The following is a 63902-nucleotide window of genomic DNA, read 5'->3' on the forward strand; positions in this document are numbered from 1 at the left end:
AAAAAAGAAAACAACGAGAGAGCTCATTAAGTAGGTACAAACCTACAGTGACGAGTATTCTCATTCACACAGACAAGAACATACTGGAATAAAAATCTTCCCGGTGTACAAGAATTTGTACCTCAGGTGCATTCATTGTCATTGAAAGAGGAATTTCAGTAACAAGTTGTAAAGTTATCTAAAAGGATGAAAAACATGTCACCAATGTCAAATGTCTTCAGCTCAATTAGACTCTTTTGGACCGCCAGAGCTGTCAGCCAATTTTGCAAGTAGACCTTTAGACAAAAAAAAAAAATAATCCTCAACCCGCCAATTATCCTTCTGTAAATTTAACACGAGACATCTGACATCCTAACAGTCACAGCACACGAGCAAAGACTTACACAACCTGCTTGTAAAATCAATAACTTGGGACTTCAAAAATAAAAACCACAGCACAAAAGATCATTAAATAACGCTCTATTTATTTAGTTTTTAAAATAGTTTCTTTTTGTTCTACAGACATAATTTCAAGGAAGTCAGGGACTTGCAGAAGCAACAAAATAAACACATTTTTTTTGTTGTTAATTTAAAATACTGACAATAAAATAGAATAAAAATAAGATAAGAGCAAGGCTGAATTACTGGTAATGAGGATAATATCTGACTTGAGGTTAAAAAGATGCCACCAAACATGCTATGTGCAACCATAGTCGAGCATCGCTGCCCTGTTTTCTACCACACCTCTATCACTAAAGACATGAGCAATGTCTTACTAACGTTTCATAATAATCCCACGGAACAATAGCAAAACTGGATTTTGCAAGCAGAAGTGATCTGGTAAAGAATTCTTACAGTGGTAGCTGCAAATATTGGAAAGAACTGGCCAAAGGAAAACAGAAAATATAATGGAACAATATCTTGAATTTTGAAACAAAATTCATGTTGCTTTTTTTTCCCCACAACAAATGCGCTGACTTCCAAATTAAAAGTTTAGACTTACAGAGCAAATTTTTTTTAAGAATAAACATCAGGGAAATGAAACAAACCGAGAACATAAATTCCATTTAGACTTTGGTTTAGTTGTTTATATTTAGGATTTTCCCTTTCTGTGACCAGCAGAAGTTAAATAACATTTCTTGAATTCTCAAAGCATCACTTAGGAAAGTTATTCAATAGAACAAAATGAAATGTTAAAATAGTGTGTAAAGTTGTTGATAAAAATTCACCAGCATGGCTGCAGTACTGCATGACAACAAAATAAGACTGCAGGGAAGGCGCGCGAGCAGCCCTGAGGATCAGGGTGAAAACGGTTCATACAGTAAATGTCTTATCTAGAAACGCCCCACATGTGGGCACAAACTCAACACCACTTTTACTCTTTTTATACGTGTGCTAAATTCACATCTATTAATAAAATATTTATTGTTGAGATAGCAAAATCCGCTGCTTTGTAAGGTAAAAGAATAAGCTTTATACCATTCTGAAAGAAAATAGTGCACAATTCAAGGCATTCAGGCCATCTTGCTTTGCACGATTCAATGGAAGATACATTTCCTCGGTTATTATAAAGGGGTCCCCAGAGTTTTAAAGGAGTCTGCATTTATTTAGGATAAGCATGCAAACAAGAAGTCCACCCAGTCAGCACTGCAAGCTCATACATTCATCGATATCGACTGTACGTCACCTGGGACACTCGCACTCACAAATGTGGCTTCCTACCCATCTCAGCAAAAGAAATATTTTCTATTGCCAAAACACCACCAGCACCATCTGCAGTCGTGCTGTGGTGGAAATGAGCCACGTCTCGTAGTGGGTTTGTGACACGTGTTTTCATCAGAGTCAGACTTTAAACAGTGGTTTTTTTTATTCATTTAAAAAAAAAAAAAGGGAGAACATTTTGTTATCTAATAGTAACAAAACCTGTGAATTTAAATCAAAGAGACATTTTGGGAAACGCGTTCATTTGCATTCTGGTGAAGAGTTAATAACAGATGGAAAGGTTGACGCCATCTTTCATGTCTTCTATGTTGAACATTTAGTTACAGCCGCTTAGCTTAGCTTAGCACCAAGACATGGAGGCGAGGTGGGGGGACAGTGAACCTGTCTCTGTCCAACTGTTTGACCAGGGACTGACTTTACCTGGTCAAGAAACAGACCAGCTGACAACCCCTCCTCCCCCCCAAAAAAATAAATATGAATGTTGTTCTAATTAGGGAGCTAGTAGATGGATTTTGTTACCTTAGCTCTTTCTGTTTCTTGTCTTAAACTAAGCTAACCAGCAATATTCTTAACAGACAGATTATATCAATCTTCTCATTTAACTCTCCGTAAAATGTGACTCAATTTCCCAAAATATCTAATGATTGCTTAAAGATAAACCAAACCCCTTCCTGACAGTAACAGAGCCGAGGCTGTGCCCGTGCTGGACACGGTAGAGCAAAGCAAACTATAAATGCAGACGGATCTAACTGTGAATCCAGTGGTGAGACCTTTGAAAAAACTAAATCCCAAAGTAAACTTTGCCATCGAACTATGGTCAACTGTACAGTGGAAAGTGTACCAGCTGCCGTTTTGTCTTGACCGCAGGTGACTGCAGATAAAAATGCCAAATCCTGACTGAAAATATCCCATTCAAAGTCTGTAGTGAAGCAGGTCAACAGCCATGTCGTGATACTGTCCCGCTCTGAAGCAGCAACTCGGACGTTTTCACTATACAGCTTGCAAGCACACAACACAAAACGTCTACCTACATCCGTTATTGAGGGGTAACTGAGGTATTAAATGAAGGGGGAGAGGATATTGCTATCATTAACAGTTAAATCACTCTTGTACATCTCCACCTGCACTTGAAGTGCTGTGCCATTTTATTACAACTAAACGATCGGGGGAATCACGTTGGTAGAATGGCTTTGATATATGATTGTTCAACAGTGAGTCAAAAACAAAGAGTGCTCGGGAACAGGAAGAGTCCACGAGCGATTACAGGCGAGGCCGCAACTCTAGAGAGGATTTCAGCCTTTAAACATGGAGCCGAGGCAAGGTGGACGAGCAGGGGTGAGGGGGAGAAAACAAAGGAGTCTTCAGTGTACAAGTTGTTTAAAGAAGGTATTTGTGTCCGGCGTCCTCGTCCAGCGTGAGATCCACCACTTCAGGAGGGGACACCCAGTTGGGCTGAGGGGAAACAGTAGTCCAGAGCTGGGATTGATTTGTGCTGTTTAACTGCTCCACTGAGTTTTCCTTCCAGGAGGACAAACTCTTTATCACCCCTCCACATGGATGGGAGCATCTGGATTTGAAAAGGGGAAAACATTAAAAAGTTGAATTCCGGCAGGGAGAGAGGAGCAGGAAAAGTAGAAATGTTTACATCTTTCCCCCACTGAAAGTCTTTACCGTGCTTTTTCTTGCACTCCGACTATTTCCACCTCGCTGTCGGAGGAAGCGATGTTAATCTGGCCCTTGTGCTGAGAACCCTCCTTGTGCGACAGCTCTGCCTCCACGTGGCCTGAAACAAACGAGAGGAACACAGTCACACATTGTGAGGAGGACGGGAGCAGTCGAGAGCTTCAGGCCTCGCCGACACATGAAGACTGCAGCTGCTTTGACACAGACAGAAACAAAACAATGATGAATCTGACACTCGTGTTTGAAAAGCTTGTCTGGACAGCATGGAGTGACACGTTAGATGGTGGACTTTATATTTTGACAATGTCGGCTAGTTAGTCATCAAAGGTCAATTCTTTTGTCTCGATGCAAAGCAGCGAGACTCTTTGTAGCGAGCCGGCGGCGTGTGGAATGAAGAGTACTTCAAGGGTGTCTTGCCGAGATAAATAAGAGCGTTTCCCCGCATAGCACCTTCTTATTGGTGTGACCCATGCCTTTTAAATGTCCTGCCGTCACTGAGAGGAGTGGAAAGTAGCAGTTTGGATATACCGGGTTTGTAACTGACCTGCGATAGAGCTCAGAGCTCTTATACACCCAGAGTGAGATGCCATATCCTGGCCTCTGTGTGTTTTTAGCTCATGCTTTATCACCGTGGGCCGGACTGTCTCCACACTCATACTCTCCTGGTAAGAATCAGTGTCTGAAATATCATAGTGACCCACTACTGGAGGCCCGTCTGCAGAAAACAAAGAAAACACTTCATTATTCAAATCATGGCTGGTAATAGTGGGACTGGACGCTGCATCCGAAGTCCTGCCAGTTGCAGCATTTACAACATACACAAGGAAACACACCCCATTTTCCCAGATGGAAAGGTTTATATTGATTGTAAAGTCAATTATTTGGTGTAATAAGTTTAGTAACATGAACTGTGGAAGTGGTTATCATCAGTTTTTTAAAGCTACACTGATGAGGCTTTTACATTAGACGTGTGGTTGTGTTTGCAGTTTATTAATGAACCTTTTGCAGCAGCAGATTTTATTTTTCTTTCCATTTATTGCTTTTAAAATAACAGCCATTCACATAAAAACTACACTAAAATACAGTCATTACAAAACACTTCAAAATAATGTTACTCAGTGAATGAAATGTAGTGGGATAATAAAAAGCCAAACGACAGAGGAGTAAACGGTGGAAGAGCGGGAACACGTATCTTTGTTCTACCCTGTAAAAGGAGTCCCTGGGAGTGAGAGAGACACACACACACACACACACACACACACACACACACACACACACACACACACACACACACACACACACACACACACACACACAGCTATCCAGACATATGTGTGGGTGTGTGAGGGGGTTCGTCTGGACTGCATGTACTAGGAGAGAACACTGCCTATCAATAGCTGATTGGGCTGTAATAGGCACGTACCAGGGTTACCAGGGAAACCCAGCACTCGCCAATGTAAAGGCCATAGAAAGAGGACTCGTGTAAACCAGGATAGTCTCTTTGGTAAACATTGGACTGTCCTTAGTGTTGTTGTTTTTTAATGCACAGTTTTGATTGTATGCAACAGGCTCTCTTTACTGATGATTTAAAGGTAAATTTTCAGTCTGAACAAATGCTGATGTTGGATCCATTTAAATCCAAATGGCAAAAATGAATTATGCACCGTGAAACAAAAACAACAATATTCACACAATTTGAAAGTAAAACCCATTAGGCCAGAAGAAAACAACTAAATAGATCAAACGTCCTGCTGTCATTCACCGTTTATCAGCATAAGCAAAGCTATACCTTGCACACATGCTGCTGATGAAAACTAATTTGGCCTTGCACATTCTATATACTAATATAATCACATGCAAACAGGTGGGGAGACAATGCATTCAGCTTTAGGTTCTCTAAAACTGACAGTCGTAGGGCTACACATACACATACGGAAAACACTTTAACATCCTAACTATAAATATGATTGGGCCAAAGACTCCTTCATCAATGTCTGCGATGTTTCATAGTGTTAAGAACTGTGACACTAATGCTCATCTTGAATCAGTGAAAGTAGTTTGAGGAGATGGTTGAGGAGGAGTGATTCGCTCCCCTCAAAGACCACAGGATCTGAACCAGAGAAAGGCCACTTGATCAACCAGATCAGTCCGTTTTTTTTGTTTGTTAAGAAAAATCAGTAAACATTGCCATGCACCAAACTGCAGCTGTGTCACTGCTGTGTATTTTGTTAGTTTGATGCCTGGGTTTTCAGTTTAAAGTCAAGCTGCGATCACGCAGTGCCTCGTGAGGCACAGGCCAAGCTGGCAGACCAGTGCAAATAAAATAGAAATCAAAATCAAAATCAACTAGACTAATATGCGAGTGAAGATTTGAGGCTCGTCATTGCAGCTAACAGCCACAACAAAGAAACCGATGCCTTATCCATGTCTATAATCTATACATAGGCTACTAAAATTAAACACGGGGAGTTATTTTATTCCCCCCCTCACTAGTTTCTTGTTACTGCACAAAGGCAGCTATAGCAGCAAATGTAACAGAAAGGCCAATATTAAAAAATGTAAACACATCTAATCTAAATATGATGTTAAAAAGCAAGAAATCCTGTGGGTTAGTATATTGCGTTTATATCTATAGGCAAATCTATGTTTAAATGTTCTGCTGTTCGTAAAGCTATGCCACCAAAATAAAGGTTGTCACAAGATTTTCCTGAACCATTTCCATGCAGAGTGCAAACAGTTCAGGAGAAAGAGGGCTAATGTAGAGTGTTCAACCTGATTCCAATAGAAATAGCACTAAAATGCTTCATCCGTCATTTCCCAGCATGAGTTCAAGAATGACAAGGCACATGCTATTATGCAGCAGCACCCCACCTAGCACTGTGATGATGGCTGCTCCGGTGCGGTAATGCACGCTCTGTTTGAATGTAATGGTCAGCTACTTTGTGTGAGTGTGTACAGCTGGTAAACAAAAACAAACAAGCCATACAGTAAGAGATACAATAAGAGCCCTGACTCAACAGTCTATTGAGACGTGTCCTGTGTCCGTGTCACAGACGCTGCAGAAATCAAACAGGTGAGTTGAAGTACTCTGAATGTTAAATCTCACAGTGATTCAGTGCGAGCAGACGCATGGAGCCTCAGGTCTGCACGGAGTCGAGTTCAAATGAGCAGCTCAGGCCCGGCTGCTGTTGTTGGTGTATCTGTTTGGGGACCTCACATCATTTACCTATTAATACCCACTGCCATGCTTTCGGCATCAACTAGTACTACACTTGGTGAGATCAAGGTATGTAACTGCGAAGAAGTGAAATCTAAACATTCAAGAGACCAGGGTCTGGAACGCCTAGATTTCCATTCTGAGTGACAGCTTCGGGGAGGATGTTGTTGTTGTTGTTGTTTATAGGGGTGGGGGTGAGACTGTTGTTCTCCCGTGCCAACATGTAGTTGGCCATGGTCTCTGCAGACTCTGACGATGGCAAAAAAGAACTGGGAGGGGAAGGCCGCGCCCCCTGGGAGGGATGCTGCTGCCCCTCTAGGGCGTCACTTGAGCGTTTGGACGAATCGTTGTCCGAGTCGAGGTGGGCAAGCTTTTCCATCCAGACGCGGAAGCGCTCCTCAGTCTGGCGCTGCATCACAGCAAAGCGCGTCATGGCCTCCTCCAGAACACTGCCGATGCCGTTCCTGTCCCACGAACCGCTGTCCAGCAGCCCATGAATCTGGGCTCCCACTCTGGATCTCTCCGATGCACGTCTGAAGCCAGCTTTAAAGACATTGAGGCCAAGCCATAAGAAAATACAGTAGCACGTTCATGCTTCGGAGGTGGACTTTTGTATTAAAGAGAAAATGACAGTTTTGTTTTTGGTTACGTGCAGATCGACTCTTTCATGCTGATGGACTACATCATGCAGTTGTAGCACTCAAATCTGTGTGTGGGATGTAAAAATGGTTGAAAACACTTCATGTACTACAGATCCCTAAAGGAGGAAAACTGGATGTCTGGGGTGACTGATTCAGTTTGAAGAAATGTGTGAGACTTTGAGGTAAACACACCTATCTGAGGCAAATTAGATCCAAATCTACGGCACAAGAGCAACAAATATGTTAAACTATGTTTGCTACGAGGGGAAAATATGAGGTACAGTTAACAGCAGCCAGAATACTGCTATAACGTAGTTAAAGAAAAAACATTGGTAAACATACCAAGAGACCTCCACAATAATTTAACAAACAAAAGCATTAAATGGAAAAGAAAAGCTGCCGACCAGGAACGACCCAACTGGTTATATTCTTTAAAAAAAAAAACAACAACAACAAAAACACAATCACAATGAAAAGCTTAGCCTAAAATAAACAAAGTGACTTCCAGCAGCAGCGGCAGACACGTAAATACAAACCTGCTACCTCAACTCACCCAAGAGATTTCTACAACGACTTAAGAGAACACACACAGAATTTATTCCTATTCGACACATCTGTGCCCCAGTTAAGTTCACAGCATAGAGCCATCCTCAGTCAAAGGTGTGCACAGTATGCATTAACCTTTTCCAGTGGATGACACAAGAGCTACCGGACTCTTCAAAGGTGCTACAGAATCCATTAGAGAAGAGAACCTCCTGATTGCAATTCCATAAAGATTCACTGCCTCCCGTGTGGGCAGAGTGAAGTGCATGATGGATCAGGACCTAAAGAATATTCAAAAGCTTGTAGGCACATTTGGTAAGGACAAAAAAACCCCGCAGGATATACTAAATGCCTAGCAGGACAACTTGAGGACAGATCTAGACATTCAGTAACCCCCCCCCCCCCTAAAGAGAAAAGATTGTAATAAATATTAGCATTTTTAAGTAGTCTAATAAAATGGCACATTTAATATGATTTGAAGTCTTAACTCATGTAATATTTCTACTCCACGCCAACCCTGAACGGGAGCTGCAGAGTGTTTGCAGCTCCGACTAACAGTGAGGTCTATTTACAGCAAAGGCTGAGGATACAAATAGCTTACTTGTTAAATAGCAGAATCACACTATAGGTTAGATTACCACAACTGTTTTATCACTCCATGAGTTGAAGAATGTCAACAGCACTTCAGGAGCATGCGAACGATGAGACAAACTTATAACAAAACTTAATACTGTATTACAACAAGTGACCGGGCATAGGCCCTCTACACATACAGTCGATATATCTGAACAGACAAGGTGAATGAATATAGATGATGAATGAGAAAAGAACTAAAAACAACAGAAAATGATCGATAAAACAAACATAAACAAAGCAGTTTTGTATTGATTTGATATCACAGAGTCTTTGTACAGCTCCATTAAATGTTCTTATATCAAGTTAACAATTTGGTTTGGGTTGCCTGAAAATTTTAAGTCATGCCGGCAGCCTCTTATTGTTTAAGTGTGCATCCAATGATTGCGGTATATTATAGGCCTGTATTTATTCTATTACAATGTGATACAGTGTTTTATGTGGCATATCTAAGTGGCTGCTCCTGTTACCGTGGACAGTGGAGGTAGAAGTGCTGTGCTTTAAGAATGTGTTGTGAACACTGGATGTTACCTGGAATATCTGTCTTGATTGTCTTGCTACCTCCTGATGTGTCGTCGTCCTCGTCGTCAGAGGAGCTGGTGCTGGAGTCGCATGTGAGCTCGCTGTCACTCGTACTGCTGTCCTGCAGCAGGTTGTACTTCTTCCGTGCTGCTGCCTCTCGTTTTTGCCTCAGCAGACGCATACGCTCCTTGTGCTTCTGGCTCCTGTGACCTTTCACTTTTGCCAGCTTGCCATTGGTTTGTTTTTCCTGCCCCCCTGCTGCGACCATGGTGGGCTGGCAGCGGTTCTTCTTTGCAGCCATTGCGTTGGGAGGCATCTCACTCTCCGAGCGTGACCGCCGAGACTTCCTCCCGCCCGAAGCCGTGGCAGATGTTTGCTTTCCTGCTGCTTGCCCAGGATCATTTGCAGCCTCCATGCCGCCCTCTTCCTCGTCTCCTACGGGAGGAGCGGCACGTTCTTCCCCTGAGGAGAGTGTGTCTGAGTCAGCTAGGTGGCCGCTGGATGAAGGGGAGAGCATGCAGGGGTTTGAGGAGTCACTCTCATAGATATGATGAGATGCAGGCTTGTCACTCCCTGTAGAGGCATTCTGGGACTCTGGGGAGTCTCTGCGGAGCTCCTTCATCAGGCAGGGCATGGAGAGGAGACTCTGCTCACCCTCTGTCTGCAAGGGGCTGTCTAGCTCCTTTTCCCTCGTGGGTGAGCTGGTACTGGTGGTGGTGGTGGTCTCCGTTTTCAGATGCTCATCCTGATCTCCTTGGACAGAAGCCGTGGCTGATTGTGTTTCATCAAGGCACTCTGGGGGGCACTCAGCATCCACAAATTCCTCTGCCTTCTCTGAATCAGCCATCTTCATGCTAGTTGAGCCCAGAGCCCAAAGGTCCAACAAACATGGACCGATGTGCCTGGACAGGAACACACCTGCTGGAGGAAATACATCAGGAAAAGAATTACATCACTAACTCCAATCAACAGTTTAAAATTGTGCAATTTGTACACGTGTCCTCTGGATGTCGGTAAACAGGGGAATAGGATCTAAATGTTCACGATGGGAAGAATTATTCCTAAACCGTGCTGGCAACGTGGTTTTACCGCAACTGAGAGGTTCATATTAAAAAGATGAACACAAATTTTGAGCACTAAATTGTTTAGAATCAAACATAAGCTCTTTACCATTAGTTTTCATTTGGATATGTTTAAGACAGCTGTCAAATGCAGTGCTCATTCAGAGTTTCACTAAACCTGTTTCAGAGGTGGGAGGATTAATCGGTTCTCGGTAAAACTGGCAATACCACTATGAAAAAAAAAAAAAAAAAAAATCCAATTACAAATAAAAACCCTACATTGAAAATCCTACTCGAGTTTTACGCCACGAAATTACACAATTTAGAGCGTTGTACTCGTTACACGTGAATTATTTGGGATATCGACATGCACATGACGGGAGTATTTAAACGAGAGCTCATTTCAAACTCATGATACTATCTGATATCATTTATTTTTTTTAATGTATAACAATATTGATCTGAGAAGTAATTCGCTGGGAAATGAATGCCATGGAGTCAAAGCCCACGATTCCCCTTCAAGATGTAGTGGAATTAGAGTATAAAGTAGAAGAATTTAAAGTCCAAAATTGCCCTATAAATTATCATTAAAGTAAAAGCACTTAATTACATCCCACCACTGGCCTGTTTGCTTTTACACACGCAGACCTCCGGTTCAACTAGATGTGTTAACACTGATGACTTTACACACATATAAACACTCATTTTCAGTTTTTTTATTGTTGTTGTTTTTGTTTAGTTTGTTCTGGGTTATTTCACGATAACTTAATTGGTCCCACACTAGAAAGAATATATAATCGTATTAATAAATCACCAGAATTTCCTTTACACGGTAAATGAACGAGATTAATCTATTTTTTAAAATTATTATTTTTTTTAAAAACACATCTCACACACACAGATTATAAAAAAAACAAAACATGAAGTTCAACCAGATTAAAAAAATAAAAATAAAAAGGTGCTTCGCCTGAGACAAGACTTTAGCTGAGGCTAACACCTCTTTTAGCTGCGTAGCGAGGCTCAACCTCGGTCACAAACCTCAAACGCTCTTCAACACAAGTCAGGGGGGGCAAATATGCAGCTTGCGGGACGGCTGCCTTCGTAATAGTCTATAAATGGACGCGGTATCTATCCGGGCAAGAGTCGGAGCAGGCAGGATAATGTCGGCGGCTAACGGCAAAAAAAAAAAAAAAACTTAGCATCTAAAAATCGGCTCCGCTCGTTTCAACTCACCGCAGCGTTTAGTTATATTCTTCTTTTCCCAGCGTCAGACTTTTCGACATCTTCGGTAATTTGTCGCCTCTCTTTTACTTCTTTTTACAACTTGATAAGAATTTGAACGTGTTTTTTTGTTGTTGTTGTTGGGTTTTTTTTTTGGCGCAGTCCGCTCGCACCTTTTGCGAGATGCGTTAGCCGTTAGCATTTAGCTGGTGTGTTTATTTTAAAATGTCTCCAATCGAGCTGTCGTTTCACAAAAGCTGCGTGCGACACTTCCGGTTGGTTCATTGCAGTCGAGCGCCCTCCCTGGGTCGGTTGCCGGTACTGCAGGTGGAGAAATAAGTACACAGCGGTTCAAGGCTTGTTTTCCATCCAGTTTGGTGTCAAATGAAACAGGCGTTATTATGAAAGACTGAAAGACTATTTTGGTCCCTTAGTTTCTTTTTCAAAAAACGAGATGAGTGTCCACTTTTAATTTCTAAACATCAAAAACACCGACAGGCTGCTGTATATACTGTGCATTTTATATTTTATATTTTTTACTGCTATTTTATTGCTTTTCTATTGTTCTATTATTATCTTATTGCTCCTGTATGCTGCTGTAGCGAAAAAAATGTCCCCTCGGGGATTAATAAAGTAACTACCTAACCTTAAGAGCTGCACTGTTCCTAATATTTTGTCCAACCAAATTTATTTAAATGGGACGGGGAGAGGGGGGAGGGGGAAATAACCTTAGGAACAGCTCTTAAATGACACAATCAATTTTTATAAAATATAATTATTAATTTGTTGAATATTTAGCTGAAACAACTACAGAACAAAAATGGAAATACGTTTTCAAAATAAGTATACAATTATATATTTCAAGTTAAATGAATTATTTTACTTACCGTAGTGAGCCATTAACCATAGATATATTGTTTTAATGTAACGTAATAAAAAAAATAAAAAAAAATAAAAGTTGTTGATTTTGAAGTACTTCCGGTCCGCGGTGACCTTTCTACAATCCGCCGCCGTGTCCGCCATCCTTCTGTCTCTCTCGGCTCCGGGAGGAGGACAAGACGACCGCACAACACCAACATGATGTCGGTTCGCGTCGCAGCGGCTCTCGCCCGCAGCCTCCCTCGACGGGCCGGACTCGTAAGCAACTTCATTGCGTTGCTCATTTGTGTTGTGACGTTAAGGTTGAAAATGACTGGAAGTGCAAAAATACTGCCAAATGTATATTTTTTTTTGGGGTACTGAAGGTCGTGGTTTGATCTCTCTGCGTGCCAGCTTCTGGATTTACACAGTTGAAGGGAAATAAAACGGGATTATCACACTGTTCTGGTTTTATATTTTACTCGTGACTTGTGTCTTTTGTTATTGAGGGCTTGTGCCTCTGTTACTCTGCAGACTGCATGAACAGGGGACCTTTTAAATAAAACATTTTTTGGTGGGGTAAAGTAATTTTTTTTTTATAGCAATATAGGCCTTGTCTTAAAATATAAATAGACACACCAAAATTAGCACACTTAGTTTGTTATCTCCAGGTCTCCTTTAGATTGTAATCATAGAGCTCAGCAAATAAACATGTCAATGTTTGACGAACCCAGAAAGTCATTTAACTACATCTACAGCTGTTCTGGAGGTGTTTTCTTTAAATTAACATCCCCCCAGATTTATTTTTTTTATTCACTATTTCTCATGTTGTTAAAGGTATCCAAGAATGTTGCTGCAGCATGTGTAGGAGCCAATAACCTGCACACCAGCCGTCCATGGCTGCAGAAAACAGGTGAGGAAACTTGAGGGGAGGGGGGAAAAAAAAACAACAATAACATTTGGGAACATCTCCAAAAGTGGTCCTTTGCTCATTAACCACTTCTCTCACATGAAGGCACAGCCGAGGTGTCGTCCATTCTGGAGGAGAAGATCTTGGGAGCCGATACCGGCGCCAGCTTGGAGGAGACCGGTCGCGTGCTGTCCATCGGCGACGGTATCGCCAGAGTTTACGGCCTGAGGAACGTGCAGGCTGAGGAGATGGTGGAGTTCTCCTCCGGTCTGAAGGTGATGACGTGAACCGGAGACGCTGACCTTTTGCTGAATACACTACGGGGGTGTTTGAGAAGATGGACTTTTCTTGTTTTCTTGTCCGAATCGTGAAGTAGAAGGTTTATGACGATGGTCTCCACATGGTCAGAAACTGTCGCGCCTCAGTAACACACTCAAGACACGAATACAAGTGACGGATTGTAATGTGAAGTGGCCCAGAAATAGTCATTTCTCAAATTATTATTAACTTGACTAAGTTTTGTTTGTACTTTCTGAAAGTGTTTTTTTTATTTTTTTAAATAGATTGATTTTGTGGTATTTTAATTTAAAGCGACAGTAAAGATACAAACAGGAAATGCATGTGATGTGGGTCTTAACCAGTCGGCTGATTATCACTCTGTAAACTAGAGGAAGCAGCAGTAAGCAGTGATGGTTTGTTTGTTCTCTTATCCAGGGTATGTCTCTGAACTTGGAGCCCGACAACGTTGGTGTTGTGGTGTTTGGTAACGACAAGCTGATCAAAGAGGGCGACATCGTCAAGAGGACGGGCGCTATCGTGGACGTGCCCGTCGGTGAGGAGCTGCTGGGCCGTGTTGTCGACGCTCTGGGAAACGCCATCGATGGAAAGGTACCGTTCTTCTTTCGGTGTTCCTCGTGTTCAGGGGTATTTTATTATCGTCATGCTGTTATTTTTCTTGATAAGACAGCGGGGCTATGCCACGTTCTATCGTTCATTTTTAATATGGATATAACATTCATGTCGTGATAGACTTGTTGACATAATGACATAACTTTGGTGTGTAACTTTATGCACGGTCAATAACGAACATGGCTGAAAGTGGAGCCGCTTCAGTCGTGTGGAAGTGGTTTAGTTACAAAAGATCAGACGTACAACGAACCACATTCATGTTTTAATTTTTACTGAATGTTTGAAGTCAGGTTTATTGCATGCTAATTGATTTTTTTTTGATGCAATTATATGTTCTTGAAAATCACAATAAAATATTTTTTGGGTATTTTGTCATATTGTTATTCCAACTATCTCCAAACATTTTCTGATTATGATGCCATGACAAAGAAAAGCAGCAAGTGTTCACAACCGAGATGCTTAAATTCAGAGGAAGTTCGATTTGATTGAGAAATTAGTTGGTGATTAATTTTCTGTTGAACTGATTAGTTAACTAATCATTACAGTTTTAGTGAACAGAGAATTCTGCCTCCCAGCGTGGTCTCCTGTTGTTGTCTCACATCCATCTTAGATTAAATTCATTAGCTGATGGCTCTCCTGATCTTTCTTTATTCTCTATTTTTCTTCGCAGGGCCCGCTTGGCTCCAGCATCCGCAGGCGTGTGGGTCTGAAAGCCCCCGGGATCATACCCCGCATCTCTGTGAGGGAGCCCATGCAGACTGGCATCAAAGCCGTGGACAGTTTGGTGCCCATCGGTCGTGGCCAGCGTGAGCTCATCATCGGAGACCGGCAGACTGGGTGAGGGGATTCATCTCAAAGGGAATAGTTTCGCACACGGCAGCATTTGATGTTATTTCCAGTTCCTTTGAAACTCTGTCGCTGCGGTGGATGTGATGACGCTGAAGACAGGTGGGACAAAGGATTTATGTCATGATGAAAGCTGCTGTGAAAAGGTATAACTTTCGATCGTTCTGAATTCTGGTAGTTCGTTGGTTCGTGGCTGTTTACAATGCTGACGCACGACGACGCACTGCTGCATATTAGGTACAAATATTCACTTTGTGTGGTTCAGTACAGATGTCCCATTGAGTCTCTAAAAGTAATGTTTCCTTCTGTAGTTGTAATTAATTTTCTTAACGGCTTTTAAATGCATTAAGTTGCTTTTTATGTTGGTGTTGGTGATGTTGGGAAATTTGAAAAGTGCAGAGAAAAGATTGACAGAACAAATCCATGGAAGAATATATCATGCAGTCTGTCCCAATAACGAGGCTTCTGGTTATCCCGATCTTCGAGCCTGTATGCCATATATCTGCACGAGCTACATCTGTATGTAAACGTTGTATTTATGGAGCTGACTCCAGGGAAAGGCAGAATTTCGGGGTATTATTTATAGAAAAGAATGAATTCATACAGATTTAATTTGGGACAAACACGGAGACAAAAGATCTGAAGAAAATGAGGGAATAAACCTTTTACTTTAAAGGTTTTTCAAAGTCATATTAATGCTTGAAACTTGCAGAACATTGGGACTCCAAGGCACCAGAATGAAACCTGTTTGTCAGCGTCTCCATGGTACTAAAGGCTTTAAATTTGTGTTGCAGCAAAACCGCCATCGCCATCGACACGATCATCAACCAGAAGCGGTTCAACGAGGGAAAGGACGAGAAGAAGAAGCTGTACTGCATCTATGTCGCCATCGGCCAGAAGAGGTCCACCGTGGCTCAGCTGGTGAAGAGGCTGACCGACACCGATGCCATGAAGTACACCATCGTGGTGTCCGCTACGGCTTCCGATGCTGCTCCGCTGCAGTACCTGGCTCCCTACTCCGGCTGCTCCATGGGAGAGTACTTCAGAGACAACGGCAAGCACGCCCTGATCATCTACGACGATCTCTCCAAGCAGGTGAGGCTGATTCAACGCTGGAGGGTGTTTTAACACGAGGAAACCGAGCAGCTGGAAGCGGCTTTAAGAAAGAGAACTCCAACCTTTACTCGCGTGTTTCCTCCAGGCTGTCGCCTACCGTCAGATGTCCCTGCTTCTCCGTCGCCCCCCCGGCCGTGAGGCTTACCCAGGAGACGTCTTCTACTTGCATTCCCGTCTGCTGGAGAGAGCTGCTAAGATGAACGACAACTTCGGCGGCGGCTCCCTCACAGCTCTTCCCGTTATCGAGACCCAGGCTGGTGACGTGTCGGCCTACATTCCAACCAACGTCATCTCCATCACGGACGGACAGGTGAGCACGTGACTGGTCGTCTCGGCTCATCCTAATTAAAAGTCTAGAACCAGTTAACAAACGACGCGTTCCCACACAGATCTTCTTGGAGACTGAGCTGTTCTACAAAGGGATTCGTCCAGCCATCAACGTCGGTCTGTCCGTGTCACGTGTCGGATCTGCTGCCCAGACCAAGGCCATGAAGCAGGTCGGTCCTCCTCGTGATCTCCCAGCTGTTATCACGCTGCAAGTCTTCCTTTATAACCCACCGTTTCCCCTCCATCCTCAGGTGGCTGGTACCATGAAGCTGGAGCTGGCCCAGTACCGCGAGGTGGCTGCCTTCGCTCAGTTCGGTTCCGACCTGGATGCTGCCACTCAGCAGCTGCTGAACCGCGGTGTTCGTCTGACTGAGCTCCTCAAACAGGGACAGTACTGTGAGTGTTTACCATTTATTTCTGCATCTCTTTCATATCATGTTGTCTGTTCTTGTCTCACCAACTGAGCCTGCGTTCTTTGATCTTCCAGGCCCAATGGCTATTGAAGAGCAGGTAACAGTCATTTACGCCGGTGTGAGGGGATACTTGGACAAAATGGAGCCGAGCAAGATCACCAAGTTCGAGAAGGCGTTCCTGCAGCACATCCTGAGCCAGCACCAAGACCTGCTGACAGCGATTAGGTAAGTCAGAAATCTTCGAGGCCACGGCATGTGATTCTTTACGTTGTTTTTTTCTTATGTATGGAGATGTATCGTAACCAAACTCTTTTCCATTGCAGGTCTGATGGCCAAATCTCTGAACCATCCGATGCTAAACTCAAGCAGATTGTGTTGTCGTTCCTCTCCAGCTTTGAGTAAAGTGATGCATTCTGGTCCGGTTCTTTTCATGTTCCTATGGTGCAGCATCAGTTTCACTTTCTATGAACTGAAAAAAATTCAAGTGGCACTTGATCGTTGATGTACAGATATCTCTGCACAGAGAATAAAATATTCAGACTAATTGACTTCATTGCCTCTTTTTGTATTTGCACTAGTTTTAGTTCTTAGTCATTTACATGCAAACATTGAGCTGATCCCAATTTTTTTAACTGAACAATTTCAGATGGACTGCTGCTGTTAAATTCAGTCTTTCCTTAAAATCATTCAAGTTTCATGGAGATTGAATTAGCATTCATATTTGTATGAATATTGACTGACACTTAATTTTGATGTTGAAAGTGCATAATTGAGCTATTTATTCTAACTCTTGAGTTCCTCAAATCTCTCACAACTTGTCAAAAAAGAAAAAGATCCCCACAGAACACTTGTATTAAAAAAAACCCACACACATACTGTAAATTCAGAGAAATTAAAATCCACCAATTTAGAATATAGTGAAAAATGCCTGTCTTGTAAATGTTCCAAATTATCAGCCAATTGCAGCCTGATGCTTTGAGGTTGGAGTTAAAAATTGACGTAGTGGCTCACCGATAAGTTTCACTTACACTGTTGTGATGGTCTACAAATTAAAGAAACTTTTTGTGTTAAAACAAATATATGACGGAGAAATATGAAATATGAGCTGTTAAGCTTAAAGCCCAAGCACTGGCTGGCTGTCTGTTATTATTTCCATCCAGTTAAAACCACACCTACCACACTACAGTGCCCTCTGCTGGTCAGAAGTAGCAAATGACATGACATGCCCAAATCTGAAAAGTCCTAATACCTTTAAATCAAGTTATTTTGTTTATACATCTAAACCAAACAAAAGTTGAACAAAGTGTTACGCGACATTAAACAATTAAAACAAAACAAACTTTGACGGCTGGCTTTAAAGCATCTCCGACGGTCCATAACAGAACCAACAGGTCGTTTTTAAAAGGGATTTTTTTTTCTTCTTTATGCCTAAACCCTGAATCCTTCTACAAGTCCTCAAGGCTCTCTACTGACACACCGTTTTTTTTTTTATTTAATTGATTGAAGTTGAAAGATTAGCAATCAGTTTAATTAATGGGCATTTTATTTAATATACATTGCCTTTATTGGTCAGAATGAAAATATTTTAAACAAACAGTGACAGTGATTTGACTGTTGGTGAAACTCAAACCCAGCAAATATCCCTGTAGTCATGAAATAGTGACGACAACTAACGTATACATGAGTGAAAGATGCTCAATAAACATTTAACAATAACTGAAGTCATGGTGCAGAGTAAATATTAAATCATTTGAACAAATTCAGTGGCAGCGTGCAGTCACCGACATAAAATAAATGATGTCAAAAGTGTGAATCAAAAGCGAGACAAATAAAATAAAAGCTCTAAGACTAAAATGTATATACGATATTTAAATTAAAATAAATAAGTAATAAGAATAAACACACATTTAAAAACAGTCTTCACACCCAGTATTGTTTTGTGTGCACTGCAGATCTGTGATGTTTGTGTTTGTGTTTGTGTACGTTGTTCTGTTTGATGTAGCAGGGGTCGTAATAATCCCACTCCGGAGGTGTAGCCAGCACGCCGTTGGACAGGCCGTCACTGTCTGCGGACAGAATCTGCAGGGAGACGCCTGAAAGGAAACGAGTTCGCATTCATTCTCAACCTCACCGACAAATCCACGGTCTATTAGTATGTAAATATATTTCATTTCCAATGTGAAAATATTAGATGCGAGATGCACATGAAAGTCTGTTGAATGTTTGTGCAGTGAAGAATTCACATCACACTACATTTTAAATTCAATCAAAAAGTCAGATCAAGTTTAACGCAGAGAAACTTGAAAAGTGAAGTAACAGTAAGCAAAACACATTTGTAAGTAACTAAATGCATAAGCTAAGTTTATTTAGTACACAGCAGCACCTTTCACTGGGAAAATGTCACAAAGTGCTTCTCCAGACTAAAACTAGTGTGTTGAGGGGGAGTTTAAATGAAGCAGTACAAAGACTTGCTTCTTGCTTCCAGGGATTTGTTTTTCAAGGTTTTGCAGCTACAGTTGTTATGTAAAACAACACCTGGTAGTTCAGACTATACTGGAGGGACCGTAGCATGCAGAAGAGATTTCTTTATATTTTTAGATGACATAACATTTTGACTATCTGAATAACTACCTCTAACTTTTGGATCGGTTTTCTTGATTATTTCTGGACTACAATAGCAAAGGTGATTGTTCAGCATGCAAACGTTTCCATCTTCATAAAGAATCAGTTGAAAATGATTTACAGTGATGAGACAAATTCTCAACTTTTTATATTGATTTATTTTTCATTAAACCACCAAGACTTCATTCTAAAGCTGTAACTATTATCAGCTAATCTGCTCATCAATTTTTCAAATTATTATTTAAAAAAAATTGTAAAAGATGTCATTAATATGTCAATAACTTCTCAGACAACAAAGATTACTTCTTCAAATGACTTGTTGTGTGTTATTAACGGTCCAAAACCACAATATTCAGTGTAAATTGGCAACAAATCATCACATTTTAGAGGCTTAAACAGCCAATCAAGCGATCAACTGATTAATCCACTGCTTGTTTCAGCCCTCATTAAAAAACAGGATCATCGATCCTCAGTGGTGAGACTCTGAAAGATCAATCGATGTTTGACTCAAAGTTAAAACATTTGTCCCAACAAGACAACAAAAACTGTGGTGAATAAGTTGACAAACTTTTGTTTTTGATTATAATCTACCCTTTTGTTTTGTATGATGAATGGAGTCTTATTAATGGATGTTGTATTGATTACAGGACAGCTGAAGCAGACTGAAGTACCTGCACTCGCTCCGAAGTCGCCGTCAAGTCCAGAACAGACAGCAGACGTGTTCAGGCAGGACGTCTCTGAAGGCGGGTTGATGTACTCCATGTCTACTGCAACATCTGGGCACACATCTGTCAGCATCTGGTAAGCACTGCTCCGATGAATGTGACCCAACTCCTGTTGTGAACAAAGAAACGAATGCAGGCGTCACACTTTGGACTTGATGCTTGGAGATTAGATGCATGATAACTTTACTCCACGATATGCAGTGACAGACACGGAAAGATGAGAGGAACACGGAAAGATGAGAGGAACACGGAAAGATGAGAGGAACACGGAAAGATGAGAGGAACACGGAAAGATGAGAGGAACACAGCTGATGTTTGGGACTTGTAGAAGTAAAACTAAATGTGAATGATTTAAATCAGCAGTCAGCCAACTAACTAATCCAAAGTATTATCAAAACTGTAAAACGTCAAGTCAGAAGGAAAAGACAAGAGATAAATAAACTTTTTAGATTTTCTGTTTTTCACAGCAGCAAGCTGGTGTAACATTTATATTTTGTGCGGACAATGAAATATGTACATATTCAAGTCACATAGTGTCAAAATGTGTACAATATCTAAAATACAAAAGGAAACTGAAACACGCAACATCAAGCACACTGCAGGAAAACCACCTGGGCAACGCAGGCAACTGGCCCCGGGCCCCAGTCCTGCCGAGGCCCTCATAAATCCCATATTTAATGTGTGCCAATTTATGGTATTTTCATTATCTTTGTTTGGTAATATGGAAATAATATGTTCAAGGCCCTGCATCAAAATCCAGTTTAAGACCATTACCAATAGCAAATTAGTGTTTTACTTGAATGTGCATGAATAAATAACAGTATTTAATTAGACGATCACAGAAAACCTGAGTTGGCCTCAACTGAAAAGAATAAAAGAAGACTAACAGCAGGTGAATCTGGCCATGCTGCAGGCTCAGTGCAGTGGATTTGACCCTGTGTGTATTGGCACCACTTGCCCCATTGTTAGAATTATAATATCAGCATAACACAGTACTGCATGTGGCCTATCTCCACCAATTAGCCAATGTTCATTACCAAGAAAACAAAAACAGCTACCCTCTACTCACTGGCCCTGTGCCCGGTAACCTTGATCACTCACCATCGGAGAGTTTGGTGGAACAAGGTTCAGTCTGGCTTCAGCCTCTGAATCACTGGATTGTGGTAAAACTGGTGCACTTTTACACCAGCCCGCCCTACTGACGCTGTAGGTCCGTGAGCCGGAGAGCAGGTCCAGTCTCGGGATGAAACCTGCAGCAGGTGAAGTGGCCCGGATGGTGCTCGGCGCCTTCAGGGTCCCCGAGCCGGTGGCCCCATCAGGCCTCAGGAGTCGGATCCTGTGATCCCCCCCGGCCCTCTCCCGGGACGAAGCCCTGGAAGAAGTGACCGGATGGTGCAGCACGGGCTCGGACAGAGGTACGTAGGCTCTCCTCCGGTCCTCCAGCGGGTGGAAGGCCGCGTCGGACACTCTGCAGGCTCTCTGCAGGGTGGACCGCAAAATAATCTCCTCCGTGTTCTCGCGCTTCTTTCTGTTGTTCTTCTTGGAGAGGATCAATAAATTGTAGCTCAGGAAGAGGCAGTTGAGCAGAAGCAGGATGATCACACAGGGAATGAGCAGGAGGACGACCACGGTCAAGTTTGTCACAGGGTAACTTTCGCTCAGATGTGATACTGTGGTCTGACTTGACTGCGACATTTCATCTCTGAGCACATGCAGGGCGACTTTTACAGAACTGCTGCTCTCACGTGAGACTTCACGTCGTGTCTCTGTGCACAGGTTGATGTCTCAATCAGTGTGGATCACTTTAAGTTTTTTTTTGTTTTTGTCCTATCTTTTCTCGTCCTGCTTCTCAAACGTGTCTGCAGATGTGCACGTTGTGTCCATCCCTGTAGACCAACACTGTCCGCGTTATCAAAGCAAAGGCTCGATATGAGACAGTCTGCAGCCACATAAATCACACCAACAGGTGTGTCGTATTGATCCGCGTTGTAATAGCAAGCACTGGCCGTTAGATGGCAGCAGGTAGCCCCTGTTCTCTCGCCGTGCTGTATTGAGGACTTTGCTTGTCCACTTATTTGCGAAATACTTTTTAATTGCAAAGAACAGCAGAAAACAGAATTCAAAATCTTGTTGTTTTTTTTTCTTTATTTTTCATGCTTTCAAATATGTCTCAGGTAATAATAATAATAATAATAATAATAATACATCAGCAGCTCATTGCAGAATAAATACAAACATTTCAAATAATTCAATAGAACATTTGACGGATGAATCTCTCTTAGAGACAATGTTTTCGCATTTTGCACACAAAGTAGATCTTTGTACGCAAGTACATTTTGCTATTGTAAGAAATCAATGCAAAAGATCAGTCATATGAACACCATATAACTATAATAGTAATAATAATATTAATAGTAATAATTGTAATAAAGTTGTTTTTCTATTCTTCATACATTTCTACCATTCAGCTTTAAGGAAGTCTATACAGACTTGAATAGCACACTGATATCCTGCTAAAATCTTTGCAAGGATACCAATACAAATAACCTTCTCGTTCAGGAGAAAGGTTATCCAGAGTCAATGGATGCCCTCAGATACCAAAGACCCCATTCATCGGTTCTGACCTCTTGTGGCATCATAGTTGTTGTGCTTCATACCGAACACCTGCACAAAGTCACCTCCACATCTGTCTGAACCGCAACTCACTCTCAGCTCTGCTTGCCATTTCCAAACACAATGAGAGGTTGTGATTGGTTGTGATATTAGCACCTTGGGCAAGGCTGTGTTTGTGAATTGATAACAACATATACACACGGTGATGCTGTGTCAACTACAATTAAAGGAGCAGGCTAGCACTGGGCCAGGCTGTGTTTGATGATCTCCCGGGACTGAGGTGGGATCCTGTCGGGGAAGAGCACCTGGAACTCCACCACCAGGTCGCCTCGCTTCGACGGGCTCTTGGGCAGCGGCAGGCCTTCGCCCCTCAGCCGCCGCACAGCACCGGGTTTGATAACGTCGCTGCAGGGCAGAGGCATCATCCGGTTGTCGAGTGTTGGGACGTTGACGGTGCAGCCGCAGAGAGCCTGGAGACAGAAGGAGGAAGAAAAAGTTAGTTCTGCAGAACTGTTATATTTGGAGCAGGTTTCATAATGCTTCCTGAGTGGCCTCATTATGACTGGAATGAAGTTAACGTGGGAAAAAAAAATCTATTCAATTTGGTGTCAAGTTACATAAGAGATAAATATGGGGTGTCTGTCTCTTTGAAAGATGAATGATTTTCTGTGTTATGCAACAAACCGGTGTCAGAGATTTTATAATCGCTGCTCTATTTGCTGTCTGTGTGTGGGTGTTAAGAGTTTTAGTGACTGAAGGGAGCCATAGGAAGATGGAGGAGCTCTTTGAAATGTCAGTCTCTGTGACTGCTACCCTGCTAATCTGTGTGTGGGTTGGTGAAACTCAGAGCCAGAGACAGAGCGGGGCCAAAAAAAGCGCATTGTGGAGGCAGAGGAGTCTGCAGCAAGCATAGTAGCTGAGAGTGAAGTGAAGTGTTAGTCATGGGGGCAGTCAGAGCTGAGGCTAAATTTAGCTGCTGCTTTCTCTCTCTCTGCAGGGGCTGATGAGGTAACTGAGGCGTTGGCAGGCTGCTGCTCTGTATGTGGGAGTCTGTCGGCTCATTGTAAGCAGCGGGCTCAGATGCACATATCAGAACACCGTGTTCTGCTGCAATCAAAGATGTTGCCCTTAATGCTCTTGGCAGAGATTGCACCTTCTAAGTGTAATTGATGGTTTTCAGTCCTTGATTTTCTTTGGTATTAAGAAAAAAAACCTTAGCAACACTTATATAAAGGATGAGATGTGGTCCTGATGTCTCTGAGTGGGTGTAAGTGCTTGTGTCTGCTTATAGACCAATCATATGTTTCATAATATAGGCCTCTCATTCGTGTGGAGGGTAAAGCCTGACAGAAGGGCACCAAACTCACCTCTTTAAGGGTGATCTTGGCCGTGAAGACGAGGTGGGAGCCGTCTCTCTTGTACTGCGGGTGCTCCTTATCCCTGAGAATGAAGGTGATGTCTGCAGGGGTGTTGTTGGGCGTCTCGTCTCCTTCCCTGGGGAAGGTGATCTTGGTCCCTGCTTTCCAGCCCTTCTTCACCACCACGTTCAGCACCTTGTCCTCCGTTCGTAGGCTGCGGCCGTCGGGGTTGAGGCGGCTGCGGGTGATCTTGACGTGCTTCGTGCAGCCTTGCATCACCTCGTCCAGGGTCAGCAGCAGTTCGTGCACCACTGCGTCGCCCTGTAGCCGCCGCTGGCCTCTTCGCAGACCGCCGTCGCTGCCGGCGAAGCCGCCCACGTGGCTGAAGGGGAACCGTCTGAAGGGGTTGAAGAGATCGTCTTCACTGTCATTGTCGTTGCTGAAGAAGATGTCAAAGTGGTCGGAGCCGTGGAAGAAGGAGGAGAAGGTGCCGTGGGGGTCGCTGGGGAAGTTGCTGCGGAAAATGTTGCTTTGGCCCGCCAGTGACATGCCATTTTTAAGGCCTAAAAAAATAGAAGGAAAACAGACAGAGTGAAGTTAAACAGCTGCTTGATGTCCTCCTCATGCACTCTCTGCCTCTCCTTCTTAAGGATTTACTGAACTTAATCATCTCAGAGTTTTCAGGAAATTGCTCTCATTTCTCCCTGAATAATTTATCAGCCTCACAGCTGTCATGCTGCACAGCTGGTTTAATAGGGGTGGGAGAGTTTCAGTCGTGATCCTCCCACTGCACAACATTATTCAGCCTTTAATGCCCACATAAATAGTCAATGTTCCCGCCTCCACTAATTTGTCAGATGGCAGATACTATTTAATCTATTTAAATCACATAAACAGTTTCAGTACTTCCTCACTCTCACCTTCTTCTCCAAACTGGTCGTATATGCTTTTCTTCTTGGGGTCAGTCAGGATCTCGTAGGCCTCTGCGATCTCTTTGAACTTGTCCTCTGCGTCAGCGTCACTGTTCTTGTCTGGGTGGAACTTGAGAGCCATCTTCCTGTAGGCCTTCTTGATCTCGTCTTCATTGGATTCAGACGCGACACCCAGGACTTTGTAGAAATCCTTGCCTGGGGGTTTGATGGACAGGCACGGCGTGTCTTGCTCAGACTTGGTGCTTTCCTGTAGAGACACAAACCAGTCATTTAGATCATTTTCTTCATCCATAAAACGTGATATGAGAATTTTGCTTTTCCATATTGTTTTATAAGTGTTTTATACTGTAAAAAGGCTGGTGATGAATAAGTATTTAAATTAAATTATTCACCCCCCAGAGTACAAAGCACAATTGCTGAAACACTGTATATCTTCCACACCAACTTCTGCACAGTATCTATTAACATGCAGAAAATCAGATCAGCCCCCAGCAAAGACTCTCTCTGGGAAAACACCCTTATCTCTGCTGCTATGGAACTGCATATCCATGAATTTTATAGGCGGATGCACATCTCAGCGAGAGAAAGGGGGGGGAAAGTCGTGAGGGGCAAAAGACTTTCCCCCAACGACTGAGATCCTGTGCAGCGATTGGCTGAGCGCGAATCACATTTCTTGCATGTGAATGAATCCAGGTCAGCCACACCGAAGATGCCGGTACATCAAAGGCTTTTGTTTTACAGAGAATTTAATTCTATAAAATTGATATGACATTTAATTATTCTAACAATCTTTTCATCGGATCGCTAGAATTGACAAATAGGTGAAAAAAAAAAAAAACTTTATAAAAAATGTACTTACCGCTGATGATGATGATCCTGAGCTGTCACCTCTGTGCATGACTCGCACTTTGCACTTAACATTGACATTTTTGTGCTTCACTCCGAACTGGGTCCAGATGAGAACCATGATTGTAAAGTTTGAGGTGGTGCTACGTGTCGCTGTCCGGCGGCGCTGGTGCTGAAATCGCTTCGCTTTGTCGGCTCTTAAGGCTCCGGTGCTTGTCTGCTCTCTCCTCGGCTCTGTGATAAATACCGCCGCGGCAGCTCCTTTTACTATCCACTCACCCGCCCACGCAGCGTGACAGAGCTTTCCCCGGATCCGCCCATTTCCTCACGCGCGGCACGGGATGCCGGTGTCCTCAGATTGGTTGGTGAGAAACCATTTGTGCTCCGGTGATGATCACACGGATGTTGCATCCCCCCTCTCCATCTCGAGGCTTGTTTCCGGAGTTCTTGAAGGCAGATCGGAGCAGACAGTCACGACTCAGCACATAGAGTCCTGTTTTCACAGACAGACAGAACAAGCACTTAAAAAAACAACAACCCTGCTGTCTGGACAGTCCAGACAGCCTCCTGCTCAGTGATGGAGCCCCTGTCCTCAACTGACTTTTCACATTTTGGACATCTGAACCCACGTGTTTTAAAGATTAAGGCTGTATTCAATGTGGATAAAATGACTGTGTTTCTTATTTTGGTGGGTTTTTAGGACTATTTTTGAAGGGTTTGCAGAAATTTACTTGAATCCCTATAAAATTGAATGCAATCCAGTTAAACAGCACCAGAGGTATTTAGACCCTTTATGTAACTAATAGAATAATCAATATATAGTCCTTTACAAACAAAAGTTCAGTACTTAACATTTCACTTACGTTATAGGCTCAAGCAAAAAAGATTTATCAGCAAATGCAAATAATGAAAGTATCAAAAGGAAAATGTCTCCTATGAGTAAGAAACTCACAGAGCAGTTTATTAGGAACGCCTATGCAGACTAGCAATTCAATGCAACAGCTCTGTTATCTGTTACAAGGATTACATATGCATAAATAATTAGATCTTTTATTTCTTATTGAGGTCGTAGCGGGTGGTGGTGGTGTACTGGACTGCAAAAAGCGGTCTTAATATTTTTTTCCACCACATTAACGTTCATAAAGTTGAATGATAAGCCTCATGACAGTAGAAGTTATTGCAGCACTGGTATCTTGGATTTGCTGTAGTCGCTGACTCAGATGGATCTCCAGTTTGGTATTTCACTCCTGTCACTTGTCGAGATAGATGTGAGTGGTTGTTACATGACCAACAGGGTAGGAAAGAAAGACAAAATGACTCAATAACCTGAGTTTGGATTATGAAACCACTGAATAAGCTCCTTAGACATCATGATGAGGAGCTGTAACTGTATTTTTGTGTGTGGGCATGAGCCCTCAAATGTGTTGTTCTTCATTAGATTATCAAGTGTTTTAATGCACTATTTGAATCTAAACGGATAAATGTAGTGTTGCAAAAGAACTCTGAAAATATTCTGAAACAGTGGAGTAGAAGTATAGTGCAGGTAAAGTACTTCAAAACTGTACTTAAGTAAACATGTAGTGCTTAAGTTGATGCATAATTATCTTTTTTTTTGTTGAGACTGAGCTGTAGCGTTGCACAATCATATCACTAAGTGGTGTGTTTGTTACAATTTACCACAATTTAAAGGAGAAAACAAACAAACAGAAATTTCAGCATTAGAAAGTTTCCAGTGATCAAGATCCTGAGTTTATATCCTGTAGCTGAAATGATCCGTCAGAGGCGTTTGACAGAAAAGGTCACGGTAGTATTTCTTCAGCGGTTCTTCTACACATTAGATAGTACAGGTGTTCATGAAAGTTGATCTCCTCGGCAGTTGTGTTTGGTGCTGCAGACGCTACCTGCAACCCAATGCAAATGAGGCACTTAACAGCCGACAGCTGTGGAAGGAAAAGGCAGCTCTAACTTATGTAACCGAACGTGTTAAAAAAACAACCTTGTGGTGTTTGGTGGGTGTTCGTATATCGTGCGAAAATTCAGAATATCACCTCAAGAGCATGTTGATTGACTGCAGGATGCAGATTGCTTTCCAAACACAGGAATTAACATTTTGTAGAAACTGATGTTGATAATAAAAAGGACTGCACAGAAGTTGTATAACTAACCTCAAGTTAGTTTAATGGAACAATAATTTCACACATTGCACAAATTACAAGTTAAGGAGGGAATTAGTAATTGCCAAAAAACAAAAACAAAATGAGTTTCCAGCCGACAGAACGTTCCTGGTCTTTGCTTTTAAGAAGAGAAATGAACTGTTATTAACTCTGCCACTGCATTAGTGAAGACAGCAGAGGATTCAGCACCAGAATATTTTCACTTCACCCATTAGGAGAAGATGGTGTGTTGTGTGAACATGTCTTATGTTATGATGCAGAATAAAGTAAAGGTAAATGCTGGCTAGTGAAAAATGTACATACTTTTTAGAAAGATAATGTGTAATTTCAAAGATCCGTGTCTGCTGTTTCTCAACGCTGACGCTATGGTTCTACTTGCTTGTTGTCTATATATAGCAAGGTGTATTATCATGGTCCATGGAGCACACAAAAGGCCTTTGTTTGGATCTAATTATATAACTGTAATCTTTTTATTGTAACTCTCTGGGTTTTTTTTCTCAGTGAATTTCGCAATAAAAGATTAAATAGAATATAAAATCTGGGGTACAGAAAACAAATGGCCTCTTCTCTGTGCTCCCAAAACAATCACATTTCCTTCCCTCTAGCAAAATGAGAAAATAAAACATCCTACATCTCAGATCCTAACGGGATACTGTGTAAGGATAACAGAAGTGAGAAATAAGAAAGAGAAAAGAAACCATGAATAAAAGATGTTAGAAAACAGTCTTGATTTAAATATTGTCACTACGTGAAGGTCACACTTTTGATAAAATGCAGCAAGTCATGTGCTTAAACGTCCTTTTTACGCCGCTTGAAGAAGAGTCAGTGTCTCTATTTAGAGGTTATACAACCCATACAGGATTCAGCACAGAGCCGACTGCAGCCCTGGATATGGAAATGTGAGTCACAGGGAGCATACATACATGGCAGTGCTTCCTCCTCCGTGATGCTTTGTGCAACCAATGGTGGATGGAGTTTCCTGGGGATTCTCTTTTCGTCTTACAGGAAATGGAAGACAAATTTGGTTTGAGCTGGTTGAGCCGGGCGCGTCATGCTCCAGATAGAAGCTCTTATATACTATTCACAGATTTAGCAGATAGAGTGAATCAGAGCAGTTGGCGTTCAATGCTTCTGCCCACGGGAACACTTTGACTATGTGTTGGCCTGTTTTTTCTCACATTCACACTATCTCTCTCTCTCTCTCTCTCTCTCTCTCTCTCTCTCTCACACACAGAATAACATACAAAGTTACCTGTCAGTCTCAGAGAAAATAATGCTAATTAAAGCAGCATGACACTGGCGCCTACCTGGGATGTGGGTTGTTGTTTACATGTATTGAACAGACTAAATAGCCTAAATGTGTTTTATAAATTATAATATAATTAAAGTAGATTACTCCATTTATCTCCCTTAATACATTATCAGTCATAGTAATAGTGTACCTTATACTTATTATGCCAATTTATATAAAACCTTTCCCAAATCTTAGACGGTGGATGTGGGACAGTGGCAGCTTGTAGTTGCTATAGCAACAGCAACATTTGACCCAGTGACTGCTAAAGTCTTGTGTCGCGAAAATAAAAAAAATTAAAACTATCAAGAAATAACAACATAAAATATTTGATAAAAGTTTCAGAAAAGGATTATCTTTTAATTTTAAACCAGTTGAAAAAGTCAACAATCACCATTTGTAGCTGTCGGCTCAGGATATACTAACATGCGTGTTGTATACTAACACGTGTGTTGATGTGCTGTGTGAACAGGCTGGAATTATTGTTTGTTTGTTTGTTTATTTAAAAAAAAAAAACTGCTGTCATACAGCAACTACAGAGCTACTGCAGTTCAAATATACCCTGGCATAAAATCCTACATGGCGAACATACAGTGTCCTTCAAGAGCATGTTAACAGTCAGATGGATGTTTTTACTGCATTTGAGTTTGAGATGTAAAAGAGACAAACATAGAGGCTGGCTTCAGCATTTTATTCCACGCAGTTTATATGTGAATAACATCCATATACGGTGTGTATAAAGCTGCAATATTGCAAACGGTTTCAGCAGCCATGCTTTTATCTGACAGTGTCAACTGTGAGCCAAACTTAAAGGCCATTTATTCCCTTTTTGACCGTTAGTTTAATGGTAAATGCCGTCGTTTCTGCAACATACCCGTTACTTTACTGCTCAAACCTGTTCAGGTTCCCTCAATTCTGAAATTAGTAATTACTTTCCATTGGCTCACTCCCTCATTTCCTGTCATCTCCCCACTATTGCCGCCTAACAAAGGTATAACATGCTGAAAACAGAAGGAAAAATACAACAAATATGTGGTGTAAAATGTGGCTTAATGGAATAAATTGATAGTGTTTAACCGTGTATGGCTAAACTGACCTGATATCCATCCCCACTTGACATTATATACAGTATAAACTCCATGTAGGAAGTAGGTCTGCTACTCCCACTATTGTGTCCTTCAGACTGTTGTTAGCTTCTTCCTGTTCATACTGAACAGTGTTTAACTACAGTTATAAAAGACTCTGCCCCAGTTTGTTATATGAGACATGTGATTTGTAACTGGAAGACGCTGGAGGAGACACAAGCACGGGTGATTTTGTGTCACCCTCTACTGTTGGGTTTTGTGGGTGCAGTAGGTGCTGCCTGAAGGGGACTCGCGAAGGTGAATCACCCCGCTGAGAGCTCGCAGAGGAGGTGACACCAACCTCATCGCACATCATCCCACTGCCAACACTTATCCTGCCCTTCAAAGGTCACTGGATGAATCGTTGTTGTGTAAAAGGCCACTGAAGATTGCACTGACTGAGGTCATTTTCACCTACAGGCTGCTCTAGATCAGAGAAAATGTTACCGACAGTGTTTTGGAAAGTTTCCCCTTTTGTAATACCTCGAGAGAGTTTGACAGTTTAAGTGGAAAACCATTTGATTTGAGCTGGTATTATGTTACACATGGAGCAGAAAGAAGACAGGCACATTAGACATTCAGTAAAAAAAAACAAAAAAAACACACCCTCATAACAAGTCATATTTTATCACCAGGCAAAGAAATGAGATGTTCTCATTTTTCAAATTGTCCCCTTCTCTCGTCTCGCACCTTCTCCTCCGACGTTCTGCAACTCCCACACATGTCTGGGAGTGTGACTTGCTCCAATGTGTTGTCGTGGCTAGACTACAGCCGTGTGCACTCGATACACAGACAGACAGACAGATGGCAATATAGACACACAACGATAGATTCATAAATGTAAATATAAATACAGACACTGACCCAGACAGAGCGCTTTCATAAGCTGACATTTTGGCAGCTTTCTTCTCACGCAGATTGAAATCTTTTTGCTTCAGGCAAAAGGAGAGAAGTTGTCCTCAAAAGATGAGATGAAGGCAGATAATGCCAGAAGAGAGAAATGGAAAGGAGAAAAGTAGATGTAAAAAAAAAAAGGGGTTAAATTGAGGAAAAAGCACGGCTAATAACACAAAAGACAAATGATGAGAGAAAACAAAAGGACAGATTGGAGTACAGAATGCAGTGATGGATTATTGCTGGCAGGGAAGAAGGGTGTTTTTGCTGGGGGAGCACTTTATGAAATCTCCCCTACAGCTCAGTGTCTGTCCTGATGAAACGCTCTGCTGCATTTTTAAACCCTCCACCAGCGACCAGTCAAATTGTGCCGTCGAGAGCAGAAAGTGTGTTTATTTTTCCTTTTTAGCTCATGCATACAATTAATGCTGCATGAAATGGCTTTGTTTGCAAAGTCAAATGTTTAATAACGTTATGTTTTGTAGATATGCTGTTTTCCTAACTGTGTTATTAGATGTATGTGCACTGTGGTTATAGCTATCCTTGGAATGTGCTGCCCTCTGCAGTGTAGAAGAAATTCTGCAGAAGAAAATGTTAAAAAAAATAATTAAATTATCGCCACAAAACCAGGCCAAAAACTAATTTTGTTGTATAAGAGAGAAAATACCAAAATTGTACATTGCCCCACTTTTAATGCAGTTAAATCTTTACGGTCAGTGGTAAATGTCAGAACAAAAGAGCACTTCATAAAATCATCCACTGCAGCCCAATCACAGGCCCACCACCAGCTGGACATTTGGGCCACCACTCTCCTTCAGCGGGGCCTCTTCTTGGCTGCCGCTCTGCTGACTGTGCTGAGCTTTCTCTGAGGCCTTTAATTGTCTCCGGTAGCGCCGATTTTCCTCGGGGTAGGAGACCACAGGCAGAGGCAGTCTGCATATGGCCGGGATCTCAGAGGAAATGAGGAGGAAGATGAGAGTCGACAGGCAGAAAGGCCACGTGCAGGCTGGTAACGCAAGCTGAAAGGGGATGTCGTCAGAGAGGAGAGCATGACACATGATCTGAGAGACATCTGGGTCGTTCACATGGCGTTTATAGAGTTTGACCTGGGGAGGATGTTTGCGACTTACCACAGACATCAGTTTTGAGGTTGCTGAAGTCATGTATGCGGAGAAAAGTGCTGGAAAGAAACATAGTTTTTACATTTTTAATTAAGACCTTTTAATTAAGGCCTTTTTCTGAGCATGTACCTGCTAAAGGATATTAATAATACTGTGCATGAGTCTTACCACATATTATAGCCAGTAGATGGGTTTGCCATGTTAAAACATAGAAGACCCCGCCAATGGCAATGCAGGATAGCGCGCTGTTATATCCCCACAGCCCTGAGTAAATATCCCTGTGAGGAGCAGCCAGAGCGAATCCTGCATGGCATGTCAAAGAAGAATACATTAACCCCATAATCTACGTGAAGTATTACCAAACAGTTGCACACATTTGAAAGCTAAACATACAAATTATTTGAGAAAAACATGCCATGGTTCATTCACCATGATCCCACGGTGCTGTATGAAGAGCCAAAGCTCGCAGTGCAGCCTGAACAGACATTATGCAGATTTATATGCAAATGGTGGAGAGTCTTTTACCAGTAAAAATGCCAGCAGCTGAACCCAACATGGCATGAAAACAGATCGTTGGTGAGCAGAGCAGCAGGGCCAGAAGGATGAGACCTCCTGTCCAAGGACTGTCACAGCCGTACACCTGGCCAACACCAACTGGCACGGACAAGAATAGCTGCAAATAAAAAGCTTCCATTTAGTTACATTTTAAATAGTTAATGCCTTTTTCTTTAATTAAGATAACACATAAGGTCCACAATAGCCGCTACAATAACTCGGGTAAGGTGGGCATGTGAAGAAGAAGAACGTGATAAAGTCAGAGTAGGGACGAGGCCAGGAGAGGCTGGACAGGACAAACAGGACTGGTACCCTGGAGACCAGTGTTTGAGTCTGTGAGAAAGCTAAAATCAGCTTGGATTTCTTTTGAGTAATGTAAATAAGTTGCTTGAATAACGTAACATATTTAATTTAAGTACGTAACATTTCTTACCTAAAACTACTTATTTTTACCCAAACCATCTTTTCCAAAAGCTAACCACCTGAGACACCTTACTTTTCACACATAAGCAAGGAAAAACACGACACTGACACGGTATCGTGAAACGGATTAAATCGGGTTGAATAATTTAGATTGTGTCATTGTGATAGTGGACCAATAACATTCACCTGAGAAATACTGAGGCTTTGGATGGAGTCATTTGAAGGGTGCAGATTGCTTTTTGGCTGGATATCCACCTGAAGGTGCAGAAAAAAGAAAAAAGGTTTCACTTCCATCTGTTCTCTGTGTGAGAACATCTTTGTGTGTTGCAGAGCTGCACTGTACCTCAGGAAAGTATGGGTGAGCAGCTCCTGTTGCTGCGATGTGCAAACACACCAAGATATTAAAGGGCAGGGTGAATACAGGGAGGTCCCATTTGCTGGCAAGTGAAGACAAAGCGCTGGAGACGACTGGGCTGCGAACAGAGGCAGGAAATTAATTACTGATTGGTCGGAAAGGCGAACCAGACCTTATTAGACATTATAATCCTGCCTTGATTGTTCATGTTTGCCTTAAAGGTGGAGCTGTACGTAGGAATTACAAAGCCAAATACACCATCTGTTCTTTATATTTAAAAGTAACTGTATACTGAAAACCTCACCTGAATAACTGTCAAATTTAAGCTTAGCAAAGAGTGCACAGGAGGCCTGTGGTGGGAGAGCTACTCTCTGCAGGGTGGCGCCTTCTTGTGTCGTATCCAAATGATGAACACAAGAGCCGAAAGCTTCATGGGGATCACCAAAGATATCAAGATCTTTTGTCTACATAGTCCAAAATCAAGGACATATTGTTTACAAGAATAACCAAAGCTTTGTCCAAAACATCTCAGTCACTCATTCACTGCTTGGTATATAATAGAGACTGAGTGGTTCACTCAACAGTGAGCAGCGAACACTCAGCCGACTAATCATCATTATTTTGTGGGATCGCTGGAGGTGTAGACTCGCACAGCAGTAATCTTCTAGTCTTGGCTGAGTCTGAAATCACCACATCTTCACTGTAAGTGTAAAGTATAGTCATTTACTGTCCAACAGTTCTTTTTTTTTTTAAAAGGTGTGTGAATGAGCGTGTAACTGTATCCACAGTGTACTGCCCTCAAAATACCTATAATGAGTTTTAAAAAGTGTCCTAAAAAAAAAACCCACAATGCAAAGTGGTGCATTAACAGCAGTTTGTGATGAATCAAAAATGATGTAGCATACTTCTCTGTGGTATATGTTAGCAGAAAGTAGGTCAAGAAATTAGAAAGTAGTCACGATTTTTGAATATTAGTGATTAAAACTTAAAAAAAAAAAAAAAAATCAAATCGTATATCCGGCTCATGTTCTTCCGTATTTCCTGTTTTTACCGGTGCCTGGCTGTGATGCGTTACTCCTGTCAGAAGGTGGCGATAATGCACCGAAAAGCTGTTTAGCAGCTGCTATTAAACAACTTGAGAAGAAGAACATGTTGCTGCCAGACTCCGAAGCTTTGGCGTGTAAATATTAAATTATCAGTGCAGAACAATCAAATAAAATGACATATTACATAATGTAACGAGTAATTTTGACTTTCACTCCCTCATATGCAGATTATCACTGTGAGCTGCAAATGGATCACAAAGATTGACAGGTGTAGCAACAGTAACTAAGAGGACAGGGCTTAGTGAATGGCCCGTTCTTTGGAAACAGAAACCGTAACCATGGCTGAGTTTGAATACGTCTCCCGCCCCTCACCGCATGCTGGTCCCTTTCTCTGTTTCCTGTTTAAAGTGTGCTGCAATTGGATTTTTAGAAGAGAATATTCACCATAACATGGACGTGAAGACATTTGGCAGTAACAGCCACCAGTACCAGCTTCCTTTGGCAGAGAATACAGCCATCAGTATCCCGACCAAGGTTCCGTTGTAGCCGTGTAATCCCATTGATATGGCTTCCCTGAGGTGAATGTGACAGATGCAGCCCACACGATTAAATGAGAAACAAACTGTGAAAACAGCAGCGTGTGAAAGCTGAAGAAAGTGCAGCCACAAGGAATATAAGTGAGAGATGATGTGGGAGGAGGAGGAAAATATGTCTTTCTTTTGTTATGATGAAGTCTAATGAGGATGAGGAGATTACCTGCTCTGTCCTAGTAAGATGGCGGACCCAGTGGAGACGAAGGTGCCCAGCAGACCATTCAGAGCCCACCAAGGGTTCTGCACGAAGAGGCCGGCCACGACGAGGAGCCCGCTGAGAGGGTTGTTGACAAACATGACCTGGGCCACCCCCCGAAAAATGCAGTCCAGCAGCTGGATTACCACAGCCTGTCCTAGTAGAGATATCCAGCATGATTCTTCCGACTTAAATGACAAACTGAACCAAATACTATATTCAATGACATTTTTATTTAATTTGAGTATAACTGTCACCTCACGTCGGCAGATCATCACCTACTTTTCACCCACTGTCTGTACCGCCTCATGTTTCCGGTCAAAAGCCCAACAGCTCTGAAGACACAATATCGAGCCGGAGCTTCTTCTTCTGAAGGCCGGTTGCTGTCGTCCATATTTGCTCTGATATATACAAAATGCCAAATCATTCAAAAACATGTATTCAGGAAACAACTGGCTACTAATATACTTCAGGTTATATCAGCACTCGGAGATTCTCTGAGTGGCTGCAGATTGAATTATATTAACAAATACTGGATTGATTGCTATAAAAGTTTGTAGAGACGTTCATGGTCCTCCAGTGGTCCAGCGAGGGGAGCTTCACTACTAAAAGCTACTGACTCCGTCACCGTGATCGTGATTCAGTGTAATGACTTCACTCTGAACCTTCACCGTAAAATACTTATTTATACATGCAGTTGAACATTTTAAATCCATGACGCGCAGAGAACGAGCGCTCGGACTTTGGTGACCCTCTGTTTTTTTTTTTTTATAGTACCATCATCTGAAACTCATTTTCACCAATCAATCAATCAATCAATCAATCAATCAATCAATCAATCAATCAATCAATCAATCAATCAATCAATCAATCAATCAATCAATCAATCAATCAATCAATCAATCAATCAATCAATCAACCAATCAATCTATTAAATTATCAGCTTATCAATCTATCAACCAATCAATCAATTATTTAAAGTGGAGAATCACTAATCAATGTGATCGTAATCCACATTACAAGTACAAACGATAAGTAGACCAGAACATAAAAGAGAGAAAACCACATTAAAACATCAATGTCAACATGCAGACCATGAATTTGGAAACTTGTCCAGTGAAATACGGTTTGCCTACATCGACAATGATCTTGCCATCTACCCTCTGCTTCGTACACATTACAGGCAAGTCGATGCCTCCCTGCACACAAACTAAATCAGTGTGAATGTTTCCTTTTGTTCCTCGAGTTAAAAACAACTCCAGCAGAGAGCTGTGAGCTGAAATCGAACCCTCACTGGCAGTTTGCCGCATCGTTTTTCTCCACTTTTTAAAACAAATCCTTCTTATTTATTTCTTTATTTTGAAGGAGTGATCAAAGCAGATATCCCGAAGAGCTTCCCACTGTTACCGTCAACATCCTCAGTCGCAGTTCTCCGCATGAAAGCCGGGCTGTGTTTATGTTGCTCAGCGAACGGTGAACCTCTTGATCTTTGAGCTCTGCCTCTTTCCCTCTGTGCTGCAACACTTCCAAAGAGTCAACAAATATAGAAACTACTAGAACACAACTTTGCAGTAAGTTTTGTTACTGCAAACAAAAGCCGTGTGATCAAATATAAAATGAACAATCGCCTCCTTTCTGAACTTTTATCGAACAGAATTTGTCCAAAGGTAATTTGGACCACAATACTGTTATCTTCTAGCCACCACATTGTTATTGTGTTGTATTGTTAAGTGTCATGTTGTACTGTTTCAATTATTTGAAAGAGAACAGCATTCGCAGCGCTTATATGCTGCATATGCAGTCTGATTTATAAATTTATAGGTTCAACAATCCCAACATACAGTATAGTGAAGCGATAGAGTGGACAAAAGCAGTGCTGTTTCAGTTAATCAGTTGCATTTCTGGTAGAAATTGAATAGCAATTTTAGCAAAAATAAGCCACACTGCATTCGTCTGTTCCTTTCCTCATAGTACAAATTTAAGAAAGGAGATTTCCTACCTCTTGGCGTCGAGGATAAAAATCACAGGTCTTTTATCTACCAGCTAAGTAAACTGAAGCGTGCATGCTTGATTAACAAAAAAGATATGCAGGTATGTGCATGATTCTCGCTTATAAAAGAAAACACCCCCATCCTTGAATATTTTCCGTCTGACTCCCGCCTCAAGCAAAGCCCATAGTTCCTATTCAGAAGCTAATCAGGGATAAGAATGTTTTTTAATAGGAAGGTATTTCCTGGTCAAACTAAAGAGGGGCCTTTGTTTCTCAAATACCCCTGAGGAAAAAGGGGACTTTCACCAGGAAGTAGGGTCCTGTAATGCATTGAAGTGGTCCGCTGGTGGTACATATGCATGTCCAGTGTATTCTGTGTGCCGTTTGGTATCTTCAAGTAAGCAGGTGGCTGCTAAAGAAACTCCTCTGAATGTAAAATCATGAACATTTTGAAGTGAATTCTCAAAATTAAACACAACATCAACAAGTATTTACATGTATTTTAAAGCCCTTTATTGTGACCAGGTTTATGACTACACAGATATGACATAAACAAGGTCTGGAGGCTCAAATGATGGAAAGAGAAAACAATGTTACATCAAGCTTTAAGTTAATCTATATTAAGTCAGACAGCAGAATCTGAAGTTTGAAACTTCTTACTGGTCATCCTTTCGCAAAAGGAATACAAATTAACAAGCTGATAGTGAAACAAAAAGCTTAACACACAATGCAACCCATTTGTGATTTAAAAAAAAAAAATATATAGGAAACATCATCTGGCCTTTTTTATTGCGAACTATAGTTTGCAATAAAATGATTATCGTACTAGACGTGAGCAAAAATGTTCAAATGTAACTACTGTTTAAAAGTAAAAATGTAGTTTTCATCATTATTACCTTTTTATTTTGAAAATGTCAGATTTATTATGCAGAAATATTTCAAGAAAAAAAAGAAGGAATATATGGAAAAACTGGATTCTCTTGTTCTCATGTTGTGTTCGGTAAAATTCATTATAACTTACAATATTCAGAATCAGCAAGTCTTTTGAGAGACGATTAAAAAGAAACGACACATTTGGGAGAAAGGAGTCCGACATGATAATATGCACATACAGTACAAGGATAGCGGTCATATATGCACAGAAACTGTACACACCAATACGCAGACACACACAAACACTCACGGTTTCTCTGACGCCCACACACACACAGGCACACACACACTTCAACACCCACACAAAGACTCACTCTTGATAGATGTGGTGTCATATTTTTGTCTTTGACTTTAGAGTGAGTCAACGCCGTGCTGAGTGCTGAACTCCTGGAAATCCTCTGGGATGGTGTCTGTGGAAGTGACGAGGCAGGTGTCAGGTAACGAGTGCAGAATGTAAAAGCCGGTGAGGCCAAACTAATTCTCTTCACAGCTTTAGTCTTTATGCAACAAGATCAAATGTAATGATGTGCCAGTATCATAGTTGAAATGATGCTAATATTTGTTAATTCGCACTAAACACAACAGATATGGCTGATGGGGATGCCATAAATCAAACTGACTGGAATTCAGCCCCCCCAAAAAAGAAGCTTTCTATCATTTTAACCCATTTAGAAATATAAAAATAATTCAAATAATAATAATGTATGATGGTGCGATTGGAACGAGTGTTTTCTCACCGTTGCAGCGGTATTTCAAATTGGACCAGATGATGTTTTCTTGAGAGAAACAGAACACGCCGAGTCGTCCTCCTCTCATGGTCGTGTCGATAGTCACACCGGAGTCTGCAACCAGCTCAGTTCCCTCATAAAAACGTGCTCTAAACACAGAACGAGGAGGGATTTTGACACGTTTCATCTCTTATCTTTAAATGTAAAGATCGACGCCATTCTTATACTTGGCTTACTATCAAGACTGGAAACGGGGGGATGCAGCTACTCTGACAGTTCAAATCTACACTAATTAACAGACCACACTGACTATTCCTTGTGTAATATAATGATATGGATATGAGGGTAGTATCCAGCTTCTCGTGTCGTTCCCAGCGAGAAACTGAAGAAGTGATGCATTTCTCTAAATATCCAGCACACGTCTCATCGTACCTGATGTATCCAACCTGTGGGCGGTGCTGCAGGTACCAGCGGTAGGACACCTTGTCCTTCCAGCCCACGTTTCGTGGGTCCTTCCACAGCAGACGCACCTGGTCGTTGGTGTCTCCCGTGTGCCACAGTGAGTTTCTCAAGTGCTCCCCGGGGCCTGATTGAGACTTCACAGCCTGGCAGAGGCAGCGGCAGCGGCACACACACACACACACACACACACACACACACACACACACACACACACACACACACACACACACACACACACACACACACACACACACACACACACACACACACACACACACACACACACACACAGAGAGAGAGAGAGAAGAAAAGAGAAATGTGGAAAATATGTCAGACGATAAAAATAGGATGAGCATGAATCTTCCTTCCGGGGATTCGTGACACGACTTGTGCTCTCACCTTAAGCTGGATGCCGGGCTCGGCCACAGCTCTGAAGGGTGTCGCCTGCCAGTAGGTCTGTTCGGTCTGCTTCCACATCACCACGTAGAAGGACGATGAGTCCTGGTAGCCAAAGATGAAGCCGGCGTAGTCGTCGTCAGTAACTGTATTCACGTGAAACGTCCCCTCAAAGTCTACTCCGCTGAAAGCAGTGTAACCTGACATCAGAGAGTGTAATTAGTGCATTATACATGTTTAAACTGGGCTTAATGGAGAGCACCGTGTAATACTGACTGATGTTACATCTTACCAACAGCAAGTCCTGGGTCACTATTCATGGTCTGAACAATTTCCATTCCCTATTTAGGAAAGAGAGACAGTTGGTCATAATGAATTTGGCACTTCAATTTTGTTGTTATAGCCAAACGCTCATTAGGTTAATTAAATGCAGCTTTGTCGGAGGTTTAATGCGTTTTTTATTTTTTTATTTTATTAATCTGGCAAATTTATGAGCAAAAAGTTGTTTATGTAAATATTCAACAGTTACAGTGCAGCATTAAGTTATTTGGAGTGAATATAGTCATCCATCACTCTCTCTGCATCTCCTGAGGAAAATATCTGCCATTTTACCTGCATAACGGCCCACTGGGTTTAATGACTTGTCACAAACTGTTCCTCAACAGATATTGTGCGTTTGGTTTTGAGAGCTTTTTTATGCTTAAAATGAACCAAAACGGTAAACCCGGACAGAAAAACTATGAGTTGTAAATTGTGAGGAAGCTTCAGATTTAGGTGATAATTCTCTGCAGATGAATTGCTACAAGCGACTCCTTTCACATGGTCATTTAATACATATATAAATAACTATTTTAGTTTGTGCTAGAAGAGCAAAGTTTCACCTGGTTCAAAACAACCCAGTTGGGATCGATCTGGGCGTCGCCCTCAGGGTCCAGCACCACCGTCTGATAGGCCCTGAAGTCGGTCAAGGTAACCTCTGCATTCTCAGGGCAGTTGTCGATCCTGTCGATCACTTTGTCCTGGTCAAAGTCAGACTCACAAATATCTCCAACACCATCATCTGAGGATCAACAGAGGGGGGTTAAATTCAAGTAAAAAAAGATGTTCATTGACCAGCTCTTTTCATTCCTTTTAAAACTAGGATTGAAAAGAAATTCCTTTTAAAAGTGAGTTTTTCGACTCTTTTCACCGAAAAAAAAAAAAAGGTGTGATTTCAAAAGTAAATAATGTTTTTGTTCAGAAGCTGTGGAGGTGCAAGACCTGAATAGAAAACACCCTCAATCATGTGAGTTGCCAAAAGGCGAAAACAGACCTTTCTTCCTCTTTTTACTTTTAATCAAATGTTTTTCGATAGACTTGTATTGAAGCTCAGGTTGGTCTGAACCCTGCTGTGTGACAGGGTTTCTAATATGTGCAGTTCTGAGGGTGTATATTATTAAAAAGAAGGAAATAAGTGGCCGAGCTTCTTCAACATACTGGAGTTTTAATAGGTTATTAATTCAGTGAATGTACCCCGACCACCTCTGACTGCACATGAAAATGGTCTCAGATTTTACGGTTTTTAGTATAAAAGCTTTCTTGTGTGCTACATGAACAATTTCATTTGATGAATGTGACACTTGGTATGTGCATCTTGATGAAATTCTTTTGGAAGCAAAAACAGTTTCTTTGAGTATTTATAGATGTAGAACTGCTGGCTTTGTGCAAGGCCACATCTTCATCGGCCTTATATAATAATTTGAATATATATATATATATAATAATTTGAATATATATATATTCAAATTATTATATAAGGCCTCTATATATATATATATAGAGAGAGAGGTTCATCATTAGGATGCAGCTGAACATACAAGTCTAATAAACATCTTTGGGACAGCCTGAAGGTCTCAGTCCAGTCTGCTCTGCATCACTGGACTCTGACTGCCAACAAAAACAGCTCTGCCCCATTTGATTTGAATTGACACTCGACTCCCATTTGCTTCAGAGAGCCTTTTAACACAAGTAATGTTACAATGTGTCATAAAATTGAGTTCAAGCACACAAAATGGTGCTTTTACTTTCTCCGAAATTGCCGTGTAATCTACTCAAGGTTGTCGTTGCTTGATTCGCGTGGGCGTGAAATTGGGCCTCAGAAACTGCACTTAAATGTCATCCAGGCTCCGTTCCGAGAGAAAGTGGACGTTTAGATGAAATTATGAACATTCATCTTTTGAGCACCGAGCTGCTGTTTGTGCAAATATATCAACAATAATATCTGAAGGTTACAGTAGATAGTCTGTGTCTCCAGTAGGTGTGTTCAGACTCACTGTTGTCATCAATCTGGTCCGGGTTCGGTACCAGCCGGCAGTTGTCTGGTCCCGGCGGTAAAGTGTCAGGGATGCCATCGTTGTCGTCGTCATCGTCGCACTCGTCCCCGAGCCCGTCTTTGTCGGTGTCCAGCTGAGAGCTATTGATCACGAGCGGGCAGTTATCCTTGGTATCCTGGTGACCATCGCCATCGCTATGGTGGGAATGTGACACGGTGACGTGAGATAAATAACGAAATAGAGCGGCGGGTTAACGACATGCACACTGTGACAGTGTTGGTACCTGTCTTGGTTTGTGTCACAGGAGTCGCCAACCAGGTCGTTGTCAATATCAGACTGAAAAGAGAGCAGACAGTAGTTACAGTCCTGTATTTAACATCTTGGTTAAGAAAAAGTATAATCAGCAGAATGCATGCATGTTTATAAACATATGTTGTGCTGTAAAATGACTCCTGAAACGGACCTATTCTTATTAAAGGTATTATTAGATTGTCATAACTAATATATTAAAGGGTAAGCAGTTGGAAAGGACACAACTCACTGTGTTGAATTCTATGTCCTTATCAACTCTTGTAGTAGTCAGATAAATGTAATGGAACAAATACTCAAGTAAAGCACAAATACCTCAACACACAGTACGAGTATACGGTATTTTGTACTTTATGCATTTATTTATCTGAGAGACCTGGTTTGGGTTTGGGATGTCGGGGCAGCTGTCGCAGGCGTCTCCCACTCCGTCTCTGTCTCGGTCCAGCTGGTCTCTGTTCTGGACACGCTGGCAGTTGTCCAGGAAGTTCTTCAGACCTGCCGACCAATCAGCCAGAGGAGCTGGTTAACCTCATTTGACACCCAAACCCACCTCTGAGTGGTTTTATACAGAGAATAAATCTGCAACAATTGAAAACATTCATCATTTTGCCGTTAAAAATCCTCAAACACTCCGTAGCTTCTCAGTTGTAGAGATTTGTTGAATTTATTTGTCTGATGTGACAGCAAACGGAATATCTTTGGCTTTTTAACTTGTGGTCGGACAAAACAAGCTATTTAAAGATATCGCTGGGCTTTAGAAAGCTGTCATGGTCATATTTTATTTTTCTGGCCTTTTATCGACGAAGCAAGAATAACAGCCATAAATACACCAGCAGATGAATAAATGATGAAAGTAGAGCATTATTACAAAAACAAAACATTATTACCAAATATGCATGTTGATTACTTGAACTGATTACGTTGCTGCAATCATATTTATCTGTGTATTTGATATCAGTTTTTCCTCTGAGTGATTTATATTAAAGTGAAGAAGAAATTTACATTTATTCAACGAATTCACAAAAACCTTGAGTCCTAATAGAGGTGTATAATCTTGTATGATCGACTGAGTCATGTTACAGCCTGTTCTTTGTCATTTCACCACTGGGAGGCACTGTTGCACTTGCGATGTGGGTGAGCCCAGATGGTATTTTCTTTTTTTTTTTCATGGCAGGGAAGGCAGCAGCAGCACCAGAAATGCGTAAAGGTCAAGCAGCAGTGATGGAAGAAAAACTATCTCCTGTCCTGTGGGTTTTTTTGAGGTGTAATCATACCGCTGGATGATCAAAGCTTGTGTTTGCTCTGAGGTCAGACCGCTATTGGCTTTGACTTTTTTTTTTGCAGTGCTGTTTGTCATGCCTCAGCTTGCTTATAAAATCATCCATCCCACTCCATAGCGATGCATTTAAAAGACATGATTTAGAGAGTTGTTTAATTAACTGTAAAATCTATATGGATGAGTGTGATTCTTCTATAATTTACTGGTGGAAACATAAAAGAGGAGAGCTGAATAATAAGTCCGAGCAACGAGTGCCTTCAGTGATGTTGGTTACGTAACATGAGCGTCCAGTGTTGGTGATGTAATATCTCTCCATACCATCTCCATCCATGTCGTCATCACAGGCGTCCCCTTTGCCGTCTTCGTCGGTGTCCCTCTGGTCGGGGTTCTCCACCATGCGGCAGTTATCGCAGGCGTCGCCGTGGCTGTCTTTATCACTGTTCCTCTGGTCCAGGTTGGGCTTCAACCAGCAGTTGTCCTGAGACACACAGAGAAAACACAGGTCTCATTCACAGCACGTGGATGTGAGTTGGCATATGTTTGTAAATGGTAAAAACAGGATTGAGGAGTGATTGCGTAAGTCTCTGTGTGCTTCAGAGGTCAGACCAAGAGTCGAATAATTCATTAGTCGACCGACAGAGGACGGGTTTGATGATTAACTGTCTGTTTAAAGTGTTAAATAGTATATTTTGTTAGTTTAATTTGGATAAAAGTGTAGATGAATTAAATTGGAGTTTAATAGAAGGTAATGTACCACACAATTCCCATGACTTGTTGATTTCACACTTCAGTTTTACACAGGATATAACGTTAATTACTGAGCATTGGAGATGCTGGTAAATAGTTTTTGTGTCCTTTGGACACAACCTGTGTCGTTTTTTCTCAAAAGGAAAATCCTCAGTTGCAAGCATCTCTAGAAACATTTCCCACAAACCTGCTCATTAAGAATACCGTCACCATCTGCATCGGGATCACAGGCGTCTCCCTGACCGTTCCTGTCGGCATCCTCTTGACCAGAGTTAGGAACGAAGATGCAGTTATCCTGTGAAGAGATGTGACAGTAAAATGATTATAAAAAAAATTTAAAAAAAATGGCCTGCCTATCACAGCGAAGTGGCATTTTCGGATAATTTGCGCCTTGCTTACCTTTCTACAGCTTGCGTCCTTGCATTTGAGCTTCTCATCTGGATATCCATCAATGTCGGTATCCTTCCCGCACAGGTATCCATTACCGGCCCAGCCAATTCCACACTGACAGGACAAATGAAACTGCTCAGAAACTCAGACAGAATGCATTTGGACTTCTGCTTTAATACAGTGTGTGAACAGGTGTATGTGTGAGGAGTGTAAAATCCAACCTGACAGGAGACGGACCCGTCTCGTTCCACCATACACTGGGCGTTGATATCACAGGGGTTGGTCAGGCTGTTGCCACAGCTGATCTCTGGCTTACATCCCTTCACCTGATCTCCTGTGAAACCAGACTTACAGCTGCCGCATTGATAGGAGCCCTGTGTGGGATCAGGACAGCTGCACATGAGCTGCTTCGAACAGCCACACAAATGAAATAACTGTCCCCCAGGATGATATTTCACAGTAGTCTTACCACAGAGTTGTGACAGATTGAGTTTGCAGTACAGCCTCCGTTGTCGGCTGCTTTGCATTCGTCAATGTCGTCGCAGACCTGAATTGTGCAGAATGAGTCGAATGTAACGTAATCCATATGCTTCAAATGCTCGTTTTATTGTGGTAATAGTTACTGAATAAAAAACAGACAGAGGACGCCATATCATCCCCAAAGGCTCCGTAGAGGAGCTTAAGCTTGCCATAATTAACACTTGTAGCAAATTACATTGTTAGTATTTTGTACACATGGGGTGTTTTGAATGTTTGTTTAGGAGGATCCTTGAAATTAATTACATTGCTACTTTTTAACTACCCGATGCATATTATGTCATTACATCCACACATCCGCTGAAGGCTATAATTATCTTATAAAGGATTGAACAATGAATGCTTTATTTTACAGCTAACAGCCATAACTCACACTAGTGGAGCATTCTCACACATTTTCAATGGCTTATTCCAACGACCATTACCTCAGCTGGAATTAGTGATGCATGCTTTTCAGAAGTGCTACCCAGTAGAAACTGAGGGAATTTATAAGTCATTTATTGAACTGATGAATACCCACACGACTCTTGATCCCATAATTTGGACTCTATAAAGTTTGGTCTCTGAGTGTGTGTGTGTATTTTGCCATAAATTGTTACACGGTTCTTTGAGAACATTGGTTCTTTAAAACCAGTTTCGGTCGGGATAAAAAGCTGCAGCTTCTTTCCAGGTTGAGCAGCAATAATATTGTACACTCCTCTAGATTAAGAGTAAAATTGTTGTTTACATCTTGCAAATCCAGAAGTTTTGTTAATATTTTTTAGTTCTCTGGTGTTCTCTCTTGTGGAATCCTCCAGTAACGTGCAAAGTACATGGGCAAGTTTGTGAACAATTATGTTTGCAACCCTGTAGGTGTGGTTAAAGTAAGTATATCTCCAGGGTCATTTGTGTAAGTTTATTTATTGTTTCCAATGCACTTTTTGATATACTTTGTCTTTTTTGGAATTGCCAAAGTTCCCACTGGTTAGTTTGTGAACAAATTTAACATTCAAACACACATTTACCTCATTTCCACTTTCCCCCAGCACATTAACATTAAAAACTCTCTTCAAAATGAGGTTATATGTCTCTAATTTGCATGCACACCTTTTATATTCTCATTTTTTTTACTCTATATTATCCATACGTTATCCACTCTTTTACCTGTTTGTTGGTCTGTGCAAACAAAACACCCACACCCTCCACTGGCATGCCGGTGAAGCCCAGCGGACAGACATCACAGCGAAAGCCCGGGGCGATGTTCACGCACTTCACTCCCGGGTAGCAGGGGTTAAACTGGCACTGCAGAAAAGAGGACATGAGCTCTGTCGAAGCTGCAAAATGTATGTGGTTCTCACAGGGCTTCTCCCCGAAAGCTTTTAGGTCTGATGACACTTCTGCTCATGCAAAAAAGAGAATGCTGAAGGGAAGAGTCCTCAGAAAAGAGGTCAGTGCAAACACGAGAAGACAGACAGACAAACACACATGCACACACACATCCCTGTACTTCTATCCTTATGGGGGCCTCCAAAAGCAAAAGTGATTCTTTAGCTTTCACAAAATTTCTAAACTTCCATCTTTCCCTGGGGCTTTTGTCTATATACAGCATGAAGCTCAACGATCCCACAGACAGATTGTTTCCTAAATGAATGGTAAAATATGTCTGCGAACTCTCACGACCTTTGGAGGTCTGGAAAATCTTGTCACCCAGCAAAACACTTTGTAGATCCTTAAATTACACTGGTACAGCTGAGTGGTTTAAAAGAAAAAGGCCTGCCATGGCAACCTTCTGGTTAAGATGCATTGAGATGCATCTCAAGATGAGTTCCTGCGTTAAATATTCCAGCCTCACTTTGGTGAGATTTTCTTGAATACAACCAAATGTCTAAAAATACTGCAAAATCTGCAATTTACGTACCCTCTCAATAGACAGCTATTTATCTTTTCCTATAAAACTTTTGAAATGTTGAGCTCCACTGCTATCTTATTGATTAATCAACGTATTTATTGCTATATTGTATGTGGGATGTACTGTATTAGGGACACAAATTCAGTAAATATACACCTACTTTACAGATATTTATATACTAAATACATGCATTGCAAATTCCGGCATCATTATTATACAATGGCACCAAGGTGTTCGCTGTAATTTGAGTACACCCCCTGAGGTGGAGTAATTAATCACACTCTGTTAGTTCATAATGTTTTTCATCTGGATCCAAAACGAACTTGCTGCTATGCGCCAAATGTATATATTCAGTAAAGGCCAACTTCATCTATTTTAACATTAGCGTGGTGATAATCTCATAAGCTGCGTTCACATCAAAGATTTGCGATGAGACAAAACTGTTGCAGGGGAAAGTTGCAGCAGTGTGAATCAGCCAGCTGACGGTGTCGCCTGTAACTCAGCTTGTAATGTCGCCAGTCAGCTGGTCACAGTTATAAACTGTCAGCAGCTGATCGAAATGGCAGAAACTTAGACAGAAGAAAGACTAAACAGGGAAACTCGGGTGTCTCAAGGGCGCTGCATAAATCTGTAAGTCTCCTGGATGTTTCATTAAAGTACCAATGGGCAGCTCTAAGTTCAAGACCCTGTCATTTTGCAGTTTCATCATTACTAAAAAGGTAACTGTTTCCTCGTTCATGTTTTAGGATGGTACAAATGAAATCCAGCAGCAAAAAAGCCTGAAAAGCTGGCAGTTAAAACTGGCAGGTTTCCGAATGGTTCAGACTGGGGAATTGTGGGTAGCTGCAAGTTTCAAGTTTTCTGTCGACTCTTCGGTCTGAACTTGCCATTAAACCAGTAAACTAAGTTCTTGCTCTAAAATACAAACCCGGATTGCCACACTATGTAAAACTGTAGTTACTCTGCAGGTCTTACATTCTCACATTGAGAAGCACAAGTTAAACTTTACCTCGTCCACATCATCACAGCTGAAACCGTCCCCGGTGTACCCTTGAGGACACTGTCCACATTCAACACCGTTCGCTGTCTCTATACAGATGTCTTCACGAAAACAGACACCTGGGGCACACCTTGGTTTCACCACCTCAGTACCACCCAGACCTTTAAATACGAGAGGAAACAGATTTATTTTATCACCTGCGTATTTGTTTTATTCATAAACTATCCAGAAATAGTCATGAAAACCAAACATTTACTGGAGAGTGAAAAAGACTGACGGTTATTGGAGATTATCTTACCGCAGGCCTGACACTCTGAGATGGTGTTTCTGAGAAAGTCGGTTTCTTTAACCTGGAAGGGGTCGAACATAAACAAGTTTATATGCAGTTGGGGAGACTGTCAGGGAGGTCAGGGTTTAGGAGGCAGGGATTAAGTGGCCTCATAGGGACTGTTTGAGGTAGTTACCTGCCGAATGACGACGTCTTTCAGCTCAATTATCACCTTCGTTAACTCAAGCATTTGATTGGACAGCTGCTTTGTGTTGACCCCTAAGAGAAAGGCACTGTTATTGTGTTGGACGGAAACAGAGGTGGGGGCTTTTCAGAGCCTGTCCCTTGAGTCACCCCGACAAACACTGACCGTTGTTGTTTTACAGTCAGGATTGTTTTTCTGGGAGACATTTACTTCCACAGAAAAAGTCTTACCCAGAGTTTGGACAGCATCTCTTTGCTGGAAATGGCAGTCTTGTAATGAAGCAACATTCTCAAATGAGTCCCCGACCACCAGCTTTAGCTCATTTAAACCCTCCTGTTAGAAAAAAAAAACAAGCCAAAGTGGACAACTCAGCCATCTGGAAAGCTGCAGAGCCATTACTGGGACAGAAACATATTTATTATTGTATGGAAATGTTGTAAGTGATGGATCACCTGCTCTCTGGCTTGCATGGTCTTTAGCTCCACCATACCATAGCCTGTTGGCAGGCCCTGGAAGGCGGCAGGAAGATCTCGGACTGTGTCCACCAGCCTGCAGTCCAGATGCAGCTCCACCTCACCTGGCCCCTGCTGCTGCATCCCTTTCAGGTGGAACAACAGGCGGTGTTGTTGGCCGTCTGCCAACACCAGGTTGTTGAAGGTAACAGAGCTCATCCTCTTGTCACTCCGCAGGTAGCGTAGCACAGCTTTGAGAGGACGAGGTCGTGAGAGATGAAGAGAGGGCAGAGACGGAGGAGAAAGGGTTTACGCAGAGCATTTACTGCCGTAAGATGGTCGTGTCTGTGTGATGTTAAGCATTTTCATCATATTTGTTTAGCATGTTAGCATACAAACATATGCTAATTAGGCCTGAACATATACACACCATTTCATTTAAGTCCACCCAAAAGATTTTGTGATATTTCCATATGGACCAAATGTTTGAACGACAGACCAACATGTCTTAAGCCATAACGCTAGAGTGACTCCTTCTTTACTTCCTTCTTACCTCTAATTTTGAGATATTAATCTTTGAGATTTATTTTAGATTTTTCAGAGGATTAAGAAAAGCTTCCCTCACTTTAATTTAAGGCAGCTGTTGTCAAACAATTATATTAAGAACTGGAGCAAAAACAAGCACTTTTCCTGGATGTACATTTAAGGGGCCCAATGACCTCGGAGTATTACGTTGCAGCCCGTTCTGCGGCTGCCTACTGTCAGCACTTTCTTTCAATACTGGAATAATATCAAAATTTGTTGACCTCTTTAGTCACTTAAGCCCAAAATGATGTAGAAGTAGAGTCCAGGTTTAGTAGGTGAAATACTAAAATCTAAATTTAATGAATAAGTAAAATACTTAGAGCTATGTGTGTGTTCATTAAATTGGCACAGTTGTACAGAAGGCTCCAAATTGTTTTGTAAAATAAAGCCTCGAGAGCAAAAAAAAAAAAAAAAAAAAAAGGGCAATTAATTAGAAAATTATGTAAGCAGTTGTAACCAACGAGAGCGATCCTGTCTTACTCTGTTAAAGAGTTAAAGGTTCCTAATCCCTCAGACTCATGTTAATCCTTCAAAGCAAAACGGATTCTTGCAGTCAGTTTGTAGAGCTTCTTTTCTTAAAAAAACAGCTGTGACTGAAAACTGGGTTGGTGAAAGTTGTCAGTGAACCAAAACAGTGACGTTCCAGACCTTAAAACCAAAACAATGAGCTGAATGATACTAAAATGCTGTTTAATGGAAGGGAACTGTGGAGTTTTAGGGCAACCCCTATGATGTTTGAACCTACATAAAAATACTGAGTGGTGCAACTTTAAACGTCCAGAGCCTCTTTCATGTCCTCCTACCTCTGTTGAGCTTCCCCATCACAGTGAACTCAAAGTACTTGCTGTTGTCCCTGGGGTTGTACAGTCCAAACACAGTGGTTCCGGTTTTGGGCTGCAACTTGAAGGAGGCGAGGATAAAAGCCTCATTCACCCCTTGGCCGATCAGACCGCCCTGCAGCAGGTCTGGCAGGCAATCAGGCGAGGTGAGCAGATCATAGACTGTTGACAAGGATAGGAAAGAGCGGTGGTAAAGCACACGAGTAATGGATAATGAGGTATGAATATTTACAACCGGCCGCCGCGCTCTGACAGCAGAGTAAATACATCCTGAGTCGACGAGAGGATGATGATGTTGACCCAGTGTTTGTTGCTTTTGCGAGGCACCACGTCAATCAGGCAGGAATAACTTGGCAGGCAGAGTTGGCTCCGAGAAATCACACAGAGTTGGATTTCAAAGTAAATCAAAGTTATGTACTGTGACTGTTAGATGTATGGTGTTTTATTACTTTTTTTTTAAGGTCTATACTAACAACAGTTTGGCTTAGAAAACAGTTTTTGAGCTTTCTTTTCCAAGCAGAAGTGTGGCAGAATTTAGGACATATTGTATCTGCTGACAGGCGTCTCAGTACGAGACAAACGTCAGACGGGAGCAGAACACTTGCGCTCATGGTTCGAGTCTCCTTTTAATAAAGTAACTTTGGGAGCTGGGCAGGCCACGAGGATGTGCAGTGAATCTCGAGTCCACCATCTGCACACATCATGAATACACAAGTACCATAAAAGCAGTCTGCAACGCCCTGTGTCATGAGAGAGTAAAATTGCTCCCAGAGACGGGCTGTTTTCAGCCAAGATCGCCCCAGATGAGAGCGCTCCGTCTTTCTTTTGTCTCTCTCCTCCTTTGAGTTTTTCCAGGCGCATGGCGTATTTCAGCACAACACAGAGGCTTGAGATGAGTGCAGTTGAACGGGACTAAGCCACCAAAAATACATGCTTACATCAATATGTCAACATCACTTCCGCGAAAAATGTGATGCTTTTGAAGGTGTTTTGTTTTCACTAATATCAAGATCATCATCTTATAATAGGATACAATGAATGAAAATCCCCAAATAAACAAAACAAGAAATGAAAGGTACCGTGGTCCCTGTTTCATGTTTTTAGAGTAACTGTAAGACTGCAAAGACATGCACTTCCACATAAAGCACAGAATCCTGTGATCATAAGTCTTGTGAACAGGGAGCTTTGTGGGGGAAAGGGTCATCTTACACAAGAGACCCTGAGAAAGTGCCTCATTTCACCCCCTGATTAACCTACGATTTCAAGCTTCATAAAACCAGTTCAGCGGAAAGCCATAAAGCAATCCAGTTTCTTGTCCTTTCTTTAACACCAGAACATAAATCTGTCACAGATCACCAGAAAGTGTGCAAATAGTTGGCATTCTTCATTTTAGTGCTTAACAAATGTGTCACACTGGAAGTTTTGTATAGAGAAAGCTGTGATTTATTGTTTCATGTTTAAAAGTACCAAGTCAAACATTACCGGTGATGAAGGAATTACATCATCAACGTCAGCGTGTAGTAAACATAAACACTAAAGTCACATTTAGCCATGAGTAATGGCTAATAGGAGCAGCGATACATTATATTTCATGATGCAAAACAGTGCAAGAATAAAATGCTCTCATTTGCATTTTTGTGCTTGAGACAAAAACATTTCAAATCTGCAATAACTCTTTTTTTTTTTTTGAACATATGTGGACAGTAGAAACAAAAACACAGAACTGGCATCGTCTTTAAGTTGAGATGGCAAATATGTTAGTTGCTTATTTGTATTTAATTCCACTCCCTCTCTTTTGGCTCTTTTTTTGGTCGACACCAACTCCTTTATCATCGGGCTCTTTAGCTGCTCAATGCTTCGCTATGTTCACCGTCTTCCTGCAATTTGATGCTGCAGTCCCGCATCTCACGAAAGTGTAATACACCCAAAACTCCCCTAGAGGGGAACATGGTAGTGTCACATTTTGACTTGCCTAGATATGACAAATACGTCCGTTTTTTATTTCCAGGGGTACAAGCAGTGATAAAGTCTACATACACACAGGTGTGTCACCCAGGAGACTGGTGTTAGAGTCCATAAGAGAGCAAAAGTCAACGTGGATTTCTTTTAAGTTGCCTAAAATAAGTTACGTACATATAACTACGTCTTTAACTTATGTAACGTACATGTGAAGTAACTTACTTGACGGATGTAACGTTACGAATGTAAAATCCTTGATTTCAAACCACAAGCTTTTCCTCACCCTAACTTCGTGGATTTGTATTTTTCACGCCTAGGCGAGGCAAAACCTGACACGGTGTCCCGTCATGGACTGACGGGTGTATGACACGCTTTAGTGTGATATCGGGTTGGATACTGAGCAGCCGGTGTGCAATAGGTATTTAGAGAGAACGGCTGCCCAACATCAACGCTATGAGAGTGAACCAAAAAACGAAAGTTTGGGCCCATGCAACTAAACAATGAACTGAGACTCTCTGGAAACTCTGTAAACCCAAGTGGAGCTGCAGATTCAGCTCATAATTCCCTTAATGAACAACCCTCTCACTTCGTTTTCACATCGTCATTATAGACATTGTTATTATAAAAATATCTGTAAATAGTGACACTTAAGGTTGGACTTTAAGCAGGAGGGAGTCTTTGTGCCCAGAGTAGAAAATATGTTTCAAGTTCCAGTAATCTTTAGTGAAGTCATCCTCAAGACTTTAATATTGATCAATGACCCCAAAACTCAACAGAATATAATGACTGTTTTGTGTTCCTAAAATCGGACTTAAGCGCTGCTTGAAACTGTTCTAACTGCTTATAAACACAGTGAATTCCCGTCACGCGTATAAAAAGCCATTTGCAAGGGAAATGATAGATGATGAACTCCATTCATCTGGACTTGTTTTATACATAACATCAGGCACCTTTTGCCGAAAGATTGTAGGGATTACTGGGCGCTTGAAAGGTACGCCATCAATCACCTGCCGTGATTTGTAAGAAGCCGATAAACTAAAAACACAGATATTTCTACGTGTCGTCTGCAGCTGTGTTTGTGTGTGACCTTGAACAAATTTGTGTGTGAGTGCAGGTGTGTGTCAGAGAGGAAAGAGAGAGAGAGAGAGAAGGGAGAGTGTGACTTGAAGTTCAATAGTGTGCACAGATCATCTCTGATTATTCCCATGTGTTTGACCTCGCTGGGACTTTGTTTGAATTCACAGGAGCCAGAAGGCTGAACCTCCTGAGCCGAAGTAATCAAGCAGATCCGGCTAGATGAATATGAAAAGCAGGGTGACTTTACTTCAACGGAAGAATAAAACTCTAACTTCTTTCTTCTTTTATTCTTTATCTGCGTCCTGTCAGAGACACAAAAAAATATTCGACTTTCCCATCTCTTCTACAAGTGACAGGGATATTTAGCATTTTACTCATACCTCAGCGAGTATCACCCACCATGTCTAATCCTATGTGTTCTTTGGGTCTGCATATGATAGTCTCTTTCACAGTGTCTGCTTCATCCATTATGCATTAAACTCATACATACTGTGTTAAAATACCTAGTGGTGGAGCCATTACATCTTTTTTGACAGATAATAAAAATGGAGGATTACATCACAGCCAGGATGTCAAAAAAAGTGCAGAATATAAAAAAGTCAGACATCTTTCTTTGTGTGTGTTGAAATCTAAACAACAAAAAGAAAACCTAAAAAGATGTTTCTTGAAATGTTGTTATCCCCAGCAGCTGCCACAGCTGTTGCAATCTGGAATCGTCAATCCACATGACACACTTCGTAAAAATTGAAATGACTTTTTAAATGACTGACATGAAAAGCAAATTAAAACACCTCAAATAACACTCACCCAAAGCCTGAGCTTCCACGCGTAAGCACAGTTTTAGTAGCAGCTGCGAGGCCAGAATTAGGGCTGTCCACACACCCATTTTGTCCTTCCAACTGGTCCCAGATCTGCAGTTTCTCTGTAATGGCTTATCTGTGTGTGACACAGTAGCAGTTCCCCGTATGTCTGCGCCTGCTGCGAGTGGTGCGTCTGAGTCCTTGCCTCCTTTTTGAATCAAAAGTGTGGCAATGCTGTCATGTTGAGCCCAAAAGAAGCTGTTTTGTATGTGTGTGTGTGTGTGTGTGTGTGTGTGTATATGTGTGTGTGTGTGTGTGTCTGAACTGGTATGTGGATGTGAAGAAGGGATCGTAGGAGTCTGATTGAGGGAGGAGCATCAGGGTCCGGAACCTGCTTTTAAAACCTTCCTCATACGGCCCCATGCAGAGAAGGAGTGACCTGGGGAAACTCTTTGCATTGGCTCTCACTGGCTGCTACCAGATTCCCACCGGCTCGCTCAAAAAAATCCACTGTACACCAGCAGCTCTGGATTCAGCCTAGGAGCCCATGTTCTGCCACTGACATCATGTTTCAGACCAAATTGTGCCCAGAATATTTTTAGACTCGAGTTCACGCTTCGGGTGAATTGCTGAAAATGTGTTTCCCACCTCCAGCAATTAAACTTCTAGTTTTTTTTTTTTCACACTCCTGCCTGAAATACAAGGTGATCAGATTTAACACCTTTCCCAACGTGCCTTCGCTTCCCCCTTACATCTCCGGGCAAAGTCAGGAAATGAGCGCTCTGGAGCTCGCGCCTTAACAAGCCGCGTTAACTGTCCGGCAGAGCTACAGAGCTGCTGGCTCATGCGGCCTCCAGGTCGTCAGCATGTCTGGCACCACGCGACTCGCCACATTTGGCTGAGTTTGCAGAGGCTCAGGTCCTAACAATGTTTGTTTTCCCTTTTTCCTTTCCTGTTGCATTTTATTTTTCAAGCCACTCAAGCTTAATTCCAAGGGTGGGTCACTACCACCGAGCACAAAAAACACTGAAACTATTAATGATGTTTGAAGGCTTCACCCTTTCAAGTCTCAATGGCTACAAGATGATGTTCCTACTTAAAAGGATAAACACAGGTATCTATAGCAACAAACACCAGTGACTGAGTCATAGTTTCCACACATTTACTGAAGTACCACAGGTGTTCCTTGTGGGTAGACTGTGTACAGTGTCTTCCAATCTTTTGTTGCGCGTGGACTCCAGCCAGCCAGCTACAGGACGCTCAGAGTTTTATCTGCTCCCTGATTGGTTTTCAGAATGATCATTTACAGGCGTTGCGGGTTCTGGACCACAGAAAGCCCAGTAGACCTCCGTGCATTGTCGGCAGCTGCAGCCAGAAGCTCAGCAGACCACGTCGGTTTGCCAGAGGACCTGGGCTGACTCACATCATGGTGCGGTTGATGAGGTCAGACAGTCAATGCCACAGCTGGCTCCGAGATAAAAACCAAACCCCAAATGTGTCTGACACCATCTCCTGACTATTTTTATTTGTGATACCGATACGACCAAATCCTCAGACTCGTAACTCAACTTCACATTACTTTGTAACAGGCACTAAATATTGTAGCGCTGCCGTAACCGCAATGACAACAAAACGTACTGGGTTACTAATGACCAATACATAGCAGACATGAAATTGGGGTTTTTAAGCAGCGTTGAAAGACACTGAAGGCCGTTTGTGTGCTTATGGGAGCTCTGACAGTTCACATTTTTCCAAACATTTGAACCAAAAAAGAAAACAAGACAAAACAAGGATGATGTACCTAATTGAAAGCATGTGGCGCATTAATAACAAATCAAGGGAAGATTTTTGTAATCCAAGTAAAAAAAAAAAAAGGACAAACTTGCATGGCCTACAAATATTTTATGAACAGCATTAATTCTCGTCAAATTCTGCCAAAGACGAAATCCATCCTTCTGTACTTTTTGCGTTTTTGTGCGTGGTCTTTCTTGCAGATGTTTTGCAGTCATGTGGTTTTGGTCGTTCTTCCTCTGGTGTAGTATCGTCGGATAATATATCACGCTCGCAGGATTAAATTGTCAATGGTAAGTGTTTTTATGATTTACTCGTACACTATTGTGGACTATCACTTACTGTCCCTACAAGTTACTTAAACTCCCATTTTATTCTCTTGGCACAGCGCGCTGCATGAAGGGCACGCATGAATATATGTTTTTCTCATTGATTTGATTTTTTTTTCTGGCGTAATTGAAAAAGATTAACCGGTGGAGACTTTGTGGGAAATGTGTTTTTATGTCAGAGAATTACAGTATTAAAGAAAATAATAATTACATTCACCACATGAAGGCTTCTCCCCACAAGAAGTTCTTTCATAAAACGACTTACATCAGTCGACTTATGTTTGAAGAATGGACAGACTTTTACAACCGCAGCTGGAGGTGGCCGTAACTCTCCTCGCTCCTGCGCTGAGTACTTATGTGGTCATTACACTGTGGGATGCTGTACCTTACAAGCTGCGCACTGTCTTACCTGATGAAGTTACGTAACAGCAGCCAGTCAGCAAGTCAGAAGGGTCTGATCCAACACCTCATTAAATCTGCAGCATCTATCAAAACCGCACCCGAGTCTGGTCGAAGGGGACTCGCTCCAAACCCAAATTACAGCATTAAATTGCCTGAATTTTTGGTATTAGACCGACTGTAGCTCTGAACCCGAGGCAGAGGCTTAATAAATGGACCCACATCCTGCAGCATATTTAGTCTGCAAACTCTTGAGCCAAATTGGTAAGTCATGGTGGATAAAGCTGTCAAGTTTCCTGGAATCGTCTAATGTAGAGTGTAGAGGGCATGAATACAAATTATACATCAAATGTTATAGATCCAAAATTAATCAGAAAAAAAATACTCTGAGCTAATATAGAACAGGAAATGTTTCGAAATGAGGCCCCGTTTATTACAGTTTATTTAGTTCCCGGCCTGAGGTACCTCAACTGAAGCCACTGGGAACGTATTTGATCGAGCTGAAGATGAGTTCAGATATCAGTCCAGGATTTGTCTAAAAGTTAGAATCCAAACCTCAGAAAATAACAGGAAACTGATGAAATCATTTTTTCAATTCCATTTACCTGACCGAATCGCCCGACTTCATATCGCTCTGGGAAATCGCTCAAAGCTGCCTCAGTTGTGGACACTGTAACATAAACCTGCCCTGCTTGGAAAAGCACGGCTATTATGCTGGAAGATTGATGATACAAAGGTATTCTCAGAATAACCTCAGTGGAACGGGGGGGACATAGCCTTTCTAAAACAACAATGTGGTTTCAGCCTCTCAGTAAATTACTCAATATTATACAAGCATATTAATGAAAGCCCCCGCAAAGCCACTGTTAGAAGTTTCAGTTGATAGTTTTGCCATGTGTAAACTGTGAGTTCACTCTCAGACCATCTCAGACTATACAGCTGCTCTTTCAGTCACTCGCACCAGCTGGATGCGTTCAAACTCATTCAGTCCGTTCCAGCGCACGTCTCGCCTCCACCTACACACCTCATACGGTGGAAGGAGACAGCTGTAAATCACCACAGTATACTTGACACCAAGTCAGCCATGCAGCTTGGTAAATTCCTCTCTATGTTTCTCACATGAACACCCCCAACTCAACCTTTTGTTGTTGTTTTTTTGCCATGCTAGTGGCACGGCTGTAGGAAAGAGTACCACTACTTTGGTCCAGACTAAAACATCTCAACAACTTTTGTTGCCATGAAGATTGCTTCAGACATTTATGTTTCCCAGATGCTGAATCCTGCTGACTTTGATGATCTTCTAACTTTTCCTCCAGTGCCTCCATAAGGGTTTGTGTGAAATTTTGACATATATTGGATGGATAGCCACTAAAGTTGCTCCAGATGTTCAGTTTCTCCGCCGAATGCATTTTTCATAACTGCGATGATCATCTAGCACCATTATCAGGTCAACATTTAAATTCTTCCTGTTCTATTGTTTCATGAAATACCATTAAAGCCTATGTCATTGCCTTTGTTAGTGAACAAACTGTACTGAATCACTTCTTGGAATGATTCGTTCATTTCTGTCTAGTTGAAGTCTCAGTCAGGGATACATTCCCACACATTACAGTCCCCTCCACTGAAGGCTCTTGTTGACCCTGTGCCAGAGCTTTTGGCTGGAAACTATCTCAGATCTTTCCACTGTGCATTTTCTGAGATGAGGTCATTGAATGTACAATACAGTGATGGTAAATCCTGAGTTATCAGCAACTCATTCTGCAGATATTAGGCTCAGCAAGTTCAAGGATAAAGCCGAACTGTAGATCAGTTAAAAAGACCTTAAAAGTCATTAAAAATCTGTGTTCATCTCCAGAATTTGGTAAGGAAACTTTTAAAATATCAAGAATTTTAAATGGAGTTTGGCGCGTGTCAAAGCGACAGCACTTGCACTTCTGGAAGCTGGGCATCATGTGCAATATACACCGTTTGGCCGTGGAGCAGTTCAGTGAGTGGGACTGCACAGTCTGGGCTCCGGTCAAGCACTGAACGATTCGTTTAACAGAGCTTTTGAATTACTTATTAAAATGAACTCATTCTAATGATTCGGGACACTGAAAAGAACCACTTCTCACATTCTTAGAAAGCAAAATGAAAGGTCAGAGGTCATAGAGAGGGAGGAGAGGTAGTAATTATATAAAAATGGGAGGAATTGAAGCCAAAGTCTGCAATGGTCATTTACTGACATGACGTTGCACCAAGTGGCAACCAACAGTGACGTCACCCGTTTTGCTATTTTGGAGCCAGAAGTGTCCAAATTTGGGCGAGCTGGGAAGAAGTGAGCAATGTTATGTGACTCGATCTGATTGGGAACCCGAAGATACTACGCCCGCCCACCTATAGCAGAAACCTGACTGCACCCCAGGCCTGTCAGTCAAACAGATACGCCACAGAAAATACCGCTTTTTGAGGCTTAATATCTAATTAATGATTATTTTCAGATGGACAGCTAGAAAACTAACAAGAAGGAGCGACTTTAGTTAATGACACCATCATGGTTTTAGGAACATTGCATTGACTTTGTATTTCATTGGAGAAGTTGAATGGAAGTCTATGGAGTCAGAGCCTTCTTGGAGCCCACCCCTAGTGGTCATCAGTGGTATTGCACGTTATGTCCCTTCTGTATTGGCCTCACTTTTCAGACCCAAAAGCTACGTCAACTTTAATAATACAGTCTATGTGTTACACTCTGCTCCCATTGGACGGGAGGGAGGGAGTCTCTGTTGTGTACAGCTTGGTGAGTTTTAGCATACAACATGCGTCATATGGTGGCCAATCCCGATTGGTTCCGAAAGCTAATACAAATGTTTGGCACAGCTCCCCCTCATTCCAATGGTGTTGGGAGGGAGGGGGTTTCCGAAGGTATTTGATCATCTGAAGAGCTGCCCAGGTTAAGCATACTGAAGGTATTAGTCTTGATTCTTGTACTCAACACTATTATGAAGCCACACCCACTCATCTACAGTGTGACAAATATATCCCCCCTTTTACTCAACTCAACACATCCGTAAAGGATTCTTCAGAGCAAACCATCTGCGGGACAATTTCTTCAAGATGTCAGTACAAAGCACACCTATACTGCATTGAGCTGTTTGTTTACACAGTACGAACAGCAGTGCATTGTGCTCCAGTGAGTTTTATTCCAGGTGCTCTCGTTAATCCTTTGAATTTCTGGCACACCGAGACCGAGACCGAGCGTGTCCGGGCTGGAAAGATCCGTCGTATGGCGGGAAACGGCGCAGAGCGGCAGAGCAGCACACTGGGTCATTTGTTCAGTGGCAGTGCAGTTCACGTCCACGTCGGTGCCCCGCTCGCCCAGCGTGATTAACTACCATGAGGAAGAAAGAGCAGCGTACACAAGAGTGAGGAGAGGGGCGACAGCACGAGGGAGCAATTATCGCCCCTTTTCACCAGTGTGTAATCTGGCACAGATCCAAGATGACAAGCACATGAGTACATGACAGGAAGCAAAAAAAAAAAAAAAACAACCACCAAATTATTCAAAGGAACTTCTTTCACTCTCCTTGTTGCACCTCCATGCCTCGTCACATATCCAGCCTATTAATCAAACTGCTGCTGTTCTCAGAAGTGACACATTTTCATCCTGTATTTACTCAAGCAAATATCAGACATGGGAAGTTAATGCATTTAATCTTCATGATTCATGAGCCCAAACTAAAAAGTTTTTCTCTCTTGTGTAGTAGTGTGTTGTTTTGGGAAGCTGTATGTGATTACGCGTCTGATTTATTTTAGAGTACATCACTGTTCTGTAGAATTATAACCTCATAATGAGCGGTCCATGAGGCGGAAGTGGGCCACATGTGGTAAAGTAAAGCTACTTGAGATGGAGGAGGCTCAAATTAGTGACCTTGTTTTAGTGTTAAGGTGCAGACGCCGCGCCAGGGAAGCTGAATTCTTTTGTTACATCCACACTCTTTGAAACCGGACTCTCTATTTCCTGTCTCGCAGTATACGAGCAGGAAGGTAATGCATTTCCCAGAGAGGCAGATGTCCGATCTCTAAAAAATTCGGTCCAGGAAATGAACAGACTTCTTCCACATTCTGTCTCGGCTTCAGTCTCCTCCACCTTTGAGAACAGGATTGTACTTTTTCTTTTGTAACACCAACTGCTCAAACTCATTTATTTCCCCCTATTCCACATGTACCTCCATGTATACTCCGTACGACTGACGTGTATGGAAAATCACAGATGGTGTTTAATGTTGTTCACTGTAGTAATTGCGGAGAATAGTACAGGGTGGACAGATCTTAACACGGTCCCCTGCCATGAAGAAGTCACGAAGGTTTATGGCAACAGGGGACGAAACTGTGAGAACATGATGATTTCCATCAGCCTGCCCCACCTGTGGTCGCCAGTTTGTCCCGAGATAAGGATAAACCGTTCAGGGGTTTGAACCAGGGACAACCTCCAGGCCAAAACTGATGGCCTGAATTACTGTTACTATAACACCTCTTATCATAGTTTCACTGTCATGTTTATCAATTTAATTGACGAGGATCTGAGAAATGTCACTACAATCAAATTGACTTTGATTTGGTTTGTCATCCGGTTAGGTCCAAACTAAAATATCTTGATAATATTAGATGGATGACCATGAGATTTTAATGTTTCCCACACTGGTGGAAAGTAACAAAGTACATTTACACATGTACTTTAGTAGTACTTGTGCTTTCTTTTAGTGTCTCCATTTTCTGATACTTAATATTTATACTTCAATATTAAATTCAAAATCTTATACTTTTTACTTGAATTTTTGATTACTTACTGCTGATTCTAGTTAATAAAATGAAATGTAATCAAATAAATGATGTGGTATTTTTACGTGTATATATTGGCATTCACAAAAATACCCAGCTGTAAACAATAACCTTGAACCTTAAAAAGCCTTTACAAGCTGCAACATTAATGTGTACAATGATGCACCAATAATTACAGGCCAATAATAATATGTTATTCTGCAATTTGCCCTTCTGCATAATGACTATATTTACTTGCTGCTAAAACTTTGGTAGTTCAGTAAAATCTTTAATGCTGGACTTTTACGAGGATAAAGTATTTTGATTCTGGCGTCCCCGGACTTTTCATGTGGTGCCACAGTGAGTTTCATATCTTTGCTTTTGAGTGAAACGTCTGGTGGTTTACTTTGAAATTTGGTGCAGATATTCATGGTTCCCAGAGGATGTTTCCTAATGACTTAAATAACGCCCTGATTTTTTTAGAAAGTAGGCAAAAATTGTACCTCAACATTTTTTTTTTGTCTTTACATTTTTATGTTGTTTTATTCTTGTTTTTGGTTAAAATAAATTTGTTGACAAATTGGGGCCCTCCTTCACTGTTGTTAATGATCTCTGGCCAAGAAAAACGGTGCACTAAACTACAGTAAAAAGTTGGTCAAAGCTGAAGCAGAACGTCAATCTGTAAACCCTGTTGGAAGCTCAAATCAGATTACTTGGGTAATTATTTTCTGGTTTGCTTTACTTTTCTCTTCCAATAAGCTGCAGTACTTCAGACTTTAACCGTTAAACTGCAGCATTGCCTAAAATAAACGGCCTGATGTCAATCCAAGATGATGAATGGACATTTCCTAAACACGTGTAATCCTTTCATCTACCTACAAAGTGTTTCCTTCTGCTCCTTGTTGTGTAAAAGTGATGCCAAAAAAATGTTCTAGTAGTATAGATTGCTTGTGTGTGCACGTGTGGTTGCCTGTGAATGGAAACCAGGTGCTTTTGTGCTCTGCCAAGGCAGGCTTGTTGTTGCATCGTCAGCTCGGTGCGTCTAGAAGTAGCTTTAATGAGCTCAGCAGGGCCCCTCACATCAAACACTCAGCTAATGGCTGATAAACTCATTGGGCTTGGTCAGGTTGGACAACAAATGGGCACCTTTACGTCCAAGACACCAGAGCAAAGCCTCAGTGTGCTTCTCAAACCCTTCATTCAAAATGTAGGCCGGCTATTTTCATGAGATGTTAAGAGGAAACGGGTTTATGGTTTATGGGAAAGCAATAAAATGTGAAATCCTTGAAGGGTCGAAGCAGCAGTGTGTTTAAAAAAAAAAAGAGAGAAGGAAGACTTATGTGGGGTAGGGAATGACAAACACAGATGGAAAAGAGACTTGTTGGTGTGATGCCATAACATTTGTGCAAGAGTTCGGTTAGACAGGAGGAACAGTCATCACTAGTAAAAACCAGCAGCAAAGAACTTATCAGGATAAACCAACAGTCATTAGCAGTGATTTACCTCATGTGGAAACAGGAATCAATTTTAAACAGATGCTGTGGTTCATTTACAGGTTGTTAACTGCACAGTAGGTTGTAAAAAGTCTTCCATTCCTGTTGTCTATGACTGCCTACAAATAATCTCCAGACTACCAAAGCCTAAAAACTAAAGATTTTTATTGTACAGGGGCCAAAGCTTACTTCAGCAAACCTTTGTGCTCTGTTGGCTAAAAACGTTTTACCTGCATTTATTATAAGAGATGAACATGTGCACAACAAATGCTGCCAGGATGAGCGCGGAGGAGAGGAATAAAAGACCCAAGAGGCACATTCAGGTTTTGAGGAGTGAAGTTTAATGGGATCATGTTTGTCTTTGTCAGAGGTCAAATATTTAATTGGTTTGTGGGACAAAAAGCACAACCAGAGCCACTTCCTACATTCACTCAGCCAACTAAAAGTCTCTACGTTAGATTCACCATC

General features: G+C 41.8%; 7 protein-coding genes across 13 annotated transcripts in view; 1 reads left to right on the top strand and 6 right to left on the bottom strand.

Moving 5' to 3' along the window:
* Positions 1-444: 444 nt before the first annotated feature.
* On the bottom strand, positions 445-11481 carry ark2n (arkadia (rnf111) N-terminal like PKA signaling regulator 2n). Of its 5 annotated transcripts, none has more exons than XM_069715627.1 (4): positions 11235-11479; positions 8950-9858; positions 3373-3484; positions 445-3268 (listed from the first exon to the last, which is right to left on the bottom strand). In XM_069715627.1, the coding sequence occupies exons 2-4, from the start codon at positions 9791-9793 to the stop codon at positions 3079-3081; spliced, it is 1146 nt and encodes a 381-aa protein (XP_069571728.1). In that variant the 5' UTR covers positions 9794-9858; positions 11235-11479; the 3' UTR covers positions 445-3078. The 5 variants fall into 5 exon arrangements, with proteins under 5 accessions (XP_069571728.1, XP_069571729.1, XP_069571724.1 ...); XM_069715628.1 differs by lacking the exon at positions 11235-11479 and adding an exon at positions 3929-4099 and having other exon boundaries at positions 8950-9856; XM_069715623.1 differs by lacking the exons at positions 445-3268; positions 3373-3484 and adding an exon at positions 4294-7144 and having other exon boundaries at positions 11235-11481.
* A 770-nt stretch (positions 11482-12251) lies between these two features.
* atp5fa1 (ATP synthase F1 subunit alpha) lies at positions 12252-17149 on the top strand. The gene is made up of 11 exons (XM_069715657.1): positions 12252-12359; positions 12918-12993; positions 13096-13265; positions 13705-13878; positions 14570-14736; positions 15540-15840; positions 15947-16171; positions 16251-16358; positions 16440-16584; positions 16676-16826; positions 16925-17149. The coding sequence occupies exons 1-11, from the start codon at positions 12300-12302 to the stop codon at positions 17001-17003; spliced, it is 1656 nt and encodes a 551-aa protein (XP_069571758.1). The 5' UTR covers positions 12252-12299; the 3' UTR covers positions 17004-17149.
* Positions 17150-18521: 1372 nt separating this feature from the next.
* On the bottom strand, positions 18522-21643 carry hwa (huluwa). The gene is made up of 3 exons (XM_069715718.1): positions 21043-21643; positions 19895-20062; positions 18522-18694 (listed from the first exon to the last, which is right to left on the bottom strand). Exons 1-3 carry the CDS (start codon positions 21641-21643, stop codon positions 18522-18524), a joined length of 942 nt encoding a protein of 313 aa, XP_069571819.1.
* A 432-nt stretch (positions 21644-22075) lies between these two features.
* LOC138630971 (dnaJ homolog subfamily B member 5) lies at positions 22076-25949 on the bottom strand. Its single transcript, XM_069715667.1, has 4 exons — positions 25711-25949; positions 24840-25098; positions 23929-24482; positions 22076-23031 (listed from the first exon to the last, which is right to left on the bottom strand). The coding sequence occupies exons 1-4, from the start codon at positions 25816-25818 to the stop codon at positions 22798-22800; spliced, it is 1155 nt and encodes a 384-aa protein (XP_069571768.1). The 5' UTR covers positions 25819-25949; the 3' UTR covers positions 22076-22797.
* Positions 25950-29846: 3897 nt separating this feature from the next.
* Positions 29847-37587, bottom strand: LOC138631000 (urea transporter 1-like). Of its 3 annotated transcripts, none has more exons than XM_069715707.1 (9): positions 37469-37587; positions 35437-35870; positions 35125-35253; positions 33623-33752; positions 33466-33534; positions 32827-32974; positions 32470-32604; positions 32311-32360; positions 29847-31218 (listed from the first exon to the last, which is right to left on the bottom strand). In XM_069715707.1, exons 2-9 carry the CDS (start codon positions 35742-35744, stop codon positions 30895-30897), a joined length of 1293 nt encoding a protein of 430 aa, XP_069571808.1. In that variant the 5' UTR covers positions 35745-35870; positions 37469-37587; the 3' UTR covers positions 29847-30894. The 3 variants fall into 3 exon arrangements, with proteins under 3 accessions (XP_069571808.1, XP_069571809.1, XP_069571811.1); XM_069715710.1 differs by having other exon boundaries at positions 31132-32199; XM_069715708.1 differs by lacking the exon at positions 37469-37587 and having other exon boundaries at positions 35437-35985.
* A 374-nt stretch (positions 37588-37961) lies between these two features.
* On the bottom strand, positions 37962-54811 carry thbs4b (thrombospondin 4b). Its single transcript, XM_069715686.1, has 22 exons — positions 54633-54811; positions 50754-50951; positions 49366-49616; positions 49144-49246; positions 48905-48987; positions 48739-48790; positions 48450-48601; positions 46696-46833; positions 45485-45562; positions 45237-45389; positions 45025-45129; positions 44813-44920; positions 44197-44356; positions 42976-43094; positions 42574-42626; positions 42291-42484; positions 40860-41038; positions 40271-40319; positions 39982-40178; positions 39553-39725; positions 39130-39269; positions 37962-38802 (listed from the first exon to the last, which is right to left on the bottom strand). Exons 1-22 carry the CDS (start codon positions 54709-54711, stop codon positions 38744-38746), a joined length of 2823 nt encoding a protein of 940 aa, XP_069571787.1. The 5' UTR covers positions 54712-54811; the 3' UTR covers positions 37962-38743.
* Positions 54812-63752: 8941 nt separating this feature from the next.
* LOC138630976 (BCL2/adenovirus E1B 19 kDa protein-interacting protein 3) overlaps positions 63753-63902 on the bottom strand; it is a 7811-nt gene continuing 7661 nt past the window's right edge. The window contains exon 6 of the mRNA XM_069715671.1: positions 63753-63902. This exon is cut by the window's right edge and continues 611 nt beyond it. The gene's annotated coding sequence lies outside the window, so the exon portion shown is untranslated.

Source organism: Brachyistius frenatus, unplaced genomic scaffold (genome assembly GCF_029030835.1).
Source record: "Brachyistius frenatus isolate BFR_SWC_R1_liver_20210118 unplaced genomic scaffold, ASM2903083v1 Contig_146, whole genome shotgun sequence".
In the NCBI taxonomy this organism is placed as follows: Eukaryota; Metazoa; Chordata; class Actinopteri; family Embiotocidae; genus Brachyistius; species Brachyistius frenatus.

Bases quoted from the DNA above. Each gene is read 5' to 3' on its own strand.
- ark2n (XM_069715628.1), bottom strand. From the start codon at position 9,793: ATGAAGATGGCTGATTCAGAGAAGGCAGAGGAATTTGTGGATGCTGAG. The intron at 3,485-3,928 runs GTCAGTTACAAA...CGTTTGTTTCAG, and splicing joins AGCTCTGAGCTCTATCGCAG to GCCACGTGGAGGCAGAGCTG. The intron at 3,269-3,372 runs GTAAAGACTTTC...TTTCAAATCCAG, and splicing joins GGAGTGCAAGAAAAAGCACG to ATGCTCCCATCCATGTGGAG.
- atp5fa1 (XM_069715657.1), top strand. From the start codon at position 12,300: ATGATGTCGGTTCGCGTCGCAGCGGCTCTCGCCCGCAGCCTCCCTCGA. The intron at 13,266-13,704 runs GTGATGACGTGA...TCTCTTATCCAG, and splicing joins AGTTCTCCTCCGGTCTGAAG to GGTATGTCTCTGAACTTGGA. The intron at 14,737-15,539 runs GTGAGGGGATTC...TTTGTGTTGCAG, and splicing joins ATCGGAGACCGGCAGACTGG to CAAAACCGCCATCGCCATCG.
- hwa (XM_069715718.1), bottom strand. From the start codon at position 21,643: ATGTCGCAGTCAAGTCAGACCACAGTATCACATCTGAGCGAAAGTTAC. The intron at 20,063-21,042 runs ATCAAGGTTACC...TTCTTTGTTCAC, and splicing joins AAACTCTCCGATGGTGAGTG to AACAGGAGTTGGGTCACATT. The intron at 18,695-19,894 runs GTACTTCAGTCT...GTTTCCTTTCAG, and splicing joins CGACTTCGGAGCGAGTGCAG to GCGTCTCCCTGCAGATTCTG.
- LOC138630971 (XM_069715667.1), bottom strand. From the start codon at position 25,818: ATGGTTCTCATCTGGACCCAGTTCGGAGTGAAGCACAAAAATGTCAAT. The intron at 25,099-25,710 runs GTAAGTACATTT...GTGTCTCTACAG, and splicing joins CAGGATCATCATCATCAGCG to GAAAGCACCAAGTCTGAGCA. The intron at 23,032-23,928 runs GTGAGTTTGGTG...TTCTGTCTCCAG, and splicing joins CCAAGATCACCCTTAAAGAG to GCTCTCTGCGGCTGCACCGT.
- LOC138631000 (XM_069715707.1), bottom strand. From the start codon at position 35,744: ATGATCTGCCGACGTGAGGTGACAGTTATACTCAAATTAAATAAAAAT. The intron at 33,753-35,124 runs GTGAATATTCTC...CTCTGTTCGCAG, and splicing joins GTCTTCACGTCCATGTTATG to CCCAGTCGTCTCCAGCGCTT. The intron at 33,535-33,622 runs GTACAGTGCAGC...CTGCACCTTCAG, and splicing joins CTCACCCATACTTTCCTGAG to GTGGATATCCAGCCAAAAAG.
- thbs4b (XM_069715686.1), bottom strand. From the start codon at position 54,711: ATGGGTGTGTGGACAGCCCTAATTCTGGCCTCGCAGCTGCTACTAAAA. The intron at 49,247-49,365 runs GTGATCCATCAC...TTTTTCTAACAG, and splicing joins CCATGCAAGCCAGAGAGCAG to GAGGGTTTAAATGAGCTAAA. The intron at 39,726-39,981 runs GTGAGAGCACAA...TGCCTCTGCCAG, and splicing joins AGCCCGGCATCCAGCTTAAG to GCTGTGAAGTCTCAATCAGG.